This window comes from Hibiscus syriacus, unplaced genomic scaffold (genome assembly GCF_006381635.1).
Source record: "Hibiscus syriacus cultivar Baekdansim isolate YM2019G1 unplaced genomic scaffold, ASM638163v2 tig00116984_pilon, whole genome shotgun sequence".
Classification (NCBI taxonomy): domain Eukaryota; kingdom Viridiplantae; phylum Streptophyta; class Magnoliopsida; order Malvales; family Malvaceae; genus Hibiscus; species Hibiscus syriacus.
The window spans coordinates 2298954-2371042 of record NW_024063507.1 but is presented as its reverse complement, the minus strand read 5'-3'; the positions used below and the strand labels follow the sequence as shown (position 1 = coordinate 2371042).

Genomic DNA, 72089 nt, shown 5'->3' with positions numbered 1-72089 from the left:
TAGTTTCAAAATCACCCTTAGGGCATTGATCAAGACTAAACTTGTTTCCTTTATTAATAAAGGGTATTATTTGGTTTACTCCCGTTGAACTTATAATATATACAATTGTCAACCAAATTCATCTAAAAAACAAACGAGATATTCACTTGGTGAAATTTGTTATACAATTAACTGGAGTCATACTTAAACTCATAAATGATTTTTCTTAGTTTTCATATCATTAATTTTGTTTCATTTGACATAATTTTCTTATTGCACCGTATACAAATATTTCATCAACGTTACCATTGAGAAACAATTTTAAATCCAACTTATGTAATTCAAAATCAAATATGAGCAACAACTATCATGATTATCCTAAAACAGTCTTTCAATGAAACCAAAAAGAAAGTCCCTACAAAATTAATGTCTCCTTTCTAAGTATATTCTTTAGATACAAGAAAATTGTATACCTATCAAATCACCATTTGTATCCATCTTGATTTTGAATATCCATTTTTAAACTAATCAATTTTGTACCTTCAGGTAATGAGACAAGTTCCCAAACTCTGTTTTCTTTATAGAACTTATACTCTTCTTACATGATATTAATCCACTTTTGAGAGTCATAACTTTTATGACACGACAAAAGTTGATTAGATCATCTTTCATTATTCTATTGTCATCCTTGTTTCTTATAGAAACATAATAATCTAAAATATTTTTCTATCTCATGGATCTTCTTAATGACACTTGTTCTTTAAGGTTGTTGAGTTTGTTCTTCGATAATAATTTCTCAGCTTAAATGGAGAGTTGTTCAATATTATCCTATTGAGGTTCTAGATTCACTTCTTGATTAAAGGCATGAATGAACACATAAATATCATTAAAAGTGAAAGGAATTGAGTTATAATTTAATTCCCCCTCAATAGCAATTCCTTAAACCTTATTTCTCCCTCCAAACTCAACATCCTAAAAATAATTTTATAGATCTAGCCTTAAAAATATTTTTAATTATGAGATCATAAAACTTATAACCCTAGACCGCTCAAAATAACCAAAGTAGTTGTTTATTGTTTTAGAATTCAATTTGTCTTCATATGTCTTAACTTATCTCAAAAGAGAATAACCTTTTGTAACATATTGTTTTCTCTTTTTAGTTATACCATTAATAACTACATTCTGATTTTTTTTCTCTTACCTTTATATACACTTTTCAAATGAGTACTTTCAAGTTTCTTATGCTTCAAGCTTTTTTCCTCTTGTACATAATGAGAAATGGTCTTATTTAGAATTCATTTCTCCCTTTGAGTTGATTAAACTCTATAGGAAGCGATACTAAAATCGCAACAAATAATTCTTTAGAAAATGGCAACTAAAATTGTCTTGAAGTAATATGAAACATATCTATAGTATACTCCCTCACATTTTCTTGACCTTTATATTTTATAGACATCAAAAAAGTCAAAAGTGATGTCATTTAAACCTTATTGTTTTTTGAAAATATTTCTCAATTTCGTAAATGACACCATTAGCCTTAGTGAGTTTTTCAGATTACATGCCCCTAAAGGCTTCTAAAATGTTGTTCTTCATAACGACTAGACTCATGCAATTTGAACAAATTTCAAGTCTCAAAAATCAAAATCCCTCATACCAATTAAGGATGTTATCTCCATGAGAGGTGAAATTGTTCTTTCCTTAGTGTAAAGTCTATATTCATACAACCAAAACCTTATGCAAGTGTATTTTCTAATTCCTTGAGATTCGTTTTCTTAAGCATGAGTAGAAAATGTATAATAATATATATTGTGATAGCAATAAATAAATAGTTAATTGAATACAAACAAAACATAAATAAAATTGAAGCTCACATCTTAAGTAAACAAATAAATTCAAAATAATGGTTAATTCCCACCTCAAGATACCAAACACTACATCAATATCAAGTCTTTGGACAACAACATTAACAGTAAATGATACTCTTGTTGTGGTAATCAAACATTGATAATTATAAGCTATGTAGAACAAAAGACTAATCTTTGTCACATATTATTACCACATGTGTCGCTTAAAATCTGGCCAAATATTAATTTTCCTTTGGGTCCATTAATAAATGCATGAATCACAAGAAACATATAATCATCTTGATATTTTAAATAAACCAGTCTACACAAAAGAGGTCACTTTGGCGGCATTATCTTTTAACTAATCTATCAAAATATCAGACATAGATAAAATATGAATCAATTTGTTTCAATATATATATATATATATATATATTGTTAACCAACAATCAAATTTGAAAAACTGAATTGAATATATACATATATTGCATTAACATTATAAATAAAACCATATAAATATTGTGAACCAATCAATTTCTCGTACTTTTATCTTTCAATTAAATTGAAAGATAACCAAAATAATAATAAATTGGAATACACTTAAACTTTATCTCAATATATCAAATGTTCCATTATATTTCATCTTTAGACTAAATATTTACATTAAGTGATATCTGATGCGGTAATCAAATACTGATAATAAGAACTTGTCAAGCAAAAATCTTCCATGGGCAGATTTATTACTCACACATCAAACTGAATAATTATCACAGGCTTATCACCAAAGTTGTAAATGCAATTATGTAAACTATTAATAATCCTTTGGGCCAATCAATACTAACATATCCTAAGTTACATGCACATAACCTATATAAAATATTTTCTAAAACTAAATCCACTTTAACAACTTATTGCTTTAATTAAGTCATCTCAAAATAAATAAATATTCAAATTTAAAATTTCTATAACAATCCAACATTAAAACTGAAACTTCTAATTACACTACAATATATGAAATAACTCAAAATAAGGTTACATAAATGGTGTTATAAAAAACTGAAACTCAAGTCTTTGATTGTTTCTGAAGAATTCTTTAAACATGCATTTAGTTCATAACTTCATAAATTACCAAAAAATAAATCAAGCTCAAATCAATCAACATTTAACCAAAAGTCAAAGTTAAAGTACATACTAGTGAATTAAATCTTAAATCAAATTGAATTGAATATATGATGCAGTGGCACTGAGGTCACTTGATTGTGGATCTAGGAAGGAAACAAATAACCTGCGCAGTAAGTGAATGGTCACAAAGAGCTTGGCTAGGACGGTTGATGTAGGGAAGAATGGAGGGTTGATTTATTCAAAGTGAATACTTGTTATAGTGATTTGGGCATGGTTAATGATTTATGAAAGAAATGGGAAGATAGTGATGGAGTTATGGTGATAGTATCTTGAGGAAAGGCTTAAAGAAGAACATATACTAAAGAGTATAGACCCAGACTTTATATGCTTTCAACAAGGGGTGGTAGAATAAGACTTTGACACACTAGATATAATGATCTAAGAACCAAAAGTATCAATGGAAGTGCAAAGGGGTTAACGCCACAAGTAAGAATACATGACAAGTCAATATAATCACAAAAGGACTAAGATAAAGGAGTTAAAACTCACAAGGATTTGTATTATTCAAAGGATTGTTGTTTACAAAGAAAATAACTTAGACTATTTATAGGAGATCAAGGGGTTTGGCCAATTGGATACATGTTATTTTGGTAATCCTTGTTTCATTCCATAAATCATAACTTTTAATTACAAAAGAAAGAAAACAGAGGTGTTGGTTCGGCTAGAAATGAGGGACATGGTGCTTGGTTAAATAGTGCTTGTGTCTCTCAAATTGGCGCCAACGTTAAGGGAAGAAAGTTTTTTTTCGAATGGTGTGCACCCTTTGGTATTTGGCGCCTACTTGAGTGCATATGATGTGCAAATGCTTGATGAATGCTCAAAATTAGCCCTCTTTCTTTGTACATGATCTTCACGTCTTTAGGATGTATAATAGCCTTTGTTGCACATGATTCCCTACGCCTAAGGTAAGTGTAGGTTGATTCATGGTGCTCTTTGGTACTTTAGGTGACTTAGGTAGAGTCAAGTAGGTAGCTAGGTGAGTTAGAGCTAGGTACACTCAAGTTAGCTAGCTAGTCACACTCCAGCTACTCGGCTACCATCTCAGCTTCACTCCAGTTGCCTTTAGTCCTCAGCTCATACCAAGTCCTCAGTTATCCTTCAGCTCCTTCCCAACTCTTTTAGCTAGCCTTTTAGCTCCATTTGGCTCCCTTGAGTTAAGTAAGCTATGCATGCATTTTTCAAGCTATACTTAAGTTGCCACACTTGTCATTAAGCTTCACCAAGCTGCCATAAGATGCCTCGCTAATGGGTTTACTTATAAGATTCAAGAAAACACTCAAATAAGTTATGTGTAAGCTAGAAATGAGTCAAATACTTGTTGTCACTTATGATAATCATGTGTTTGAGCTAGAATAAGCTATGTATGAATGCAAAAGCTATCATAATCATAACATAGGCTATGCATGTACTATGAAATGTCATAAACATTGTCTTTAAGCTAGAATGAAGGTAAATAATGTAATATGCATACTTAAACCTAAGTATAGAAATGTGGGGATATATCTCATTGTATGATTAATGTATGGTCATGATATAATGCATTATCAATATTCTAAGTATGAAATGCATAACATAACTTACTAATTCAACATGTATTGGAACATAATGCATGTGATCATAATAAATGAAATAATTGTTAAGTAAAAGATGTAAAAGAAATATAAAGGTTAAGAAAACTCCCTCGTTCTTTATCCATGGATGTTGTAGGGAAATAAAACGAGTAATTTCCCTATAACCAGATTAGTGAGAATACAAAATAAAAGCGAAAAAATAATACTCGAAATTGATAACATAGTTCAACCAATTATGTCTACGTCTCCGGATAGCTCACAAGAAAACTCTTTAGTTTGGGAGAAAGAAATGATTTTAGATGATTTTGAAGCTAAATGGGTAAGGGTATTTATAGTTGAAGCTTAAAGAATAAGCTTTAAAAATACCCTAAAGTACAGGGACTAAAGTGTAATATTCCCAAGCTAAAATTTTCAACAATTATCAGCTTGAATTCGGTACAATAAATGTACCACTTTCTGTGGCCTCCCTTGCCACTTTCGGTGGCCTCCATTGCCTCCTTTCTTACTTTTCCAAAATCTCCCACTTGAAGACTGATTTTAATTTGTCTTCACACCTCAATCAATGTAACAGTATTTCTGGTCTTGTTACTCTAACATGCCAACTGAAGCTGAAACAACTTCAGTTTGTCCGTAGTCACAGTCTTTGTTAACATGTCTACCAAATTTTGAGCTCTACTAATATTTGCAAATTTCAAAATTCCATCTTCCAGAAGAGACCGGATAAAATGATATCGCAATTGTATTTGCTTCATCCTGGAATGAAAAGACATATTCTTCGCTAGATGATAACACTTTGACTATCGCAATACAAGACATTGTTTTCTTGTTTCTTGCCTAACTCTTCCAAGAAACTTTGGAGATAAACCATCTCCTTGCTGGCTTCTGTAACAGCACATATTCTGCTTCAGTTTTGGAGAGAATAACTATCTTCTATAGTTGAGAAACCCAACTCATTGTGGTACCTCCTAGAGTAAAGACGTACCCTGTAATACTTCTTCTGATGTCAACATTTCCGGCTAAGTCAGCATCTACATAGCCTATTAGTATCGTATCTCACCTTTGAAACAAAGTGATTTGTTTGTAGTACCCCGCAGATATCTAAGGATCCATTTGACTACTTCCCAGTGTACCTTGCTAGGATTATTCATGTATCTGCTAACAGCTCCCACTGCATGAGCAATATTTGGTCTAGTACAAACCATGCCATACATCAGACTTCCAATTGCTGAGGCATACGGCACCTTCACCATGTGTGCACGTTATTCCTCATCTTTGGTGACTGTTCTTTGGAGAGTCTAAAATAACACATAAAGGTGTACTTACTGGTTTAGCATCTTGCATGTTGAACCTGGAGAGTACTTTGTTGATGTACTCAGCCTGTGATAACATCAAAGTCCCTAACTTTGTGTCTCTCTTAATCCTCATCCCAAGAATCTACTTTGTAGTGCCAGATCTTTCATTCCAAACTGCTTCGACAATTTTTGCTTCAAGTTTATAATCTCTTGCATGTCTGAGCCTGCAACAAGCATGTCATCAACATATAACAATAAAATAATAAAGTTTTTGTCAACTTCTTGATGTAGCAACAATGATCTACTTGGCATCTGGTAAAATCACTGCTACCCATAAACTATCAAACTTCTTGTACCACTGTCTAGGAGCTTGTTTTAAACCATACAAGCTCTTCTTCAACCTGTATACCAGGTTTTTCTTGTCTGCCTTTATGAAGCCTTCTGGATGCCTCATATAGATTTCTTCATCCAAATCACCATGAAGGAAAGCTATCTTCATATCTAACTACTCAAGATGTAGATTCTCTGCAGCTACAATTTGTAACACTAGTCTAATTGTAAACAACTGTACGACTGGAGAGAAAATTTTATTGTAGTCAATACCTTTTTTTACTGAAAACCTTTAACAACCAATCTTGCTTTGTAGCGTTTGCTCCCATCGTGCTCTTTTTTGATCCTGTAAATCCACTTTTATGGAGCGCTTTCTTGCCTGGTGGTAATTCAGCTAATTCTCACGTCTGATTTGACATAAGCGAGTTCATCTCATCTTTCATGGAAGACTCCCACTTGACTGAATCCTCCACCTGCATTACTTCATCATAGCACTTTGATTCACCATTGTCAGTCAGTAACAAGTAGTGCAAAGAAGGTGAATAACGCTGGTTCAGTTTAGAATTCTAGAGGAGCGTCTTAGTTCTGGTGTGCCTGGTTCTTCTTGAACTTCTTCAGGACTGATCTAAACATCATTTCCAGAAATCTCCTCAAACTCAACAAATTTGTTTTTTTAGCTTCGGTATTGGAGCTACTTGATTCTATGGTTGACCTGCCCTTGTACATCACATTCACATTGAAAATGACATCTCTACTTCTGATGATCTTTCGATTTTCATAGTCCAAAACTGGTAACCGAACTCATCACCACCATAACCAACAAAGACACATTTGTTGGACTTGGCATCAAGTTTACTTCTTCCAGCAGAATTTATGTGTACATAAAAAATACAACCAAACACTCTTAAGTGTGAAAGGTTTATTTCTTTCTTGCTCCAAACTTCCTCTGGTATTCCACCATCCAAGGGAACTGAGGGCCCATGGTTGATCAGTAAGCTGCAGTGTTTATAGCTTCATCCCATAGTAATTTGGGCAATCCGACATGTATCCTCATGCTTCTGGCATGTTCATTCAGAGTTCTGTTCATGCGCTCTGCTACGCCATTTTGTTGCGGTGTCATGGGAACTCTTGTCTCTATCTTGATCCCATTGTTTGCGCAAAAATCTTTGAATCTACTATTTTAGTACTCTCCTCCATTATCAGACCTCAACTGCTTGACTTTCAAACCAGTCTCTTTTTCACCATGGCTTTCCATTTTTGAAGGTATCAAAGACTTCTGATTTCTTCTTCAGAAAATAAACCCACACATTTCTTGTAGAATCATCTATGAAGGTGACATAATATAGTGAACCTGCAAGAGATGGAACTGGATATGGTCCCCATACATCAGTATGAACCAACTATAACTTTTCAGCCTTGTGTGTCTTGCTAATGCTTGCAAAACTGACTTTCTTTTATTTGTCAAAGATGCAATCCTCACATAGTCCGACATCTATATTCTTTAGATCCAGCAGCTTCCCTTTTGACAAAAGTGTCTTTATCCCTTTCTCGCTCATATGGCCAAGCCTTTGGTGCCATATGTTTGATTTTCCATCAGCATCTGCTACTGCAATGATATTCTCTAAGTTTGAGATTACATAGAGAGTACCAGTCTTCTTACCACGAGAAATGACGAGTGCTCCTTTGGTAATCTTCCATTCACAGCCTGAAAATGTTGTATATATCCTTCTCCATCAAGTTGTCCTACAGAAATCAAATTTCTTTTGAGGTCAGGAATATGTCTCACTCCTTTCAGCTTCTAGGTGGTCTGGTTTGGCAACTTTAATCGGATGTCTCCTTTTCCGACGATCTTCAAGGTTTCATCATCAGCTAGATAAATCTTCCCAAAATCACCACTGACATAGTTCTCTATGATTTCTTGGCATGGGGTGGAGTGGAAAGATGCCTATGAATCCAAGATTCATGATTCAATTGGACTGTTGATGCTTAGAACATAGCATCACCTGTCTTCAATATCATGTTGGCAAATTCCTATGCGTCAGTATCTTTCTTCAGTGCTCGACAATCTCTTTTAAAGTGACCCTTCTTGCCATAATTATAACAGTTAAAATCTTTCTTTCCGTTCTTAATTTTCCCCTTATAGATTTCGATCTACCACGATTTAAATTTCTTTCTGAAGTTCTCCCTCTAGACTCCGTGTGCAAAGCTGAGGAGTTTGATGCTTCACCCTATTCTCTCCGTCGAATTTCTTCACTCAATACCAGATCCCGAACATCGTCGAATTTCAATTTACTGTTTCCCGACGAGCTGCTGACTGTTGTAACAGTAGCATTCCAACTGTCTGGTAGAGATGATAAGAGAATTAAAGCTCGAACTTCATCATCGAATTTAATTTCCACGGAACTCAACTGGGTTGTGATTGTGTTGAGTTCATTTAGGTGTTGATCCACTGATGCCCCTTCCGCCATCCGCAAATTGAATAATCGCCTCATCAAGTGAACTTTGTTTGAGGCCGATGGCTTCTCATACATACTGGAGAGGGCCGCCATAAGACCTGCCATGGTCTTTTCCTTTGCTATGTTGAAAGCAACATTACGGGATAATGTCAGTCAGATATCTCCGAGGGCTTGTCTATCGAGAAGAGCTCAGTCTTCATTCTTTATGCCCTCTGGTTGCTTTCATAGAGAGGTTGATATAGATTTTTTTGGTACAGAAAATCTTCAATCTGCATCTTCCAAAAGCCAAAGTCCGCACCATCGAACTTCTCAATTTTCACATTCCCTTCGTCTGCAGCCATAGCTCCTACTCGAATCTGGCTTCGTTTTGATTGATTCTAACAATTTCTACGAACCACCGTGTATTGGAACACATCCGTCTACAAACTCGTCTCGCCGACCAAATTTTACTATTCACAAAATTTACTATTCATGTGAATAGTAACCTCGCAAAAAAACAATAAAAAATCACCACCAAAAGCTCTGATGCCAATTGTTTGGAAATAAAATGAGTAATTTTCCTATAATCAGATTAGTTAGAATGCGAAATAAAAGCGGAAAAATAATACCTGAAATTGATAACGGGGTTCAGCCAATTATGCCTACGTCTCCGGACTGTTGCAAATCTTTTACTAAATAGAGAAAATTCACAGGTGTTTATAAAACACTCACAACTCACAAGAAAACTCTCTAGTATTGGGAGAAAGAAATGATTTTGGATGATTTTAAAACTAAATGGGTAAGGGTATTTATAGTTGAAGTTTAAGACTAAGCTTTGAAAATACTCTAAGGTGCAGGGACTAAAGTTTAATATTCCCAAGCCAAAATTTTCAACAATTATCAGCTTGATTAGGTGCGAGCACAATTCTGATTGTATTTAAATATAAAGCATCAACATATTTTTACAGTTTCAAAACATAACTAGTTTAAACGATATATTCTCCCAATATATGGTAAATGAATACCAAATCATTTCTTTCAAAAATATACCAAATCATTTTCGATAGTAAGTCAACTAAGAAGGATATTCAATATGCTCGTATATTTTATTCTCACAAGGTGTCATAGAATATGTTTATACAAATCGATCACAAAAGTAATGAATGTATATCCGAATTTATTTTATAATATACGATCGGGAATAAAAAATCATGTAAACCCTAAATCTCCAAATTTATGAATGAACAATAGAATAAATTTATGAATGAACAATAGAATAAATTTATGAACAAACAATATTATCAAAATTGCTTAACTTCCAATATGCGATAAAAAAAATTGAAATATGTGAAGGATTATCAAAACTGCTTCAAACAGAAATCAATAAATATCCATTGATTTATAAACAATTCAATGCTTATTGTCAAATAATACGGCAGTAATGCAAAATTGAATACGGATAATATTGACACTGGTTTATAAACCCTAAATTTTATACTATTATAATTTTAAGAATTATACCAAAATTTTATACAAAAATTTAATCTCATAAATCATAAACCCTAAGATCAATTGATTCTTAATGATTCAACATCGAGGCGATAATAACATTGTTAGAACCAAACCATAAATAATTATGAAAATAAAAAATGATCAAATCATATCAAATCATCAAGGACAATAAATATTAGATTTGTTGAAGTATACCCGGATTAATTGATATATTTTATTTGGTTGTAATCTTCCAAGAAATATAATTCCCTTAAGTATAAACTCTCTGATGGTTTGACGGAGATAAAAGTAAATATGAGATTATCTATTTATTGGGGACCATAACCTATAGTTGATTTAAGTTATAGTATGTACTTATAACTCTGCCCTCATAAAATTATAAATACAATTTTAATAGTATCTACATTTTATTTTCATGGTATGTCTAATACTTATGACTTTACAACATAACTGGTCAATTAATTTATGTCATATTTTATGATAACATATATATTATAAATATTCGTCAACAATTATGAATTTTAATCCAATATTATTTTTTTGAAAGTAAAACTATAATATATTCATTCGTCAAATAAAACATCATCAACGTCTTGCCACAGGCATACAAGACAATTACATTCATGCCTATAATAAACAAAATATAATGGTTATCGACCATTGACAGCCTGATGAGTAAGAGCGTGAACAATTAAGCCAATGACATAGAAAGATAGATCACTCCTACTTCCCAAAGCATCAGACATAGAGGAGAAAATCCTGAAATATATCTAAAGTGAACGAATAAAAAACAAATACTCTTTTAATCGTAGTCTCGTCTGACACATATGTTCGAGAACCAACAGAATGTCATATACAAACGAACAAAGGAACCTGACATCGGAAAGCAAGCAATCATGAAATCTCGAAGAACGATGAACCAAGAAGAATACCATTGTAAGAAACTTGCATCGAGAGCCTAAAAACACCGATAGCTATAATATCTTTTATGAGAAAAAAACCAAGAAAAAATATTATTTTAAATACGTTAAAATATAACTCAAAATTAATAAAATCGAATAACAAAAAAATAAAAATGACCGGGAAAGAGCCAGAGGAGTCCACCACCGCTGCCATTCATGAAAAGTGAAAGGGAACCAAAGCACAAGCGACCACGTGCACCATCTTCTCCACTTTGTTTTATAATAATCTAGTTACTTCCACTGACATGACTAATTCAGCATCTGCTGAGAGAAAACACTAGTAATTTATTTACATAAATGGTCATCCGATTCTCCAAGATAAATTATCTTTTTGCGGCTTATCAGCCAGCATATTCAGGCCATGAAAAAAAGAGTAAAAGCAAAAGCCAAAGCTCTATGAACGATAGATTACCCGCCCTACATGGCTGTGATAAGAGTGATGAACTTAGGATTATTCATAGGGAAAAATTAAATCGTCATAAATAATAAATATACACATTAAATTTAAAATTTTGAGAGCAACTATGGGTGATAGACTTTGACTTCATCATGAATTTGTATCATATTATGTAGTTGTGGAGATAATTCATCCAAGGGTCATACCACACGGTTCTTTATCGAACATTTCGATATCAGTCTTTGGATTTTCAGCAAAATCATAATTGGTAGCTATAAAATTTAACGACTGATTAAGTCAACTGTGCATCTACGTGAAGATCTTACGGGGAATAAATATTGTGTTGAAGAGTCTAATCAAGGTGTTTTCTCCTAATTTTTCCCTTGTCGAAACTGTCATTGTTGCGTTTAACCTGGAGTTGTGTCGTCCAAAGGGTATAAATAGAGGTCCCAAACGGGTGATTCGGATTTGATTTAATTTGGATAATTTCCGTTTAGATTTAATTTATGTCAGGTTCGGGTCAGATCAAGTCATTTTGGATTTCGATTTTATTCAAGTCTATAGTAAGTCATGTCGGGTTCGGTCGGATCGGGTCATTTTGGGTTTCGTATTTATTCGGGTCAATAATAAGTCGAGCCGTTTGGTCAATATCCTATTGATTAATTTTTGGATCAGATCAATATCTGATCAATTATTTTCAGTTTGGGTCAACTTTGGTTCTTCATATTAATTAAAGTTGAGTTGGGTATAAGTCAAATCAAATATATATATAATTATTGATATATTTTTTGTAAAAAATGTGTATTTCTTTTTAAATCTTATAATTTACGTTCAATTTCATTCAAATTCAATTATCATTTAAGAATTGTAATTTAATTCAAACTTAACCTATAAAAAATGTAGAATTTGTGATATTTTTGTATTGATACAGACAGAAAAATTTATTGCACGATCTATTTGATTAAAAAAATAAAATTTTAATTAATAAAATTTTTATCTATTAAAATTTTAAATTATATACTTAACATTTAATTATAAATATAATATTTTTATTAAACTTAAAAGTAATAATAATATATTATTTATGTTTGAATAAATATTATTCGGAATATATTTATAAATGATATTACATTATTATATCATCAATAATATATTATAAATAGAAATATATATTTTTATATTGTAAAAATAAGTTATTTGTGTAGTATAAAATTAAGTTATTTTTATATTAAATTTAAATAACTATATTTTTCATATAAAAAAGAATTAAAATAATTTATAAATTAATTTAATAGTTTTGGAAAGTTATTTTAGTAGTTTAAAAAGTAAAATATTGAACTAATAACGAATTGAATCATATGTCCTTAAACTATGACTCTCTTTTTAAATTAGTCATAAACTTTTAAATATTTCAATTTCATCCTGAAACTATGACTCTCGTTCTGAATTAGTACTTAAACTTTTGAACGTTTTAATTTCAACCCCAAACTATGAATCTAATTCTAAATTGGTTCCTAAACTTTTAGAGCTTTCAATTTCATCCCCGAATTCGTCCAAATATGTTATCCCTTTCAACCATAGTTTAACCTTATTTTATTTTTTTTCAAACATATAATAAAATAACTTGCCTAATTATTTTATTAACAAGAGATGTGATTAGTATATACACATAATTTACGATAAAATTGAAATATTCAAAAAGTTCAAGGACCAATTTAGGATGAAGATCATAGCTTGGGGGATGAAAATGAAATGTTTAAAAGTTTGAAGACTAATCTAGAAAAATAATTATTGTATAAGGATAAAATTAAAATGTTTAAAAGTTTAGGGACTAATTTGAAATGTGGGTTATAGACTGGGAACATATGATGTAATTAACTCATTAATATTTCATAATTTGATTTAAATAATTTGAAAATCAATTTAATAAGTTATTTTAGTTTTTTATACACTTTAACTCAATTATCGGTTAAAATCAAGTCAATGTTCAATTCAAATCAGGTTTGGATAAATTAAAATTAGTTACTTTCGTTCAGATTATTTTCGGTTTGGTTACTTTTGGTTCGGATTGCTTTCTGTTTCGGTTCAATTTCGATTTTTTCAATTTCGGGGCAAATTTAGATCATTATGTTCGGTTCTATTTCGGGTCTCGGTTCGGGTAAATTGATTCAGATAATTGAATTTGGGTCAAGTTTGCTAGATCTAGGGTATAATCTGCGTTGATCATTCAACCATGCATTTAATGATAACGAGTTTATTGAGGGATCTTTTGATTATTCGATCGGAATCCTCGATAACTAAAAACATATTGTTTTCTTGAATGAATGTGTTACGTAATAATTGTGATTTTGGCAACCCAACATCATCAGGTCGAAAACACCAGCGGATACGACAACAATGGAATCAAGTTTAAATCTAAACCAACTTCTAAATCTCCGGTACGAATAGAGTTATGTTTTGTCACATTATACATCTAAGCTGCATTTACTAATCGAAATCAATCCACGGCGAACCATAAGGTACCGAAATCAAATCTATATCATTATCCAATGTCAAAAGGGACAACCAAAATGCAGCAACTGTTTTAGAGTTGAAATAATATGTGAAGTATCAGAGTAAAGAATGAATTCAATTTGACGCTCTACACATGGCCAGAGACGTGTGTGATCTACACGCTGTGATTAGTCGAGTCTAATAACTTCTCACCCTCCCTTGGGATGTCGGCCATGGGAATCTGACTCCTAGACATGGTAATTTTATTCCACTCGTTTTCTACTCGAAAGAATATCCATTGGAACCTTCTGAGCATCTCTAAGGCCGTAACGTCAAACACTGTTAAGTAGTTGTGGCGGACATGAGAAGACAGTTTGTACGTCCATGTGCAACGCAAGACCAAGTTGCTTCCGAGAACGCAAAAATAAACCTACCAAGTGAACGATGAGGCAATTATGCATGGAAGCTAACTGTTGATGTGGTGTAAGCATATTGCGTAAGGAAATTGCATGAATGATTAAGAGCACCTAAGACCCTTACCCATTGTCGCCCATATAACAGATTGGAACAACAATTTGGTTTGTTGAACTTTAAAATCCTAGTGAAGACACTGAGAAAATAAAGGGAAGAAAACATCAAACGCATGCACGATATAAATCAATCATTACAGTATTTGTAGCATTTTATGGTTCGAATAAGGTAAATTGAACTGAAGTGCATATTACAAAGCAAGAAATGCCAGAGTGCTCTCACAAACAAAAGCTGTACATGTAACTGTCACGAAAAGGATATGTCATCATACCTAAGGTCCCGATCACGAGTTACGTCCCATTAAAATGAGTAGAGTGAGTTGACAAAACTTGAGAAAAGCCAGAGGCGACGATAATCATATGTCCACCTATCAGGTAAGACATGATATTTAAGGGCTGAAACAAAAATCACAGGGACTGCTGTCGAATATTTTAAGGCTGAAAACCATATGCAAATATTGTTAAAATAAATACAGAAGTTAAAGGGAAATAGATAGAAGAATAATCAGGTCAGATAGCCCATATGAGATAAACCAAGTGTGAGCAAGCAAACCAAAGCACTGAAAAGCACAAGGGTGTGCTAATATTATACAGATTACCAGTTTGCAGTTCCATATCCATGGCTGACATACATGTAAATTAACGAGAGAAGGGACTCAAACGCATTACCATTTAAAAGGGTCGTCTTTTCTTTTGTGTCCTTGTACTGCCGCAGACATTGCATTAGCCACCAAATATAAGGAATAACAAGCACTACTGGAATTGCAACCGAGTGACTACCACAAACTGAGTCAGCTTCAAACCATGCAATTGTTGCAACCTACAAGATGAGACAACCCACATTTATTCATCTAAGAAGTTCAACCTTGTATCAATACAAAAAGCTCTCCCAGTTCAAAGTTATGGTATGAATTGGCCAACTCCACATCTAAGCATAAACATATTTAGTACTTCATAAGACAGGTTATACCCCTCGCTGTTTCTTTCTTTACATAATCACTAAATGATAGAATAAAACAGATTCACAAGCAGCATCAGCACCGGTTTAATCACACCTCATCCAAGCAATTCAATAGCATTATTCTGAGGCATTACGGACACAATATTAAGCCATCAGTTGTAGTAGTTTTTGATTGAATTACCTGGGAATGACCCATTCTACAGACTGAACGCTCCAAATCTGAAAATACCTTCACACGATAAAGATTAGAAACAATTAGGTAATAAATCCATGTCCACTTATGGAACCAAATTCTAATAACATAATCTTAAATAGGTCCAGCAGGATAGGTATGGATAAGAAATCAAGAAAACAGTCAATGAAATGCTATATATTTGTATCTAAACATCAGGAAACAGAAACATTTTCCACAATAGTAAAGTACGATATAAAAAAGTTTCACGGGATTTTTCTACTAAAGGGTACAACCTAATAATAAAAAGAAACGAAATAAGTTGGGGTATAGATTCATATCTTGGACATGGATGTTAGGATGTCAGCTATAGAGAACCTCTGATTAAATCCTACTTAAAAGGAAAAAATCAAAGAAAGATGAGAGAAAATACATCCAAAATGAAGAATAGGTGATCAGCAAATGTAGCTTGCTAGCTCAAGTACAAAGGAAATAAAGCACACTAGAGACTTGCCTGCAGTGGGAAAGCTATCCGCCAGTGTCTTTACTCAGAAAGAAGAAACGAGAAGACAAATAAAAAATATCAAAGGGGAATACCAAAACCAAAGCAAAAGCAATACATAGGATTACCTACAATTTGTATAAAAAAAAGGTCAGAGCTATCAATAAATGTCAAATAAACCATGGTTTGATGATAACCTGGCAAGCCAAGAAGATGCATTCTACATGTGTACAAGAGATGACTAGCAGTCACATCTGTATATGTATTCATTCATATATGCACAAAATCAATATTTGCATATGATTGGTAGTGAGAAATTAACAAGCAAATAATTAAGAGTAAGGCCATAATCAATAAATGTAACGGTTGAAAGTTGAAACTAATACAAAAGGCTAGTGTGTTGCATATATGCAGTTCAAATTGAGAGACATAGAAAGAACATAATGCCATGAAAAAGGGTATATATTACACTGGTTGTGACGCACCCAATGATACTTCTCCATAGGAGAAAAGATAAAGGTATGCTGTCATGCTAGTCGGTACTATAATTTTCATCCATACGCTACACTGCACATATCAAAATAGAATCAGAAACGGAAATTACAAAAGGAACACATTTTACTGGTCATAGTCGCACCACGATCTAAGGAACAAATCCTCAATAACGTACACAGAAGGTAAGGATTTCAAACAACGAATTTCTTCAGAATAGTTACCTGCCATATTTCCCTGCGAGTAAGATGGTTTTGATCAAGATCAAATATTCTAGCATAATTAACAGTACTCTGTGAGAAGACCAATAAGCACACTCCCCACAACCAAACCATCATTGTCTACAATTGCAAGATCAAGAAGTAAGATTATAGAAACAATTGAAATAAAAGAACAATTTTTAATCAAACTCAAAAAGTTGTTAACTAACCACAAGAAGGAGAGGGTTATAATATAATAAAGCCTCGTACAAGAACAAGTCTCGCAGGTCTGCATTCATTCTCATGACTGAATCCCATCCGATCTATCTCAATAAAAAGGAACTTTCTTAACATAACAATCAAGAATTTACAAGAGAAATCTCCAGTTACACCAACGGCATGGTATTGGATTGTATAGTTCTAAGTACTAACCTTGCAACAAGTGAAGCTCCATGCCAAAAACAACAAGACCTGAAAAATCAATGCCGTTAGAAGTCCATCAAAACTTGATTTCAAAAAAAAAAAAGTAAATTAACATTCTGATTCAATTTTTTTTTAAAAGGAAACAAACAAACTTAAAGTCTCCATAGAAAAAGCGGAGAAGGCATTATCGCTGCTGTGGTGTGCATAATTGAATTAGTAACTTTCATGTCACCCAGCACCATCGGAAACACTATTTTCTTGAACGCTATTTCCAAGTTCACCAGCCCCTAAAAAGATATAATAATTTCGGTAGATAAGTTTAAAATTTAAATTAAAGGTTCAATAAATTAAAGAAAATAAATGCAAAAAAGGTTAAACTTACCAATGTCAGTAAAAACAGATTTTCCGCCAGGTTTCCTGAGGTGAGGACTTTCAAACATGATGAATTTATGTATATCCTGAAACAACATATTCGAGCTTAATTTTCCCACCATGAACAATACCATTTTAAAAATGAGGAATTACAATTAACACGAAACCAGTAATAGATTTAGAATCAAGCCGGAGTATCAGATCCGGAATGAGAAGAAGGGAACAGACAGAGTTACCGGATATGGGGAGTCAAACGGCGTCGTTCATGAACGGCATTATCAGATCTGTGAAAGAAATTAAAGAGGTGGAAGAGGGATTGCGAGAAGGAGAGATGAGATGTTCATTTCACTTCAGCACGTCGTCAGTTCCAAATTGCTTGCTTGGCTTGGCTTTCAAATCTTTTTTTTTCTTTCCTCCAACTATATTATGAATTTTTTAATAATCCAGAAAAATAATTCAAGGCTGGTTGAATAACATGAAAAATAAAATCTAGTGAGTTAATTGTGGTTTTAGTCCCAATTTTCACCTTAAATCCAATTACTTGTCCATCTGTATGATTATACAAAGTAATTATATCAAAATCTAAGGTGACGTTTGTTCGCTGGAATGTTTACGAGGGAATTAGAATCTGTGAAGGAATTGGAATCTATAGTCCAATTCCATATTCTGTTTGGTTCGCAGACATATAAGATGAATTTGATTTCAGTAATGTAAAATAACAGAATTGTCCTCTTATTTTTTTTGCTTTATTTTAGTTTATTTTACAGCTTACATGTAATAATATATTATAAAAAATTAAAAAATATTAAATTTTCATTTTATTGATTGATTATTCATTTCAATAAATTATAAAAATCATGCTAATAAACATTATAAGTTAAAATCATCGCAATCAAAATATGTTAATAAGATACCAAAAGATAGAGAAATATTTCGATGCATTTCAATCGGAGTATGTTAATTAGTTACCAAAAAATATACCAAAAACTATTTTTATTTAATATATGAATTAGAAACTCGACCCGACACGACTCAAAATAATAAAAAAATTATTTTTATTCAATAAAAACATTGACTTAATTGAAAAAAATATATATAGAGGGGTATTATTGTAATTATTCCTAAATATATAAGGTAAAATTATATATTTTTTTCGAGTCGGTCCGGTTTTTTCACCCTAAACCCGAACCCGACCCGACCTGACCCAAATATCACACTTAAAAAAACCCGACCCGACTCGACCCGAATATCACACTTAAAAAACTCGACCCGACCCGAACAAAATAAAGTTTCATCCGACCCGACCCGAACAAAATAAAGTTTCATCGGACCCGACCCGAATATATGAATTAGAAATCCGACTCGAACCGACCCAAAATAATAAAAAATTATTTTTATCTAATAAAAACAGTGACTTAATCCGACCCAACCCGAATTATATATATTTTCAGGTCGGTCTGGTTTTTTCACCCTAAACCCGACCCGAATATCACACTTAAAAAAATCGACCCGACTCGACCCGAATATCACACTTAAAAAACCCGACCCGACCCGAACAAAATAAAGTTTCATCCGAACCGACCCGAATATATGAATTAGAAATCCAACCTGACCCAACCCGAAATAATAAAAAATTATTTTATTTAATAAAAATAGTGACTTAATCCCAACCTGAATTATATATATTTTCGGGTCGGTCCGATTTTTTCACCCTAAACCCGAACCCGACCCGACCCGAATATATGAATTAGAAACCTGACCCAAAATAATAAAAAAATATTTTTATTCAATATATGAATAAGTTACCAAAGGATTGATGATGGTAGTATGGTCAAATTTCAATTCCCTCCAACAAGGGAATTGAATTCCATCTATTTTTGGAATTCACTTTCCCTCATTTGATAGAATTGAATTCCATTATGGATTCCAATTCCCTTGAAAAACTTGAACCAAACATGGGAAAGTAGTAGAATTGGATTCCAATTCTCACCAATTCTAAGGGATTCCATCCAACCAAACGGCACCTAATTGTTTAATGACATTCCAAATATACCTTAAATCCCAAATTTTAACAAAGTAGAAGGGTTAAAACAAGAATTAGACGTTATCTAAAATAATGTCATGAGCTAAAGCTAATACCGAGTATTTACTATTTAGTTTAAAAGAGAAGCAATGCCTTCATGACCTCCATTGAACATAATGACGAGGGATTTCTCCATGTTACTGATTCATTGTTGGTTAAGCAATGTTCTCCTTGTAATTATTTTAGCTTTTTTTTCCCCATATTTGGTCATGTTTTCCAAATAAACGTGGCTACTATATTTATTGTCTCTTTTCCTCGTGTATGAAAATAAAACAATTTAATCAAACAAAACGTTCATTAAAAGTAGTTTTATTATCAACTATAGACGCGTCTCTCGTTTCATCACTTGTAGCAGAACTCGAGACCCTTTTGTAAAGCGGTGTGCTGCTATAGGCTTGCAACGGCAAGAGCTTCGAAGTGATCCCCATGGCTAAAAGCTAAAGCCCGATCTCGTGCTGTTCGGTCAATGGCTTGGTGATCAAGTACGACAGTAATGAAGTCACTGCCTTTCTCGCGGTTGTCACCAGTGACAACACGTATAAATGAAGCTCTGATGGCGTGCGCCTAAATATTCATTCATCCACCAAAATAATTAAACAATTTTATGTTTTTATCGTCCTAAAATTATAGGATATCAACTAAGAATTCATCCACCAAAATATTCATTAACCCACACGCTCAATTTCCCAGAACTCTTCTGGTTCTTCAACAAACTTGGCCCACCTTTCCTTCCTGTCCAACATAAGCCTCTCTTTTGTCCCCATAGCCCCATTTTGCTGTCTTGCTCGGATTTCCGTTGATCCACTCTTTTGTTGCTACCCTTAATTAACATTTCATTCTCAACAATGTCTCATGTTTCATTTACTTCTTCTCTGAATAGATCAAAAACCAGTTTGTCGGTACTGATATTCTCACTGGTCGTTAATGAACTTGTTTCTTTGACATGATTCAACAGTTGCAGTGCCCTTTCTTCATCTTCTTCCAAGGACATCCATTTTCCTAGGTTGACGGGTTCCAGTTTTGCTACACTTTGCGTAATGGCATGGCTTTGATTGAAAGAAGAGAATGAGTCTTCATCATCTTCTTCCTGCCCGAAATCCATAACTGAAAAGTGGGCTGTGTTGTTCTTTCTCTTCACTTGCATGGTTATACTGTATTCAAAACAGACAAAGCCAAACCATTAAACAAATTCAAGTTGAAAATGGGGTTTTAGCGGCATTTTTTAAATAAACACCGGTAAAAACTTGTACTTTAGTGGAGTTTTTATATAAACACAGCTAAATACTGTATTTAGTGGCGTTTTTGTACACACGCCGCTAAAGACTCATACTTTAGTGGTGTTTTATATAAACGCCGCTAAATACTATACTTTAGTGGCGTTTTAAGTATAAACGCCGCTAAATACTCATACTTTAGTGGCATTTTTATATAAATGCTGCTAAATACTATACTTTCATGGCATTTGACAACAACGCCAATAACCCGTAATTTAGTGGAATTTTTATACAAACGCTGCTAAAGACTCGTACTTTAGTGGCGTTTTAAGCATAAACGTCACTAAATACTCGTACTTAGTGGTTTTATACAAACGCCGCTAAATAATGAAATTTAGTGGTGTTTTAAGCACAAACATCGCTAAATACTCGTACTTTAGTGGCCAAAGTCAACTATAAGGTTCACTAAACGACGACATCATAAGTTGTTGTTAATGTAAACTAAAGCATATAGGACGTTGTCATCAGCAAGCGAAGACACACACACGACTTCCTTAATAGATACGAAGCACCAAGTATTTGCTTACTTTGTATCCCTTTGCTGCATTGGCCGCTGCTTTTGTCTCCATATGATTCTTGGTATCAACTTCATATTCAGAGTAAAAACCACTGTGGCACTAGCTTGTGCCATTGCAGTTACAAAGAGTAGAAGTGGATGGCGACGTTGTGGAGTGATGATCAAGGGAAGAAAAAGAAGTAAAACTCGACGATTGAGATTCTTCATCAACCAAATCACAGAATGATTTCTAGTGCATAGTATCTTTAAGTCTCACCCTTGTCATTTTGATTTCACCCTTGTTCATCAACCAAATCACGAATGATTTCTAGTGCATAGTATCTTTATGTATCTTTAATGAATGGGTTGCATTAAGAGCAAATTAAGACATTTTGTTTTTCATCCTTTTTGTAGGCTATTCAAATTCTACAAGAGAGACATGCAATCAAGACCTTTATAATCATTTGTGTGAGACCTTTCAACTTCTTCAAGGAGACATATATTGAAGGCCTATTTTATTCTATCATCAAGGCATTCAAGAGGGATAAATGGCATGGAGATGAGCATGGAATTCCAAGAGACACTTTCCCTTGGACACGTAGGATGTCTATACATCAAGTTTTCCAAATTCATCCTCCATTCTTCCATAAGTGAGCAAGCCAAGGAAGTGCAAGATCATTTTCCCCTTTGGATGAAATTGTGTTTACATTCAGCCCAAAATATGTCCAAACTCATCCTAATTACTCGAGAATGTTCATTTACTTAAGAAGAAAGAAGAAACAAAGCATTCATGAGCATTCATAGCCATTAAGATGAAGCATTCATCTTCATTTGTAAGACTCTTCATATTTAGCCTATGAACACTATAAATAGGCACCATTTCTTCATTCTAAAAATACAATTTGATAAATATAAATCCATTTTTTATAGTTGTTTTCTTTCTATTTCTTTTGATAGAACTTTATGGGCTTCAAGTTTGTCTAGTAGTCTCCATCCATTCCATTTGATTATAGCGTTGGTTCCTAACTCACCTACAGCTAGTGGGTCATGTTCCACCTACTTCCACTTTGATTCCATCACTTTATATTGCTGGTTCCTAACTCTATATAGTTAGAGGGTCATGATCCATTTTCCTTTCAATCCATCTTACACAATCCATTCCTTTGATATTCATTATTCTCACGCCAAATTCCATTCATCCTTCACCATCATCCATTTCCTTCTTTATACCACAACAATCATCACTCTTCCAACACCCCTAAACCACTTTAACAAAACCTTCATCCTATCATTTTCATTCTCTATATATATGTTTTCTACTTATAACATTGTTTGTGCAATTTTATAATTCAATCTTAAGCACTGCAGAGTTTTTTTACTAGAATCAGGATCGACACACACAAAAATGACTCGGAACACATATAAATGACTCGTAACACATAACCAGGATCATATCAATTTATTCCTTACAAGTTTTGAGGTCATAACCATTGGCATAAGAACAACATGTGCACCTCTCATGCTTGTTCGTTCAAGCAATTAAAAAATGAACTTCTTTTGATGTAAGATAAGAGTCTGAGAGTCGCTCAGAACTTCTAACCCCAAGAAGTAGTTTAATTCCAAATCATCCTCACTATGACCTGTAATGATAATGTCATCAACATACACAAGAATATAGACAAAACGACAATCCATCTTCTAAATTAATAGGGACGCATCCGCTTGTGTTCCTCGAAAGTTAAGTTAAAGAAGAAAAGTTCATAGCTTTATATACCACCTGTGAGGAGCCTCCTTAAGACCATATAGTGCTTTCTCAAGTTTACACACTAATTTCGAGCCATCGAACAAAAATTTCTCAAATGTCGGAGGTTACACCATGAACACTTCCTTATGAAGATCTCCATTAAAAAATGAATTATTGACATCAACTTGTCGTATCTTTCACCCATGCATAACCTCTAGAGATAAAATGACCTTGACCATTGATGGTTTGGTAACCAGCCTAAACATATCTTGAAAGTTTTGACCAGGGACTTGAACAAAACCCTTCACCACCAAACGTACTTTATACTTGGCCATACTTGGCGACCAATCCATCTACATTTTTCTTAATGCAAAATAACTACTTACAACCGATGGTGCTTATATCCAAAGGAAACGATACCAACCACCATGTATGATTACGAATCAACGCATTATACACATCTAGAATAACTACCTTCCATATATGGAAAGCTAAAGTCTGATAAACAGTAATATGTTCGTCACCATGAATCCAAGCTTGCACAGAAAAACGTTAGGCTTGAACATGTCGACCTTGCTTTGAGTGACCATTGAGTGAAATTAGACATTAGAGAATGAAGGCTTACAAGTATAGGAACACTTGAACCATGCTCAGCAACAGACATATCTATATACAAAACATCAACAAGTGGTGTTGTAGGCATATTAGGAACTGTAGACTGCTGCCCAGGATTATGACCAAGAGAAGTGTGACACTGCACAAAACCAACCTGGATAATGTGATGGGATGAACTACCAGGAGATATTGTGTCATTGTTGCTCGAGGAGTTAGTGGCATCAACCTTATCACATGGAGGTTGCTCTATTAACCGTTGTACACAGTTGCGAAGAAATGAAGCAGCTCCATGCACTACTTCAATGTCTACATTCAAACATTGTCTAGAAAGAACCACCTGGGGTAGAAGTATGATCAACAAATGAAAATATATTTTCATTATACTTCACGTGTTGTGAAATATAGATCCAACCATTAGTTGCAATACATAAGTATCCCTCATGTTGCACACTATAGCCATGAAAAGTACAAGATTATGAATAAAATGTAAGCTTGTGTGATTTAAACAGATAAAGAAAGAAAAAGTGTAACACCCATAACTCGTATACATCTCAAGATACGAGATAAATTTGTTACATCAACATTACAAACATTTGTTGATCATAAATGCTTAAAATTTTATTCCATTTCAAAAAACTTCATTTTCAACTTTAAAACTATTTCATTAATCGTGTAAAATCATAAAATCATATTGGCAAAAGGGTACCTGAGGCCTTCTACTTTTTAAAAAATAAACCATTTTGGCCCTCCACTTTTTTCCACTCAATGTGGCCTTCTAATTTAGAAAAAACACTCAATGTGGTCCATTGACCAACGTTTTCCTTCTTTAACTAACGAGGTCATTACTTTGTGCTGACGTGGCACATTAAACATGCCAAAATCCTTTTTTCCCCTCAATATAACCCTCCAACTCAAGAAAATAATTCAAGTTGACCCTCATATTTTTTCTCTTCTATTTTGGTAACTAAACTTTAAAAATTTCAATCTAATCAATCAACTTTTGAATTACTTCTGTTTTAATCATCATGATTTATTTTATTAATATTTATCTATAATGTAGCATTTATTATTCTTATTTTATTAATATATGATTAAAATAATATTAGTTAAATTAAAAATTTTAAAATTACATTAAAACCAAAAAAATATTCCCAAAATTATAATTAAATTAAAAACATATTCCCTCTGCTTTATATATTTCCAAACCTTCAATCTCATTCTTTATCCTCTCATTTCATTTTTCTTCCTTTTCAACCAAATATTTCTTTTTTTTCTTTCATTAACCGATCAAGTAACTTTTCCCTAATTTTTTTTCATTTTTTACAAGTTCAATATGGGTTCACTGAATCTGGTAGTGAAAAAAAGAAATATTTGGTTAAAAATAAAAAATTCCAAATAATACATAAATGCCACATCATATATAAATATTAATAAAATAATTCAAGACGAAAAATAAGAGCAATTCAAAATTTTAGTGCTTAAAATGAAAAAATTTAAAGTTTAGTGACCAAAATAAAAAAAATGGGAGGACCAGATTGAGTTATTTTCTTTAGTTGGAGGGTCATATTGAGAGAAAAATAGGATTTTGCCCTGTTTAACATGCCATGTCAGCACAAAGTAAATACCTCGTCGGTCAAAGACAGAAAACATTGGTCAAATGACCACATTGAGTGTTTTTTTTCTAAATTAGAGGGTCACATTGGTTTTTTTTATTTATGAAAAAGTGTAGGGCCTCATCTAACCTTTTGGCAATCATATTTAATCATTGAAATTAGATCCGATTTTAGGCAACAATTAGGCATTTTGGTGCTGTTTCATAAGCTATTTAAAATTGCCTAAACACTGCTTAATTAAGAAACCCTTTGAAATAGTATATATATATATATATATATAAACTAATCATTCATAAATATGGATATAACTAAGCTAACCAAAATAAATAGTCCTAATTTACTATTATAGACAATTTAAAAATAGTCATATAAAGCAACATACATATATAATATACATGCAACTAATAAGTCAAAGATAAGATGTCCTACTGATACTGATATTAGGTGTGATTTTTTGAAATGATGCTCCTCACTTCACGTTCTTTTCTCTATTCAAACCTACGCATGAAAACCATTACGGGCTAAGCAAAACTTAGTGAGGCAATAACATAGTTAAGGTGAGATAAAACATAAATATCATAAAGTATTATAAAACATAAATATTTAATGTAATTAAAACATTAAAACCTTCAAACTGAGTTATTCAAGTTGTTTTCCTCTTTGAAAACTGCAAATCATTATCTCAAGATTTTATAAAAAAAATCATGTAGATCGACATCAAACGTAACAAATATTTCATATTATTTTTATTTGTACATAGTTCAAAACATTCATTTCATTTCTACATTATTCTCTTTCAGATACTTATCATAATTTTTCACATTTACTTTCATAACCCAATGTATATGTATGATAATGCAAGGTATGTGTAATGTGTGCACTAGGCACTTCACGGTGCCAATCATCATCATCATAAGATGCACTTTGTAACACCCATAAAATGTATACAAGAACCAATATGAGTTATAAATGTCATAGAAGAAATTCAAAACATTTCTTTAATTGAACTGAGTAAAATTTTGTTTCATTTGAACATCACCAATTTCATAACTGGAACAATTATTATAAAATAATTGTTAAGAGAAAAATCGTAATATAATATTTTTGGTTACCAATTTAAAACCAGTTCAAGCACTGATAGAATTATGTTATGTTTATAAAATAAATAAGACTGTCTGACACATTTGATTTGGAACCCAAGTTAATTTTTTTAAACATAGTTTACTATCATAATATTTATTCATACTATTAATTATATTTAATACTAACTATATTAAGAAATTGCAGACATTTCATTATCATATACATGCCAGCTAGAACTTTTAGAACACAGTAGGATGTCATCATTGCTACCTGTAAATATTTCCTTGGTGATTGATGCAAAGCTCAGCTCCTTACTTCTTTTCTTTCTTTTTCCTACACGTGAAAATTATCACACGCTAAGTGTACACTTAGTGAGACAATTATAGAAATATTCAAAACAATGCAACACATAAATAAAATAAATAACAATATTTAGTGTATTATGATCACTTTACATGCATTCCAACCATGTTACCTTATATCAACATGATATAAACAAGATATAAAATTTCTTACCAATATACTTGCCATTTATTCCATAAGCGCATAAACTTTATTCACATGTTTATCATTTATTAACCAATAAAGCATAACCTAAAATATAAACCTATAGGACCCCGATATTCTAATCAAATATATGCACTGTAATGCTAAACATGCACTAAACTTATGCTCTAGTGCTGATTCAAATTTGGCACATAAGGTCGTGCTCATCACCTACACTAGGTTTACACTCTAGTGCTGATCCGGATATGACATATAAGGTTGTGACCACCACCTGCAATAAGTGCCCTTGCACACTACAGTGTTGAAACCTGCAGCTGCTAGACTCTATGACATGCCATCAATACCACTGACCCTCAAGGACATACTTGGGCACATACTCTATATTTATTTAATCCATCCATGGAAAAGTATATTAATATAATTTCACATTTAGCAATTCATACCTGAAATAACATCATATATATATAATAAACATCATATATAATAACCAGTGATCAATGCATTTTATACTCAAATTTTGACATATTTAGAATACGTCAAATATATGATAAATGACATAAATATCATGCCAACGTAGATAACGTAGACTTATCGCAAGTCCTACCCGATGATGTATAAAACATCTATGTATATGTTACGCATGTCTTTCACTCACTTTGAAATTATAAACAAGTCAATAAAATCCTTACTAAGTTTTAACTTGATCTTTTTCTTCTAATTCGTTAAATCCAAAAATTGGTAAAAAAATTCATATTCTAGTAGTTTGGACCACCTTTAAAGAAATATTATTTTGTATTAATCTACACCTTTAAAAATTATTCCGTTTATACCTCTAGAAACTAAGATTTTGGTTGTACATCATTGGTGTTTCCATTAAAATATTCTTTAGAGGTTCAAAACTCTCTTGACACTTCTCAGTCCATGTAAATGAAACATCTTTTCTTAAGAGCTTGGTCAACAGAGAAGCAATCATCGAAAAGTTCTTTATGAACCTTCGATAATAACCAGCAAGTCCTAAGAAACTTCAAACTTCGGTAACATTCTTTGAGGTTTCCACTCCACTATTTCCTGAACCTTCTTAGGATCAACTCTTATGCCTTCTGTCGAAACCACATGACCAAGAAAAGAAACTTCTGACAGCCAAAACTCACACTTCGATAGCTTGGCATACAACTTTTTATCCTTAAGTATCTCGAGCACAGTACAAAGATGAGCATCATGCTCTATCTTTGTCTTTTAGTATACCAGAATGTCATCAATAAATACTAAAAAAACTGATCCAAGTAAGGTTGAAATACTCGGTTCATCAAATCCATGAATATTACCAGGGCATTTTTCAAACCAAACGACATTACCACGAACTCATAGTGCTCATACTATGTTCTAAAAGTTGTTTTTGGAATATCTTCCTCTTTAATCTTTAATTGATGATATCCCGATCGAAGATCAATCTTAGAGAAAATTAATTCTCCTTTAAGTTGATCAAACAAGTCATCAATCCTCGGAAGAGGATATTTGTTCTTGATAGTCACCTTGTTCAACTGTCGATAATCTATGCATAATCGCATTGACCATCTTTATTTTTCACGAAAAACACTGGTGCACCCCAAGGAGAAATATTCGGTATAATGAATCATTGATCTAGCAGCTCTTGCAATTGTGCCTTTAATTCCCTTAACTCTATCGGGGCCATTCGATAAGAGTCATCGAAATAGGCGTCGTACCTGGAAATACGTCAATACCAAACTCCATTTCTTTGTCTGGAGGTAATCCAGGTAACTAATCAGGAAACACCTCTGGATACTCTCGTACTGTTGAAATGTCTTCCAACTTAATTTCCATAGTTCTTGTATCCAACACATTCGCTAAAATTACTTGACATCCTTGTGACATCAATTTCTTAGCAATAAAAGCTGAAATCACATTGGATAAGGGATTTACCCTTTATCCAACAAATATTATCTCTAAACCCTTTACATCCTTTAAAAACATTCTATTCAAATGAAAATCTACCCAACCATAGTAGGAAGATAACCAATCCATACCTAAGATTATCCCGAATTCCTCAAAAGGCAATTCCAACATGTTTGTATGAAATTCTACTCCCTGTATTTTTATCAGACACTCATTACAAATCCAACTAATCTTCGCTTTATTGTCCAGCGGATTGATTGCCACAATATCACTAGAAATAGTTCTAAAGAGATTCCCCTATCTCTAACCAGATTTGCACTAATATAAGAGTAAATAGAATCAGGATCAATCAATACAAAAACATGTTCATCATAGAGATAAAAGGTACCTGCTATAATCTCATGAGCATCTCTGTCATCATCAGTCTTGATATGATAAATTCAAGTAGTAGTCTTGCCCTCACATTGGATGTAGCCTCAGATATACATGGTTTGCCTACTTTGCCACATCTACCCTTCTGGGGTCTCGCTACCGACTGATCTGGATATAGCTCTGGATAATGCCTTTGAAAATGACTCGCTTACCATAGTTGTAACATTTTCCCTCAGTAAACCAACATTGACCAAACGTCTCTTTCTACATAACTTACACTCTGTAGTAGGACGAAATACTGAACTTTGGGTACCTGCTGAAGCTGTGTGGGTCTGCTTTGATTTCCTTCCAGAAAATCCCTTTCTTCTTGTGGATACTGAGGAGGTAAAACTTTTCTGCTGTTGATCTTTATTGCGTTTAGAAAATGGTGCAGAGTAGGAGCTTCCAAATCTTTTTCTCGTCTATGCCTTTTTCACCTCTTGATCTTCAAGGTCAACTTTCTCCATAGCTTTAACCTTGTTTACCGCTTCTTGAAAAGAAGTAAAATGATAAGAAACCAAAATTCTTTGTATTCAGGATCAATCCAAAAACAAACCTATCAATTCTGGATTTCTCAGTCGAAAAAACTCCAAAGTGAATTGACTCAACTTGTGAAACTCACATTCATACTAGTAAATTGTTCTGTCGGACTGCTTCAAGTTCAGGAACTGTTGCATCATATCATTGACGAACATCCCCAATATATTTTTCCTTGAATTCTCTCAGAAAGAATTCCCATGTGATCTGCTCAGGGGAAACTCATACAAAGATTATATTCCACCATACATTGGCTTGCTCCATCAGTAGAGATACAACCCCTTCTAACTTCCCCTGATCATCACAAGGAATCCTACACAGCATGTTCTTAACTTCATTCAACTAGAAATCGACAGCCATTGGATTAGCTTTTGTATTGCCTTGAAATTCAGGAGCTCTCATTTTCCTCGGTTCTTTTAAAACTGACATTGGGGTTCAGTGATTAATTATATTGTCAAATTCCTGAAGGAAAATTCTTCAATATTGCACTAGAATATCATGTTTATTTAAACTAGACGACTCTACATTCAACTGAGCATTAGGAGGATTCTGGTTCACCTCATTACTCACACTTTGTGCAGGTGTAATATGTTTTGCCTGCCCTACTAGATTCTTGATGATTTGACATATGAACATGGTCAAAATCATCTTATATTAGTAAAGAGTAACTTTATTCACTAATAAACATCATCATAATATATATAGAACTATCAGTAAACGTTTGACATTCAAGTGGCATATATACATTCTTGACTTAGTATAAACTTTTTCTATGTCTAGAAACAACTAAATCAAAAGCTCTTATACCAATAAATGTAACACCTAAAACCGGTATAATTATATCAATACAAATTATAGATGTCACATGAATTTTTTAAAACATTTTCCAATTCCAAAAGTGATTTTCAAATTTATTTTCTTAAAAATGATAATTGATAATATAAAAATATTATCTCAAGTAAAACTATCACATGATATTTAAAACATATATATATGTATATTAAATACGTCTACTCAAAATAATAATATTGATTCATATTATCTATATTTAAAATAGCATAAAATAATTCAGTTTATCCATTACAAACCAATTTTCAAAATAGTTAAACAGAGCTAATAGGATATTCTTAAGTACATGCCACTAAACTAAGTCAAAATTACATAATAAGATGTCTTACTGATATTTTAGTATATTCCTTGATGCTTGGAGTTGCTTTATACTCTTTACTTCTAATCATGTCTTTTACCTACGCATGAAAATCATCACACGCTAAGTATATACTTAGTGAGGCAATTAAAACAATAACCAGTGCAATACAACTCATGCATGAAATTTAATGTCATTTCAAATGCCATATGATCACGTTACCTGCATGTCCAATATTTTACCATGATCAAAATAATATAATATAAATATTATCATTTTTACCGATAACTATAGCCTATAAGTAAATCTATGAAGACCTGGGTATTCAAGTAAGATATGCACCGTAGTGCTTGCACATAAGGTCGTGCCCACCATATAAACTTAGTGCCCTTACACACTATAGCGCTAATATAAACCTGCAGTTGTATACTCTATGGCATGCTAACTATACCATGTCCTTCAACGACTTACTAGGGCATATAGTATAATTTATTCATCCATGACATCGTATGACCATATAATTAATATTAGGGCAATTCATACCCAAAATAAAATCCATGGCAATATATCACATTTATCCGCGATCAATGCATTATAATTGCTCACTGTGACATATTGATGTCATGTCGAAATTATAAAAATGACATAATATCATGATGATATAAATAAGGTAGACTTGTAGCAAGTCTTCCTGATGATGTATAAAACAATTATGTACAAAGTCATGCATGCATTGCACTCATCTTGACACTATATATATATATCAAAAGATGTGCCTCACTATTTTCCACACTAGATCCTTTTATATTCGAATTTGCTTCGATCACAAAATCAATCACAATCTCTACAAAATCACCGATATTGATACATATGTTAGTATTGTACTAACATAACCACATCTCTAAAAAAATATCCATAATATACTTATTTTCTACCAAAATGCTTAACACTTAATAATTCATTTTAATATTGGTACCAACATTTCCAATTTACACAAAATGGTCCTTCACCATTTTATCACTTAAATTTTTAATACAAAAAATCCAGCATTGAAATTATTACCAACCAATTGCTTTTCCAAAGGCATAATTACATTTAAACACCCCAACGATATGAATATTGCACTTAAATCACCAAACTTTTCAAACTTCCAAAATGGTCATATTTCACATCTTAACACTCATTTCAATTCCAAAACAGTAATTTCCATCATAGTACATCAACTATTAAAAAATTACACAACCATTCATAACTTTTCCAAAATTGTTGAATTTGTCCCCCAACTTTTAAAAAATTACATAATGGTCTCCAAATTTTTTCTAAGGCTTGTAACATACTTCCTACATCATTTCCAACCCTTATATAATTTTTCCTCATTAAAAAATACCATGGTCAAATGTTTTAACCTTTAAAACTAGGTTGTCATGATTTTGCTCGATTTTGATTCAATTCAAGATTAAAATCAACTTCCGATCAACCTTACAAAATCTCTACAATCAAAGACCTAATCAACTCTCATCAAAAAACAAAGTTCTAAAATTTCATCATTTGGCCGAAAATCATAGAATCATTTCTAGGAAGTTTGAACATGTTTTAATCATAAATCAAGCTTGAAAATGAATCTACAACCTTAAAAAATTAAGAGTCGTCATCAATTTCATGAGCTCTAGTGTGAACACAAACCCTCATATTTGGGTATTTTTTAAATCAAGCTAGTTTAGCAAGCATAATTGGTACCAAAAGATAGTGTTTTTCAAATTGATCATTTTTTTACCTTAGGAGAGCTCACGACAAGTTTGGAGAAGATGATAACAAATTGGCAAGAATTTATATTAATTTCATGCTAATTTATCTTTAACTTAAACTTTAATGAATATTAAATTTATTTAATTAGGAAAAGACCAATTTACCCTTAATGAAACTTCATATTTACCATCCAACCAAGACACCTCAACCTTATCATCTTCTTATAGTCAAATATGAACAAAAAGATATTACTTTATTGATTTGCCCTTGCCTTTTTCCAAAAATTACAATCTTGCCACTTTAATCCAACGTTCCAAATTAAACATGGAAATTAAATCATAAAATCCAAAGATTTATATTATTTTCCAACATTTTAAATTTTGGAAATAATATTTTTAGGCCTAATTTATCATCCTTGAGTTTTTTCTGAAATTTATATTCGATTCGTTTTATCAAATTTTCCTCAAACTTTATCACTTTATAACTTTTTAATATAAATTCCGTACTAAATTTTTGATTCACGCAAAAATTTTATTCTTGAGGTAAATTATTTATTTACGGGGCCAAATTATAACTTTTTAAAATTACCATTTTAGTCCCTAAACTTTTCCATAGTTTATACTTTGGTCACTTAACTTTCAAATTTTGCATTTTGGTCACTATATAAATTTTGGGGTATTACAGCTTGGGTGGGGAACATTTTCACCTAAATACGGTGTTCATGTGATCCCGAAATCAAGGGCAGATGATTTTTTTCCTTTTTGGTCTGATGTGATTCTTTTGCGTTTTTGACCATGCATGTTCTCATTTCTCTGATTTTGGTTACCTTCTTGGATTCGACTTGGGTTTATTAAAAGGAAAACATTTCCTTTTTCTCTTGATTGCCTCATTTATTTTTGTTGATTGATCTGGTTGCATATCATGATAAATTTCCAAAATTATTGTTGTGAATTTCGGCGTGTGGTCTTCAAGCGCCGATCTTAGGCCGATCGGTGTCCTTTGATGTCTTCTTGCTAAATCTGGAATGTTCTGAGACCTTCTTGGCCGTTGGATCAAGGTGCCAGATCCAAGGGTCCTGATTTGGTTGCGCATGTGATATAAAGTCTAGGGTTTTGAAACCCTTAATCTGCTTCGATCTTGGCCATTCATTGAACCTTGATCCAAGGGTCTTGTTCGTGCGGCACCTAGGATTATGTAAAAAACCCTAACTTGATTAATCTTGGACAAACGGGCTCCTCTGATGGGTTAGGCAGGTGGGCTCCCGTTTGGGCTTATCCATTGTTGGTCTTGGATATTCCCTAATTTGGATCTTTTTGAACTTCACATGGACTAGATATTGGATTAAAAATAATTAGATCTGCAATCAAAATTAAAAAAATAAGAAAATAATATATATATATATAGATATATTTTTTGGAATAAAGCCATATATATTTTAAAATATATAATATATATTTTCAAAATTATATGTTTTCAAAAATTATATATATATTTAAAAATACTATATATTTTTTCCAAAACTATATATATTTTAAAAAATATATAATATATATTTTTAGAAACTATATATATATATATTTTAAAAATATATATTTTCAAAACTATATATTTTCAAAACAATATATGCATACATATATATATATTAAAAACCATAATTCTATATATTTGTATAACTAAAATAATAGAAAAATGCAATATAAATCCCGGATGAAAAATGGGTGTTTACAGTATCATGACGGGGGACTAATCTGTGTAAGACTGTGTACGCGACTTTGTTGAAGTTGAGGAACATAGGTCCAAACAAGAATGTCTTTTATGTTAGGGTGCCAAGAGTTGTGAAGGAACATGTGTTCAAAACTAATGTCTTGGTGGGAAGCATTGTCGAGCCTATTGTTGCTTTGGGGTTCTTGGGAGTGATTTTGTTGGTTATGGAAACTATAGTAGGGAAAAAAAGGAAAGATGGTGATGATGTTTTTCCCAGGGTTGAATCTCAAAGTGCTTACTTACAAAGAGCTCAATGGTGTGACTCCAGGGCTCTCGGTGGCAAGGTGGATTCGAAGTGGCCTTTGGAAGTGGGTTATCGAATTCGGATAGTGATTACATTTTGCCATATATACATCACCGTGGATTAGTCTACACGTTTAAGCCTTTGAACCAAAAGCTCAAAAGATATACCATATTATCACTTGAACCGTGGACCATTCTACACGTTGCACAATTTCAGGGATTGCGCAACACGAGATACGAGACCCTTCCTCCAGGAACAGAAAATAACTATATTAACGATAAGCAGACCAATTGAAGAATGAAGATAATGAATAATGCTTGTTCTAAAGGCTTGAGAGGCCAAGAATCGGTCAACTCACTCATTCCCTCTTGTTTGATGTTGATTTGTTTCCATGGTCATCCTAGTTTATAGCCAAAATGGGTCAACCGGTGAAACATTATTTGCAAAACTTCAATAAAAAAATAAATATTTAATTTTTTTTTTCGAGAGAATATTTTTCTTCATATTAACTCGCTTGAATCCACAAAACCGAAGAACATACAACTAGAAGAATCAAAGGGGTTCATTCAAAGTGTGCCAAAATTGCAAATACTAAGGAGTTTCTCACCTACGCAAAAACTTATGGAGTATCAACTTGGCAGTGCACTATCACCGATCTCCCCCTTTGAAATTATGGAGCTTCATCCGGCACCAACGAGTTTAATCATCGAGGGAAGGGTTTATCCTATGATACAAAGCTTTGTCGACGTGAAAAACTTATGGTGTATCGAGTCTTACAATCTATGGGCAGTAGCTACCCCTATTGCATTCAACACTTAGTGCAATTATGGAATCAACTCCTTCACCAATATCTTTGCTGGACATATTGGTGATATCGAGCTTTTGGTTGTCGCCATTGCTTTATCTGTCGTTGCAAACTTCTCTTTTGGCTTCATGGTTAACTTCTCTAATGTTGTTTGTCCTCTGTTTAAAGCAAAAAATTTACACTTGTTCATTAAATCTGCAGCTTGGAATGGCGAGTACTTTAGAGACGCTATGTGGGCAGGCATTTGGTGCAGGACAAATAGAAATTGATGTTAGGCATATACATGCTGCAGTCATGGATAATCTCATTTGGGGCATGTTTCGTGTTGTTGTCACTCTTCTTATATGCCACACCACTCTTGAAACTCCTCAGACAAGAGCCCGAAATCGCAGATCTGGCCGAAGATTTTACCATGCAAGTTCTACCTCAAATGTTCTCATTAGTCATCAATTTCCCAACCCAAAAGTTCCTGCAGGCACAAAGCAAGGTTGAAGTCTTGGCCTAGATAGGTTCGCCGCCTTCATTGGACATATTGTGATAATTTATGTCTTAATTATCGTGTTCATGTGAGGTACTATAGGTGCGGCAGTGGCTTACGACATCTCGGCTTGGTTGGTTGCCCTCGCACAACTTGTATATGTGGTATTGACAATGCGTCGTTTTCACTATCAAATAATATTTAGCCTTAATCTCAATTAAAGAATATGAATGATGGTATAAAGAGAGTCAGGGTCGATCCGTAGGGACTAGGAAGTTGATGAATTCCTCGCTTTTGATCTTGATTCAGGCGTGATTTGTAGAGAAGAGTAATAAAGGGGGTTTTGGGAGTTGAAATAAAAATAAGATTTAAAAGGAAAATAAAGAAAGTAAACTAAGTAAATTAAAGTGAAAATTCAATTGGTAAAAATCAGCTTTGGGCTAAAGCTTCTGCCTCGATTTAAATTGATCATTAAATATGATTTTACATTAGGGCTCACGCCGATTACATTCTATAGGGCCCAACCCTGTAACTTGTTTTTCTCTCAAATGAATCGAGTATCTAAAATCAATTTTTAGATCTCAACACTTTGTGAATTAATCGCGACAATCACTTACCAACTCAACCCTTTAAATTCTTGAAAAACACGATTCGGATTGTACCGTCTCAATCGAGAATCTAATCCGATTTCAGTTTCCCTTAACATACCGTCGCTAAGTGTGTTCACAGGAAGTCAAATATGCCACAGGTCGATCCTTCCTCCCAACTATTAATCGAAACCATAATTCAATTCCAACATGCACTTTGAAATGAAATCGCTTTGATTGTAAAAGGATGGTCGATTAACAATCCTTGATTTCCGAAAACTAAAAATGCAACCCTGAAGGGTATGATGTGTTTTTCGATTTTCATGATTTAGAATGGAGTAATCGCTTTAGCTTTTGGCTATGGAAACTTAGCTAAGCATGATTGAGTTCATGCTTAGCATTTAAAAGAAAATAAAGTAAAACTTGAAAAGAAAATAAGCAAAAGAAAAAGGAATTTTTTTATAAAACTAAAGAAAGAAAGTAACAAGAGAAAAAATGATCTCAATGATCAAATGATTAACGAATTGAGGCTTATCCCAAATGGGGTATTTATAGTTCTCACAAACCCTATAAAATAATATTCAAAACAAAGATAATTCCTAAAGATAATTCCTAAAAAATAAAAATAAATCTTAATTTCAATTTGAAAATGCGGCTAAGTCTCCCATCTCCATCACGTTGCTAACTAGACCTTCTAGAAGCTGCTGACTGTGATGCTACGTCAGTAAAGTCATGCCCACTAATCCAGTCATGACTCTAGAAAATCAAAAATTGCATAATTTAATCAGTTTTAGCAACATTTCTAGAATCTATTGTCCTGCATTGAAAGTGAATGAAAAGGGTCAAGTTAGCAACTTAAACAAGCTAATCAAGGAGTAATTATCAACAAAATAATGCACAATTTAAGCACTAATCAAATTCCTCTCACTTGTTCAATACTTGTCCTCAAGAATTTCTCAATTATCATGCCAAAATCTTAAGTTGCCAACTCCAATTTCATAGAATTTCCAAGATTTCTAAGCAAACTAAACAAAGCAAATGTCGAAATTCAAGATCAAGCAAGCTAGGTATAATCAATTAAGTGTAAATTAACCATGAATTTCAATCATCCATCATTATCAAAGAATACAAGACTTAGTTTCTCACATTGTTTCACTCATTTCGTTCAAGTGTTTTGGGTGAAACAACCACTTAAACCTAAACCAATCAACACATTACCATAGGCTTGTAACTAAATCAAATATCTACAAATGTTACAATAATCAAGAGGATTTCAAAATGGGTTGTAATGGGGCTAAGGCAAAAATTCAAGACAAAGTAGAGACTATTCCAAAAAATTATTCAAAGGCAAAAATGAAAGAAAGAGGAAACAAGAAATTCAACAAAGCTTTATTCTCTCATTTTTTTTCTTTTTTCTTCTTTTTTTTATACTTTCTATTTTTCCATTTTTTTTGTTGCTACTCAAACCAAACTGTTTTCTTTACTGAATTTTTCTGCATCAAAATTGCACTGTTTGTATTTTTTGTACTAATTTTTTGCACTGTTCAAACCAAACTGCACTTTTTTTACTGTTCGAACAATGTAATTTCCTGGACTGTTGTGTTCGATTATGCATTGTTTCGAACAAGTTTTTCTATTTTTTGGGGAATAACCTCACCTTTGTCCTGAAAAAAGGAAAAAATGAGGGGAAAATAAAATAGGCTCGGGTTTAAAGTGTGGTGAACAAAGAAAATGGTAAGGCTCAAGATAGTCCACTAAGGGGAAAATAGAAAGGGTAGGCTATTTTGTTTGGGAAGGGAAATGAGTTTAATCCTAATGTCTCTATCACATTAAAGCATCACAATCAAAATGTGTAATCTCAACAAGCATCGAGTTACAAGTTCTAGAATGCAATCAATTAGCTCGGCACACTCAATTGAAGCAAATAGCAAGAATAAAATATATGCTCATTAAGCTCAAAACTCATATGAAATTTTATTGAACTAAGTCATGCATCCAATTCAATCAATGAATTCATGAAATTGCCAAGAAAATTTTACATCAATTAGTCATACCATGCTATCTTGCGTCTTAAACTCAACAATAACAAGATTGAATTCACAAAGAAATACCAAGAAATTAAATCAAACTAATGATCAGCAACCAAGATTATCAACAATCAATCACAAAGCATAAGCAAGAGTTAACTTGATTTCTAATACCACCACCTCACTTAAAATCATATTGTCCCAATATGAACAAAAATAAAGTGCAAAAGAGAGAGGGTGAAAATACTCCCTGATTAATGTCGGTCATGGCCACAACCACGTCGTAAAGGCACGGGGAGAAGGTATGAGAGTATCTCGACAATGTTGGTCTCGATGGATTCAAGCCGCCCATGCACCTCGTGGTTTTCGCTATGCACATCAGAAGGTGGGTGCTTCTCCGGTGCCACAGGTTGTGTAGTCCTCCGAAGAAATATGCGATTATTGCACGTGGTAATCATACTAGGAGGGACAATGTGTGGTGCATCGGGAGTTCTAGCAAGGAGTCACATTTAATCCAAACACTTAGAATCCAACAGATCCATTGCAAAAGCAAAAGTAAATTGATTATAATCAAACATCAATGGAAATAAACAAGACGCAAGACGAGTAATGTAAGAACTGAGAATTAATGGGCGACCAAAATGCACAACACGTTCGAAGGCACTTGCGAACCAAAAACCCAAGTTTACCTTCACACCGATTTGCATACACCATAAGAAAAATAATTCAACCTTACTCAGCTAAGATATAGTATCATTACATCCAGAATAGTTATTGCTAGGAACCGATGTACGTAGCGGAGAGCCGGATCATGAATGTGCCATCCCTTGGTAGTGCGCTCATTGTACGTGGCACCGGGTGAACCAGTAAGTCCTTCATAAACCACTTCTACATTGAAGTCCTGCTGAATCTCACGTAGAGTAGTTAAAAAATCATGGTCCGTGACATCCGTCATGAACCGTATAGAAAAATTGAAATACGCTAGGGACTGAACAAAATGTTGTCCAAGTAATCTAAAAAAATCACACCTGGCGTTGCATTAGACACAATACGATATGGAAAAAATGTAAAAGATGTATAAAATTCAAATACCAATTCGTAATAAATAGAATATCTAATTTCAGAGTAAGCCAGTCAATCGCATCAAAACAATTCATGACAGAATCACGCAAATGTAAGGAATCAAGAGTGTGACCGGAATATACTTACAAACTTGGAACTTATGGTGCCGAATATTGTCGAATCTACAAACCTTTTCATCGTCAAAGTTAGAATAACCTTGAAGTACTTCCTCGTCGGTACAGAGAAGGTGTACCCTCTTCGATGTCGCTCGGAGTAATGGCCATGATCGGGAGCATGTTCGCCGTGGGTAGGCGCTTCCTCATAACTCTCGACAAATGATGGTGATCAGTGGTGCTGGTCGCGAGTTTGGAGAGAGGAATATGTGGGCTCAAGACTTGGTTGTGGTGATAGATTTGGAAATACGAAAGCAAAATCATCTAAAAAACCATAAACAAGATGCCACATTAGTAACGGTTCAATATCGACAAGATTATAGTTTACCTCGAGCTGTTCAGGAACTGCCAAATGAGCTGCAGATTAATGAGCGACATCTGACATTGATTGCAAAGCTGATGGCATGAATAGAATATTGGAGTAACCACAAAGAAGGGTGGTTCTGCCCCAGTTCAGATGGACCGGTAGAACCATGCAGTGGCATCATGAAGTCGGTGAAAAAGTAACTAGTAGAGGCAGATAGCATCAGCTCAGGTGTGGACAACCGAGCGCGCGGCTATTGCACACGCCTTTCTCCACATTGAGCGGCTAGTTGATGAATAGGAGCGGGTTGTGGCAGCAAGTCAGAGCTGCTCGAATGTCGATAATCGAAAACGCGACAAATTAGGGATGACCACCACCAAGGGTGATTTGCGGGCGAGATGGGTTTACGGATTGGTTTCTTGTACTTACCATGATTCTTGTTGAACAATAAAAGAAATAGAACCAGTTAAATGAAGCATTCGGTGATGGTTTAAATGGTGCGTTAATGGTGGTGCAAGGTTAATGGTGGCAAGGCGAGGCGGCGACAATTGTGTTTGGTGGTGGATTGGTTCTTGCTTTGTATTGTGAAAGAAGAGATGGTGAAGGGATATGTATAGGTTCGGCCGAAAGAAACAAAGGGAAAAGAAAAGGGAGAGGCTAATTTTTTTAAGTGATTTACGCGTGGTAGGGTTTAAGAAGGAGTTTAAGATGGTATGGGGTTTTGGTGATAAGATGATTTAATTTGAAAATGGGAAAAGGATAAAGGAATGATAAGGGGAAAAGTTATCAAATCCAAAAGAATTTGGTGGTGATTGGGAACTTGGGTCGGTCGAAACTTAACAAGAAAGTTAGGAGAAAAAATTTGGGGGAATTTTGGGTGTCGGCCCCATACTGTGGCTTCTAATGTGTGTCATACCCCCTTGGCATTAATAATATGGTGCGTTCAAAATAGGGGTATTATTTCTGCTACAATTCACAATTTTTGCTCCAAATTAGCCTTGAATTCGACTGTTTCTTGCTTAAATTGTCCATCTCGGCTTCGTCCAAACTCAATTAAAATGTACAGGTACCTAAAAATTTAAATTAAAGATTTAAAAATGAAAATAAACAAGGAATAAAAATAACAAACATAAATTGAAAACTAAAAATCGAATACAAATCAAAAGAAAACTAATTAAACGAAATGGGTTGCTTCCCATTAAGCGCTATTAATTAATTTCATTAGCTCGATGACCCAATTTTTAAAGCGTGGGTTCTTCCAATTTGATCTCCTCAACTAATCCGACCGGAGCATTTTTATAATACGACTTCAATCTTTGGCTATTCACTTTAAATCAAGCTCTCGAATTGTCTTCTATCTCCATTGTGCCATGAGGACAAATCTGAGTCACCATAAATAGTCTGAGCCACTTCGATCGAATCTTACATGCAAAGAGTTTAAGCTTAGAATTAAATAGCAAAAACTTTTGAATAACATTAAATGATTTAAAGGATATCTTTTGGTCGTGGAACTCTTTCGTCTTCTCCTTAAATATTTGAGTGCTATCATAAGTGTTTCATCATATTTCTTCTAACACTTGAATGTGTAGCTTTCGTGCTCTTTCGTCAATTACATTTCCGGGTTACACTGCTTAACCGCCCAATAAGCTCGATGTTGAAGTTCAACTGGTAAATGGCATGATTTGCCAAAAACAAAGAGGTATGGAGACATTCCAATTGGCCCTTTATAAGTAGTCTGATATGCCCAAAGTGCATCGAGTAATTTAAGCTATAATCATTCCAATCTAACTTAGGAATTTTCTCTAGAATCGATTTAACTTCATGATTTGACACTTTCGCTTGCCCATTTTTTGCAGATGGTAGGCCGTTACAATCATTTGTGTCACTCCAAACTTCTACATGAGCGCCTCGATATTTCGATTGATGAAATGGGTTCTTCTGTCACTGATAATCACTCATGGTGTGCCAAACCTGGAAAAATAAATTTTTTAAGAAAATTAACAGTAGTTCTTGCATCAGTATTACGGGCTGCTTTAGCTTCAACCCATTTTGAAATATAGTCAACAACCATAATAATATTAGTATTACCAAAGGACGAAACAAAATTACCCATATAATCAAGACCCCATACATCAAAATTTTCACAAATATGGATCAGATTTAAAGGCATTTCATTTCTACAACTCAGATTACCTTCTCGTTGAAACTTTTCACAAGATTTGCAATAAAAATAAACATCTCAAAATATATTTGATCAAAAAAAACAACATTCTAAGATCTTTTGAGCAGTCCATTTCGATCCAAAATGACTGGCACACAAATATGAATGATCGAAATTAAGGATCGAGTTTACCTCTTATTCGACGACTCATCATCGGATTACCTAATCGAAGCAGTGCTTCTATAGATAGGGATCGTCTCAAATATAAAATTGGAATTCCCTCTTATTTCGATTAATCACTGCTCGTGGTAAATGTACCGAAATTTTACCTGTTGCCAAATTGTTCACCATATCAGCAAACAATGTGAAGTTCTTTTCTACGCCAACATCAAGTGTTATTCGGGAAACTCTTCTTTAATTGATGGGTTGTATGAGGTGATAGAAATCTGGCTCAAGTGATTGTCCACCAAATTCTCTCGCCCTTTTTTTATTTAATTTCCAAGTTGAATTCTTGTAGAAGCAAAATCCAACGAATCGGTAGCGCCTTTGCTTTTTTCTTTCTAATCAGGTGTTGTAGAGCTACATGATCAGGGAAAACAATGATATTAGTACCTAGTAAATATGATCCAAATTTTCTAAAGCAAATATTATGGAAAGAAGCTCTTTTGGTTATAGAGTAATTTCTTTGTGCCGAGTCTAAGGTGCAAGACGCATAAGCAATAACATGCTGCTCTTTGTCAATGTTTTAACCGAGAACCGTGCTAATATTAGTGTCGAAGGCATCACACATCAACTCAAACAAATAATTACAATTTGGTGGTTACAAAATTGGAGTCGTGATTAGCTTCTCCTTCAATGTATTGAACGATTTTTGGCACTCTGGATTGAAGTCAAAGACTTGATCTTTTTGGAGAATACTGCATAACAGTTTTGATATCTTTAAAAAGTCCTTGATAAATCATCGATAAAATCCTACATGTCCAAGAAAATAACGTACTTACCTTACCTTGATAGGTCAAGGGAGTGAGCGAATAATATCGTTCTTGGCTTTATCGATCGCAATATCGTTAGAAGAAGCTATGTGTCCTAGAATCAACCCTTTATCGACCATAAAATGGCATTTTTTATAGTTTAAAACAAGTTTAATTCTAGGCATCACTTTAAAACATTAGATAAATTATGAAGGCATTCGCTAAAGGTGTTACCTTAAACTGTGAAGTCATCCATGCATACCTCTATACCTTACTTGATATAATCAGAAAAATATTGAGCATGCATCGCTGAAATATGGCGGGCCCATTGCATAGTCCAAAGGGCATTCTTCGATAGGCAAACATACCAAAAGGCTTGTGAAATTCATCTTTTCTTGATCTTCAGGCATCACCGGGATTTGGAAAAACATGAAAATCCGTCAAGATAACAATATTGAGTTTTATATGCAAATCTTTCTATCATTTGATCTATAAAACCTAAAGAAAACTAATCTTTTCCAGTTAAAGAGTTCAACTTCTTGTAATCAATGCAGACTCGCCATTGGTTTTGTACTCTTGTCGGAACTAACTCACTTTTCGAGTTTTTTATTATCATAACAAATGTCTTCTTAGGTACAACATGTACCGAACTTACCTAACTACTATCCGAGATCAGATAGATAATATATGCATCAAGAAGCTTATGGATTTCCTTCTTTACCACTTCCATCACCAGCGAATTTAGTCGACGTTGTCCTTTCATTATGGTTTAGCTCCTTCTTCAATCTTAATCTTGTGCATACAATTTGAGGGACTTAGATCCTTAATATTGACAATAGTCCATCCAATGGCTTCTTTGTGTACACGCAACAACGTCACAAGGTCCTCCTCCTCTTCCTTGGTTAATTTTTTTGACACAATCATCTACAGAGTATCATTGTCGCCTAGAAATGCATACTTCAAGTGATCTAGTAATTCTTTTAATGCAATCTGAGGAGCCTACAAAACAGAAGGAATGATTTTTTATTTTGAGGGTGTAAATTTTTATAAAAACAAATAGAATTAATGGAGAAAGTTTGTTCAAACTCTCTAAATTCACCATCAAAATCATCTAACCACTTACAAAATTTATCGACAAAATTAGTCTCAATTCATCAACTATAGGCTCAATTACATCAACAAAATTTATGCTTTGAACATTATCAGGATATCGCATCGCTTTATAAACATTAAATTTAACGATCTCACCATCAAACTCCATTGTAAGAATGCCACTTCTTACGTTGCTCTTTGAATTGGTAGTGTTAAGGAAAGGTCACCCAAGGAGGATCTCAGATGAAGTATTAGATCAGTCATTTTCCATTTCAATGACATTAAAATCAACATAAAAGATTAATTTTTTACTTTTACTAAGATGTTCTCCAAGATTCCTTCTGGGTAGATGACTGAGTGATCTGCCAACTAAATTGTCACTCTCATGTCCTTCAAGGGTTTGGCTAAAAGAGTATTATACATGGAAAAAGGCATCATGTTTATTGAGGCTCCCAAATCAAACATCGCACAACTTTGTTGATTTTGTAAGGTATGGGGAACATGCCTTGGGCCTTCAACTTTAGTGGAAGCCATTGTTGAAAAATGGTGAAAACATGCTCGCCTAGATTATATTTCCCGTACCCAGTAAGTATTCTCTTAGTAGTGCAAAGATCTTTAAGGAATCGAGCATACCTTGGTACCTTCCGGATTACTTTAAGGAGTGGGATGTTGATCTTAACTTTCCAGAATATGTCTAGGATATCTTTTTCCTCGGCTTTCTTTTATTTCTTTATAAATCTCAAGGAGAAGGATGTGGCACGGGTTCAATGTTGAATTCTTTTTTTTATCATGGAGTCATCTTCTTCATCTACTAGGATTTTGCGTCAATCTCTTCTACATCATTTTGGGACTTTGGCTCTTTTTTTTGGATCTTGCATCAATCTCCTCTCATGCTGGTTGTTCGATAATTGTTCCACTTCTGAGGGTAATGACACTTACATTCTCCCATGGGTTCACTTCAGTTTGTGAGGGAAGTTTGCCTTGCAATTCTAAGCAGCCCACAGTTTGTGCTAATTAACTAATTTGCTTGTCAATCTCTTACAAGTGTGACTTCGTGCGATTCTAAAATTTCTCTTGGGATTGTGCCAATCATTCCATGAGGAATCAAGTGAGGTCTGTGGCGGCTGATACGGTTGTAGTGGAGGCAACCTCGACTGATAGGTTGGATTTGGTCTTGGATTTTGCACGTAGCTAAAATTCAGATGATCTCACCATCCCGAATTGTATGGGTTGTTGTGGGGACTATAGGGCCTTTGGAGACTTCCCAGAAAATTCTCCACAGTATTGACTTGTGGGCCTACTTCTTCTTGTAGCGTTGGGTAGCAAACGGTTGGGTGGTCTGGCATCGTACATATCCCACATACTCTGGTTGATCCATATTTTCCTGCAACAATGGAATTAACGATATTAGTTAATTTATCATTTTTTTTCAAGTGAAATAGTTCTTACCTAGTGAAGTGTTGGCTAGGTTCACTCATAGTACCAAACTATTGACAGTCGGCTTCTATCGAAATTAATTATTTCACTGCGTTTAGGGTCATATTGACGAGAGCTCTTCCTGCAGCGATGTCAATCATTTTCATCTCTATGGGAAGCAAACCTTCATAGAAATATTAAAGAAGCATTCGCCCAGTTAATCCGTGTTGTGGATAGCTCACACATAGCTTCTTGAATTGCTCTTAGTAGTCGTAAAGTGATTCCTCGTGTTTTTGTTTTATTCCTAGGATGATTCACCTTAGTTCGCTTGCCTTTGCTGCTGAAAAAAACCTATCAAGAAAAATACAATTTAAATCATCCCAAGTATTTATTGACTTGGGAAGCAAATAAAATAACCATTCTTTTGTAATGCCATATAAAGAAAATAGAAATGCTCTTAATTTAATTTGGTCTTCAGATACTCCCTGAGGTTTCATGCTTGAACAGACATGAAACGACATTTCGCCTTGAGGAAAGATGATGCATAGTGGTTGTTATACCGTAGAAGCTGCGACTAGTTCGCGGATAGTCTGGTCGCCCATTGGTGCATTGTGCGTTGAATAAGCGATGGGTGTGTAAGTTGATTCGGCTATCTGTAATACCCCAAATTTTTTGTTAGTGACCAAAATGTAATTTTTGAAAGTTTAGTGGCCAAAGAATAAAACATGGAAACATTTAGGGACCTAAGTGGTAATTTTCCCAAAAATAATTTTTATTCCATAAATGGATAATTTACTATTGAAACTGGGCTTTTATTGAAATTATATTCTTGATCCGGAATTTATGTTGAAAACTAAAAAGGTTTAAAGTCTAGTAAGAAATCAGTAAATCGGATCGAATAGAAATTTCAGGAAAAATTGAAGGATCATAAATTAGGCTTAAAAATATTATTTCCACATTTTAACATGATGGAAAATAATATAAACCATTAGATTTGAGGATTTAATTCTATGTTAAATTTGGACTGTTGGAATAAAGTGGCAAGATTCTAATTTTTGGGAAATTGCAAGGGCAAACGGTAAAGAGGGAAATAATTTGTCCATATTTGACTTGTGGAAGATGATAAGGTTGAGGTGTCTTGGTTTTATGGTAAATATGAAGTTTCATTAAGGGTAATTTGGTATTCTCTCAATTAAATTAATAAAATATTCATTTAAGGTTAAATTAAGATGAATTTACCTAGCATTTAATTCAACCTTGTTCATCTTTTTCCTCCAAGGTCGTGAGCTTCTCCAAAGGTGAGAGAAAGTTTCATTTTAATTTTTAAGCAATATCCTTTGGGTTTTGAGTTATGCCCTGAAATAGAAAAGCGATCTACGCGAAAAACACTATCTTTTGGTACTATTTATGCTTGTTAATCTTGCTTGATTTTTAAAGATCCCAAATCCTAGGGTTTATGTTCATATTAGGTTTTATGAAATTGATTATGGTTATTCATGTTTTTGAGGTTGTATATGCATATTCAAGCTTGTATGATGATTAGAACATGTTCAATATTACTAGAAATTCTTCTATGATTTTTGGTTAAATTATGGAGTTATAGAACTTTGTGTTTTGATGAAATTTGATTAGTGTTTTGATTGTAGAGATGTTAGAAGGATGGATGGAAGTTGATTTCATGCTTGAATCGAATCAAAATTGAACAAAATCATGAAAACCCTAGTTTTAGAGTTTTAGAGTATTCGACCATGGCTTGTACGGAAGAGAAAAACTATGGAAAAATTATGTAAGGGCTGGAAACGATGTAGAAAGTATTCTACAAGCCATATAAAATTTTTGTAATTTTTGAAAAGTTGGGGAACCAATTCGATAATTTTGAAAATTGATGGGTTGTTGTGTAATTGTTATTTAATTGATGTACTATGCTAGAAATTTCTGTTTGGGAACTGAAATGAGTGTTAGAATGTGAAATTTGATCATTTTGGAAGTTTAGAAAGTTTGGTGATTTTAATGCAAATTTTGAATTGTTTGGGAGTGTTTATTGTAATTATACCTTTGTATGTGTTTTTAGTTGATAATACTTTCAATGCTGGAATTTTAGTATTGAAAGTTTGTTGAATTATGTTTCGATATAACAAATTTAAGGCAAAATGTTTTTGGACTTGAATTGAATTTATTCAAAGTTTTAAAAAGGTTTCAAAAATAATTCAAAGTCCATTAAATTTGGATTTGAGCAAAAATGCTAAAGGGTGTCAAAGTGCATCCATGCACTCCTGTAATGCATCCATGCACCCCTGCAATGCATCCATGCACGTGTCACTAGTGCATCGATGCACCATGCAGTGCATCCATGCACTCCATTTCGAATGCAATCAGTGCATCGATGCACCCTGTTTTGCATCCATGCACCATGGCTGCAACGGCTAGTAACGACTATTTTATTTGAATTTAATGAAGGGGTATCGATGCACCATGTTATGGGCAGCCTTTTTTTAGTAGAAAACCATCCCCAAACGGCTCCAAAACATCCCCAACGCTATATACAACATCAAACACATTCCAAGCTATAAATACAAGCTAAGGACACTTGAAGAAGTGAGAGAACAACTATCCAAGCAATCAAACACAAGAGAAGAGTTTTTCATTCTTATTTCATCTTTCTCTTGTAAATATTTTGTTCTTGTGAGCTTAATTCTTGTAAACACCTACCTTAGAGAGGTTTTCTTGTTTACAATTTTTATCCTTTTGTAAAGGGGAAAGGTTCTAGCTAATCCCGTGTAAAAGCTAGGGAAATGTTATAGTTTAGCCCGGAAAAACGAGGGAGTTGTAAGGTTATTTCTTTGTCCTGAAAAAAGAACAAATTAGTAAATTTGTTGAAAATCCTTGGTGAGGAGCTAAAGTAGTGGACGTAGACTTTGGTTGAGAAAGTCGAACCACTATAAATCGCTGTGCAATTCTCTATCTTTCAATCTCCTTACTCCCTAAACACAAAATCGTTCCGACCCCTCTTTGAAAACCGCTCCGGTTGTCGATTCGAGTTTTCAAAATCCCAACAATTGCATTAGAGCCTAACTCGTTAAGAAGGTTTAACCACCTTGAGACGATCCTCGAAGAAGCTCTACTAATTCCCGACACAATCGAGAAGATGGCTTCTACCTCCGGCTCGTTCCACATGGAAAACTCCATACCAACGGACAAGCCTCTATACTTCAATGGAGTCAACTATTGTCATTTGAAGAAATTAATAAAGGTATTTATCCAATCCAATGATCTTGATACATGTGAGATAATCAAGAACGACTACTCTTCTCTAAAGAAGAAGGAGAAGAAGAGGAGTGACAAAGAACAGAAGAAAACTCAACTTAGCCATGCACATGGTGTTGTGTGCATTTAGTCCTGAAATCTATAAAGGAGTTTCTTCATGTTCAAGTTCCAAGGAGCTTTGGAATAAGCTCGAGGAAATCCATGGAAATAAGAAAGAAGAACTAAAAAAGGTGGTGTCTTTAATGGCTCCTGAAGAGCCCGAGGTATCTTCTAACTCAAATGAATTTAATTCATATTCTTTTGATGAGTTACAAGATGCTTATAATAAGTTGTATTTGGGATTTGAGACCATGAATTCCAAATATAAGAAAATGATTTCAAAATATAAACAAGAAAACAATTTTCTTTTGAAAGCAAAAATGGATTTTGAAAACCAAAATGAAATTTTGAAAAATGATTTAGAGCTTTCAAAAATGAAAATTGAAAGTTTTGAAAAAGAAAATTTTGATTTAAAAGTTAAGCTTGAATGCTTAACAAAAGAAATCATTTTAAATCATTTATCTAGTTCAATAATGACAATATGCTCACATTGTCATTATCATGGTCATAAGGAACATACTTGTCCTTTGAAGAAAGGAAAACGTTTTAAAATTAGGCAAGTATGGGTTCTGAAAGGAACAAGGGGCATTGAAACTAACGTTCAAGGATCCAAAGCAATTTGGATACCAAAAGCTACTTAAATGTCTCTTGTAGGTGTGTGGGAGCAATGGTGATGAAAGTGATGATATTCAAGATACTCTAGCCACACATGAAAAAGAAATTGGTAACCTCTAAGCTTAATGCTTTTGATTTTGATTATTTGGTTGCTCATTTGACTTTAAACATGCATGAGTTTTGTTTTTAAATGATTATGCATCATTGTTTTAATCTCATGTATGTTGAAAAGATGATTATGATGAACATTTTAAAGTTATATTAATTTTTAAGAATTTTTAGTTCATCATAATAAAATTTTGGTCAAAATTGTTTTTAATGCAATTGATATCAACTTTTGATTTTAAAATTTTAAATTTTTGACCTAAAATTAAATGTTTATGCATGTGATTTAAAATGCAAAAGATATCTCTCTATCAATTGATATAAAAAAATTTCAATGCATAAAGTTTTTGGAAAACTTTATGCATATGCACTTAATTTCAATAATTAATATTGTTTAAAGTATTTTAGACTTGGATATATTGAATTTCATGTACTACTAACATGTTTGTTATTCTTTGTTGAAATTCAATTTTGATTGAGTGTCAAGTTCTTAAGCTAAATTTTTTTTGGAATGCTATTATTGAGGGGGAGCTTTGATTTTTCAAATGAGTTTTAAAATGTCAAATTTACTACTTACTCTCCAAAGTTATTTTGAACTTAAAAGATTGAATTATTTTTGATATAACAAAAAGGGGGAGAAGTTTGGTGGTTTGAAAAATTCAATTTCTTAATGAAAAATGGGGAGCTTAACATTTTCATATATTTTCAAACAATTGGTAGCAATTGATATCATTTTGTTAACAATTGGTATCTTTTTCATTAAACATTTTATTAAGGGGGAGTTTTGTCAAAAATTTTAAATGTTTTGTTATATCAAAAAGGGTGAGATTGTTGAATTATGTTTCAATATAACAAATTTAAGGAAAAATGTTTTTGGACTTGAATTGAATTTATTCAAAGTTTTAAAAAGGTTTCAAAAATAATTCAAAGTCCATTAAATTCGGATTTGAGCAAAAATGCTAAAGGGTGTCAAAGTGCATCCATGCACTCCTCCAGTCCATCCATGCACCCCTACAGTGCATCCATGCACCTGCCACTAGTGCATCGATGCACCATGCAGTGCATCCATGCACTCCATTTCGAATGCAATTAGTGCATCGATGCACCCTGCTGTGCATCCATGCACCAAGGCTGCAATGCTAGTAACGGCTAGTTTATTTGAATTTAATGAAGGGGTATCGATGCACCTTGATAGTGCACCGATGCACCATGTTATGGGCAGCCTTTTTTAGTAGAAAATCATCCCCAAACGGCTCCAAAATCCCCAACGGCTATATACAACATCAAACACATTCCAAGCTATAAATACAAGCTAAGGACACTTGAAGAAGTGAGAGAACAACTATCCAAGCAATCAAACACAAGAGAAGAGTTTTTCATTCTTATTTCATCTTTCTCTTGTAAATATTTTGTTCTTGTGAGCTTAATTCCTGTAAACACCTACCTTAGAGAGGTTTTCTTGTTTACATTTTTTATCCTTTTGTAAAGGGAAATGTTCTAGCTAATCTCGTGTAAAAGCTAAGGAAAGGTTCTAGTTTAGCCCGGAAAAACTAGGGAGTTGTAAGGTTATCTCTTTGTCCTCAAAAGAAAGAACAAATTAGTGAATTTGTTAGAAAATCCTTGGTGAGGAGCTAAGGTAGTGGACGTAGACTTTGGTTGAGAAAGTTGAATCGTTATAAATCGTTGTGCAATTCTCTATCTTTCAATCTCCTTACTCCCTAAACACAAAACCGTTCCGACCCCTCTTTGTAAACCACTCCGGTTGTCGATTTGAGCTTCTGAAAATCCCAACAAAGTTTAAGTTTTAAAATGAATTAAGGTCATTTTATATAAGTTGGAAAAGTTGATGCCAAAATTAAAAAAAAAATTAAAAAGTGCTAAAGTATTTGGTGGTAAATAGGTTTCAAGTATGAAATGTATTTATGTTAGTACAATACTAACATACGTATCGATGTGAATTTATGATTTTGTATAGATCGTGATTGACTCTGTTTTCAAAGCAAATTGAGTATAAAAGTGACTAAGTTGGAGAATAGTGAGGCAAAATCTTTTGAAAATTATAAAGTGTCAAGGTGAGTACAATGCATGCATTGCATGATACATGGATGTTTTATACATCATCAGGAGGACTTACGATGAGTCTACCTTGTTTATATCAGCATGACATTATGTCATTTTTCATAATACCGACATGACCTTAATATGTCAAAGTGTGGAATCACGATGCATTGATCACTTATGGATACATATTTGTGAAAGTTATTTTGGGTATGAACTACCCAAATTGTGAATAAGATTGATACATTGTTATGGATGAATCAAGAATAGGCTATGAGCCCAAGTGAATTAATGAGAGACAGAGTATAGTTGGCAAGCCACAGAGTCCAGCAGCAATCTGCATATTCAAGATTACACTAAAGTATAATTAGTGCATATATTGGGCGCATTCTTATATGTCATATTCGAGATTGTATATTAATGATTTTGACTTAGTTAGTGGCATGTACTTATGAATGTCCCAGTTGCTCTGTTGAAATATTTGGAATATAGTTTGTAATGGCTAAACTAAATTGTTTTACTTTCTTTCATCATGGATGGTTTTAACATGTATTACTTTTATAAATTAACGTATTTGATAAATATATATATATTATGATTACTATACGATAATTTTATGTGATTTAATATTTTAAAATAATAACTACATTTTGGAAAATAAATTTCATCCACTTTTGAATTGGAAAATATTTTAAACGATTCATATGACATCTATAACCTGTATTGGTTTAAGTATACAGGTTGTAGCCTTGTAGGTATTACATTTATTGGTATCAGAGCTATAGGTTTAGCTGTTTCTAGATAGGAAATAAGTCTAAATTTAATTAAGAATATTTACATGCCACTAGGATGTTAAAATTTTACTGATGGTTGTATATATGCTTTGATGCTTATTATTTAGTAAAGTTACTCCTTACTAATGTTAGATGATTTTGATTATGTTCAGATGTCAGATCATTAAGAATCAATTAGGGCCACTGAGCGCGTTACTCCTATACAGATTGGGAGTAATGAGGTGAACCAAAATCCACCTCTTGCTCAACCTAATGTAGAGCCGCCTAATGTGAATCAGCAGACATGTCTGTTCAAGATCGTGGGTTATTTTTACAAGCTTTAAACAATATTATCAATCGTCGGGCATTGGTATTGGTTCCTAAAGAATTGAGAAAGATGAGAACACCTAAGTTCCGAGGCGATGCAGATGATGATCTGATGACTGTTGATTATTGGTTAAATTATGTTAAGAACATTCTGAGCAATATTACTTGTGATGATCGAGGAAAACTAGAAAGAAATGTGTCTCTGTTGACGGAACAAGCTAGTGTGTGGTGGAATATTATCGCCGCAAGAGTCTCCCCTGAGAAGATCACGTGGGACTTCTTACTAAGTGAATTCAAGGAGAAATACATTGGAGATGTGTTTGTCAATGAAATGATACAACAATTCCTGAATCTAAAGCAGGCTGGAAGGACAATTTATGAATATGAATGTGAGTTCCCCATGCTGAATCGATTTGCATCGGAGTTCCTTCCGACTAAGAAAGTCAAATTGACAGATTTATTTTTGGGTTGGATCCTCAGTACAAAAGGATCCTAGTTTCTCATCATTTTACTGTCTTTCATGAAGTAGTAAACAAGGCTAAAGCTATGGAGAAAGTTGACGTTGAGGATCAAGAGGCGAAAAAGGCACAGACAAGTAAAAGATTTAGAAGCTCTTACTCTGTACCCATCTCCAAATGCAGTAAAGGTCACTAATAGAAACGTTCTCCCTCTTCAGCATCTACAGGAAGAAAGAGATTCTTTGGAGGGAAGTCCAAGCATACTCAAACAGCTTCAATGGGTACCAGAGGTTCAGAAGTACATCCTGTTCTAGAATGCGATCATTGTAGAAAGAGGCATTCAAGTCAGTGTTGGTTTTCTGAGGGAAAATGTTTTCATTGCAAACAACCTGATCATTTTAAAATGGAGTGTCCAGAGTTATACCCAGATCAGTCAGTAGTATGACCCTAGAAGGGTATAGGTGGCAAAAGAGACAGGCCTGGTACGTCTGAGGTTGTATCTAATCGGGAATGCAAGACTACTACCCGAATTTATCACATCAAGACTGATGATGACAAAGATGCTCCTGAGATTATAGTAGGTACCTTTTATCTTTTTGTTGAACCTATTTTTGTGTTAATAGATCTCGGTTCTACTTATTCTTATATTAGTACAAAGTTGGTTAGAGATAGGGGAATCTCTTTAGAACCAATTTCTAGTGATATTGTGGCAATCAATCTGTTGGGCCATAGTGCAAAGATTAGTCGGATATGTAAAGATTGTCTGATCAAGATACAGGAGTGGAATTTCCTACAAATCTGTTGGAATTACCTTTCGAGGAGTTTGAAATAATCATGGGCATAGATTGGTTATCTTCCTATTATGGTTGGGTAGATTGTCGTTTGAAGAGATTGTTCTTAAAGGATTCAAAAGGTTCAGAGATAATATTTTTTGGAGAAAGAGTGATTCCCTTATCTAGTGTGATTTCAGCCTTTACTGCTAAGAAACTGTTGTCACAAGGGTGTCAAGCAATTTTAGAAAATGTGGCGGATACAAGAGATTCTGAAGTTAAGTTGGAAGACATTCCAACAGTTCAAGAGTATCCAGTTATATTTCCAGATGAGTTACATGGATTACCTCCAGATAAAGAGGTGGAGTTTAGTATTGACGTATTTTCATGTACAACTCCTATTTTGATGGCTCCTTATCGAATGTCCCTTACAAAATTAAGGGAATTAAAGACTCGATTGAAAAAACTACTAGATCGAGGATTCATTAGACCAAGTGTTTCACCTTGGGGTGCTCCGGTGTTATTTGTGAAAAAGAAAGATGGATACATACGATTATGCATAGATTATCGACAATTAAACAAGCTAACTATCAAGAACAATTATCCTCTTTTGAGGATTGATTATTTATTTGATAAACTTAGAGGAGCAGCAGTTTTCTCCAAGATTGATCTTCAATCGGGATATCACTAGTTAAAGATTAAAGAGGAATATATTCCAAATACAACTTTCAGGACACGGTATGGGCACTACGAGTTCGTGGTGATGCCATTTGGGTTGACTAATGCTCCGGCAACATTCATGGATTTGATGAACCGAGTATTTCATCCTTACTTGGATTAGTTTGTGGTGGTATTTATTGATGTCATTCTAGCGTACTCAAAAACGGAGAAAGAGCATGACGTTCAACTTCGTACTGTGCTCGAGATCCTTAAAGAGAAAAAGTTATATGCCAAACTATCAAAGAGTGAATTTTGGTTGTCTGAAGTTTCTTTTCTCCGTCATGTGGTCACGGCAGAAGGCATAAGATTTGACCCTCAGAAAGTTCAGGCGATCGTGGAGTGGAAACCTCCAAAGAATGTTGCAGAGGTTCGAAGCTTCTTAGGACTTGTTGGTTATTATCGAAGGTTCACCAAGAACTTTTCGATGATTGCTTCTCCACTGACCAAGCTCTTGAGAAAAGATTTTCCATTTATTTAGATCGATAAGTGTCAAGAAAGTTTTGAAACTCTAAAGAAGATTTTAACGGAAGCCCAGTATTGGTACAACTAGAGTCCGATAAAGAGTATGCGGTATATAGTGATGCATCTCATAATGGTTTGGGTTGTGTACTTATCCAAGAAGGTAAGGTTGTAGCTTATGCTTTCAGAAAACTAAAGACTCGCGAGATAAATTATCCCACACATGATCTTGAGTTGGCAACAGTGTATTTGCTCTAAAGATTTGACACCATTATTTGTATGGTGAGTGGTGCTACATCTACACGGATCATAAAAGTTTAAAGTATTTTTGACTCAAAAAGAGCTAAACTTGAGATAGAGAAGACGGATATAACTTTTAAAGGACTATGACATGGTTGTTAACTACCATCCTAGGAAGACTAATGTTGTAGCTGATGCACTTAACCGAAAGACTTTTACAGCTTTGCGAACTTTAGATGCTCACTTATCTTTAAAGGAAAATGGTGCATTGTTGGTTGAATTAAGGATATATTTGATGCTTATAGATCGGATAAAAGAGCTATAGAAGAAAGATGATAGGTGTCTGGAAAAGATGACACAAGTGGAAAAAAAGTGAGAATAAAGACTTTGAAGTTAAAGACGATGGATGTTTGTATTATCGAGGAATAATTTACATTCCACATGACGATGAGTTAAATAAGAATATTCTTTCTGAAGTACATTATAGTCCGCTGACTATGCACCCAGGTGGAAATAAGATGTATCAAGATTTAAAGAGTCGGTATTAGTGGTCGGGTATGAAAAGAGCCATTATTGAGTTTGTTACTACATGTCTAATATGTCAACAAGAAAAGGTTGAGCATCAAGTGCCTTTAGGGCTACTGCAACTGATTGCAATCCCATAATGGAAGTGTGAACGAGTCACTATGGATATTTTTGTAGGGCTACCTTTGACACCAAATAAAAAGGATTCCATTTGGGTGATAGTTGACCGATTAACTAAGTCAGCACACTTCATTCCGGTGTGAATGGAATATCATTGGATAAGTATGCAAAGCTATATATAAAAGAGATAGTTTGACTGCATGGTGTGCCAGTATTCATCATATCCTACAGGGATCCAAGGTTAACATCTAGATTTTGGAATTTTTTGCATAGAGCTTTGGGTACTCGATTGAGTTTCAGTACATCCTTTCATCCATAGACGGATGGCCAGTCTGAGAGGACAATCCAGATATTGGAGGATATGTTGAGGGCATGTTTGATTGAGTTTGAGGGATCTTGGGAAAAGTATTTGCCTTTAGCATAATTTTCTTACAACAACAGCTATCAATCGAGCATCAAGATGGCTCCGTACGAAGCTTTATACGAGAGAAAGTGTTAGAAACCATTAAATTGGTTCGAGTTAAAATATTGGGATCTGGTTGGCACTGGTTTATTGAAGGAGGTTAAGGATAAAGTGAGGATAATCCAATATAATCTCAATATAGCGGCTGATCGGCAGAAATCTTATGCAGATTTAAAGCGAAAAGAGATTGAATTCCATGAAGGTAATAAAGTTTTTCTTAAAGTATCACCTTGGAAAAAGATATTGAGCTTTGGGCACAAAGGAAAATTATGTCCAAGATTCATTGGACCTTATGAGATTTTAAAGAGAGTTGGACCGGTGGCCTATCAGCTAGCATCACCTCCGGAGTTGAACAAAGTTCACAATGTTTTTCAGTGTCGATGTTTAGAAAGTATCGATCAGATCCTTCACATGTCATTACACAAGAGGACATTGAGATCCGACCAAAGTTGACTTATGAAGAAGAACCAATGCAGATTCTGGCTTGAGAAATCTTATAACTGCGTAGCAAGACGATTCCCGTTGTTAAAGTGCTTTGGCGAAATCATAAAGTCGAAGAAGCTACGTGGGAAATAGAGGAGGACATGAGGAAGCAATATCCACACCTCTTTACATCAGGTACGTATTAAAATTCATAGACGAATTTTATTTAAGGGGGAAGTGTTATAATACCCCAAATTTTTGGTTAGTGGCCAAAATAAATTTTTGAAAGTTTAGTAGCCAAAGTATAAAATTCAAAAATGTTTAGGGACTTAAGTGGTAATTTCCCAAAAAGAAATTTTATTCCATAAATGGATAGTTTGCTATTGAAAGTGGGTTTTATTGAAATTATATTCTTGATCTGGAATTTATGTTGAAAACTAAAAAGTCCGGTAAGAAATTGATAAATCGGATCGAATAGAAATTTCGAAAAAATTGAAGGATGATAAATTAGGCTTAATAATATTATTTCCACGTTTTAAAATGATGGAAAATAATATAAACCATTGGATTTGAGGATTTAATTTCATGTTAAATTTGGACCGTTGGATTAAAGGGCAATATTGTAATTTTTGGGAAATTACAAGGGAAAAATAGTAAAGAGGGAAATAATTTGTCCATATTTGACCTGTGGAAGATGATAAGATTGAGGTGTCTTGGTTTTATGGTAAATATGAAGTTTCATTAAGGGTAATTTGGTCTTCTCTCAATTAAATGAATAAAATATTCATTTAAGGTTAAATTAAAGGTAAATTAAGATGAAATTTACCTAACATTTCATTGAGCATTGTTCATCTTTTTCCTATAAGGCCATGAGCTTCTCCAAAGGTGAGAGAAAGTTTCATTTCAATTGTTAAGCAATTTTCTTTAGATTTTGAGTTATGATGTGAAATAGAAAATCGATCTACGCGAAAAACGCTATCTTTTGGTACCATTTATGCTTGCTAATCTTGCTTGATTTTAAAGATCCCAAATCCTAGGGTTTATGTTCATATTAGGTTTTATGAAATTCATGATGATTATTGATGTTTTTGAGGTTGTAGATGCATATTCAAGCTTGTATGATAATTAGAACATGTTCAATCTTACTAGAAATTATTCTATGATTTTTGGTCAAATTATGGAGTTATAGACTTTGTGTTTTGATGAAATTTGATTAGGGTTTTGATTTTAGAGATGTTATAAGGATGGATGAAAGTTGATTTCATGCTTGAATCGAATCAAAATTGAACAAAATCATGAAAACCCTAGTTTTAGAGTTTTAAAGTATTCGACCATGGCTTGTATGGATGAGAAAAACTATAGAAAAATTATGTAAGGGCTGGAAACGATGTAGGAAGTATTCTACAAGCCTTAGAAAAATTTGGGGACCATTTTATAATTTTTTAAAAGTTGGGGGATCAATTCGATAATTTTGGAAAATTGATGGGTTATTGTGTAATTGTTATTTAATTGATATAATATGGTGGAAATTTCTGTTTGGGAATTGAAATGAGTGTTAGAATGTGAAATTTGATCATTTTGGAAGTTTAGAAAGTTTGGTGATTTTAATGCAAATTTTGAATTGTTTGGGAGTGTTTATTGTAATTATACCTTTGTATGTGTTCTTAGTTGATAATAATTTCAATGCTGGAATTTTAGTATTGAAAGTTTAAGTGGTAAAATGGTGAAGGTCCATTTTATATAAGTTGGAAAAGTTGGTGCAAAAATTGAAAAGAATTAAAAAGTGCTAAAGTTTTTGGTGGTGAATAGGTTTCAAGTATGATTACGGGATTTGTTTTGGAAATGTATTTATGTTAGTTCAATACTAACATATATATCGATATGAATTTATGATTTTGTACAGATCATGATTGACTCTGTGTTCAAAGCAAATTGAGTATAAAAAGGACTAAGTTGGAGCATATTGAGGCAAAATCTTTTAAAAATTATAAAGTGTCAATGTGAGTGCAATACATGCATTACATGATACATGGATGTTTTATACATCATCAAGAAGACTTGTGATGAGTCTACCTTGTTTATATCAACATGATATTATGTCATTTTTCATAATACCAACATGATCTTAATATGTCAAAGTGTGGAATCATGATGCATTGATCACTTATGGATACATATTTGTGAATGTTATTTTGGGTATGAACTGCCCAAATTATGAATAAGATTGATCACATGTATTACTTTTATAAATGGATGTATTTGATATATATATATATATATATATATATTATGATTACCATACGATAATTTTATGTGATTTAATATTTTATAATAATAACTATATTTTGAAAATAATTTTCATCCACTTTTGAATTGGGAAATGTTTTAAATGAATTATTCATGTGACATCTATAACTTGTATTGGTTTAAGTATACGGGTTGTGGGCGTTACACTATCAGTGGATTTTTCATCGAATTTGTTGATTATTTGTATGTAGCGTCAATTGTGTTTTCTGAATTTGCTTGCTTCTATCGTTTCTTTCTTTTCTCTCAAAGCGTTTGACCATGAATTCATCTGACTCGCGCTTCCATTCTGGATCAAATTCTTCTAATGTGCCTAGATGTTGCTTGGCCATAAATCAAAAACAAGAAAATTAAACCAGTGTTTTGTCGTAGTCCCCGGCAATGACGCCAATTTGATAACGCGTCATTTTCACTGTCAAATAATATTTAGCCTTAATCTCAATTAAAGAATATGAAAGATAGTATAGAGAGAGTAAGGTTCGATCCACATGGACTAGGAAGTTGATGAAATCCTCATTTTTTTTATTTTGATTTAGGCGTGATTTGTAGAGAATAATAATAAAAGAGGTTTTGGGAGTTGAAATAAAAATAAGATTTAAAAGGAAAATAAAGAAAGTAAACTAAGTAAATTAAAGTGAAAATTCAATTGGTAAAAATAAACCTTGGGCTAATGCTTATACCTCGATTTAAATCTATCTTTGAATAAGATTTTACCTAAGGGCTCACACCAGTTACAGTCTGTAAGGCCCAACCCTTGTAATTTGTTTTTCTCTTAAATGCATCGAGTATCTAAAATCAATTTTTAGATCTTAACTCTTTGTGAATTAATAGTGACAATTGCTTACCAACTCAACACCTTTAAATTCTGGAAAAACCTAACTAGGATTGTACCGTCTCAATTGAGAATCTAACCCGATTTTAGTTTCCTTTAGCGAGCCGCCGCTAAGTATGTTTATAGGAAGTCGAATGTGTCATAGATCGATCCTTCCTCCCAACTATTAATCAAAACCAAAATTCAATTCTAACGTGCACTTTTTGAAATGAAATCACTTTGATTGTAAAAGGATGGTCGATTACCAATCCTTGATTTTCGAAAACTAAAAAAGTAACCCCAAAGGGTATGATGTGATTTTTTATTCTCATGATTTAGAATCGAGTCATGGCTTTAGCCTTTGGCTATGGAAAACTTAGCTAAGAATGACTGAGTTCATGCTTAGCATTTAAAAGAAAATAAAGCGAAAGAAAAAGGAAAAACTTTTATAAAACTAAAGAAAGAAACAAGAGTAAAAACTGATCGCAATGATCGAATGATGAATGAATTGAGGCTTACCTCAATGGGTTATTTATAGTCTCACAAACCCTAGAAAATAATATTAAAAAAAAAGATAATTCTTAATGATAAATTCTAAAAAATAAAAATAAAAAATAAATCCTAATTTGAATTTGAAAAATGCGGCTGAGTCTCCCACCTCCACCAGGATGTTGACTGAACCTTCTAGAAGTTGTTGACTGGACGCCACGTCAGCGAAGTCATGCTCACTAATCCAGTCAGGACTCCAGAAAATAAAAAATTACATAATTTCATAATTTTAGCAACATTTCTGGAATCTACTGTCCTGCATCAAAAGTAAATGAAAAGTGCCGAGTTAGCAACTTAAAATCGCTAATCAATGAGTAATTATCAACAAAATAATGCACAATTTAAACATTAATCAGGTATGTTGGTGCAAGGATGGCTGGACCGGGTTATCGTGGTTAGCCTTTAAGGATCTTTGGGGTTTCACCAAACTTTATGTAGCTTCAGCCGTGATGCTTTGCTTAGAGGTTTGGTATTTCATGATAATAATTGTTCTCACCGGTCACCTTGAAGATCCCATCATCACAGTTGGCTCTCTTTTTATCTGGTATATATATCACAATGATTACTCTAAATCTCCGCTTTGTGTTTAATTGATTGAGCTTCTTTCAACTCAATGTTTCAGCATGAATATCAATGGTTGGGAAGACATGTTGTTTATAGGAATAAATGCAGCCATAAGGCAACCAAAGGAAAAAAACCAACAATTTTCTTATGTGTAATCACCATTTTTGACATGCCCTGCCACCACAACCATACCTCTTGCAACCACCATGCCCTGCCATCCATGCCACCACTAACTGCACCAACCAAATCAACAAGAAAATATTTTTTATTTGACAGATGTAATGGGTATATAACTCGAAAAAGCAAACAATTGTAGGGGGATTATGAAAAAAATCAAGGCTGAAGGTTCTTGGAAAACAATGCCCACAACAATGTTTTTCATTGGATTAGATAGAATTTCGAAGATTCTCTACGTAGATTGAGTAGCGTTAAGAGATAATTTACCTATTAAGGAGACAAGCCAGACGTCTGCCTGCTGAGGTAACAAGTTGCACTCAAGAAGATTTGACGCTGAAGCCAACATTATGTTAAGCTCTTCCCCTTTGGAGAACTGATGTTGAACTTGGTTGATGTTGTTGTTGTTGCTTTCAGTGTAAGAGTGTCGAATGAGCTCAGATCAGCGCATCCGAGAGCGGCAAAATATTCAGTGGTAATCACGGTTATACAATCTCTTGTCATAGGAATACTTTCTGCACTCTTAAACTGGGCTACTCGAAACAAATTTGCTGTCATCTTTACTGAAAACATAGATATGCAAAAGGGCGTGGCTCGTTTGGCTTATCTGCTCTGCATAACCATGGTGCTAAACAGCGTGCAGCAGGTTATATCTGGTCAGCAATTGAACTGAAATTCCATGCCCCAAACAAAGTAAAAATCTAGCATTTGTGACATCAAATAACGCGTGACATCATTTTGCCACTGCAGGTGTTGCCGTAGGAGGAGGTTGGCAAGCCTTGGTAGATTATATAAACTTGTTATGCTATTAAATTGTTGGCCTCCCACTCGGTTTTTTCCTCGGTTATCGTACCCATTTTGGGGTGGAGGTCCTTCCATTTCCCCCCCTTAAATACCTCATTTGGGATTTCAACATTATTCACGGTCACTCTTCTTGCAGGGAATCTGGACTGGCATGATTTGTGGAACATTGTTGCAGACAATAATCCTCTTGTATATTATCTACAAAACTAACTGGAACACAGAGGTGGGACATCCTTTTCCCGTGAACATTAATGAATATTGAGAGAAGCTCGAAAAGTCTAAAGATGGGAGGTCCTTTTTACAGGTTGAACAAGCATCAGAACGAATACAGCAATGGGGAGCTGAAATGCACTCCCCCGCCCATCCACCCAACTTCTCCGACTAAATCTAACACCTTACTTTGTACCATTTTTTTTAGAAAAAATTGCTTTTAGATCAGACTATAGTTTTAAAACTTAAAAAGAAAAATAGCCAAACGCAAAGAGTACGTGGTAACTTGTATGTAAATATCTAGGGTTGGTTACCGGCTTAAAACATGTTAGATAACGAATTTGTAACTACATTTTAGTTGAAAATTTAAACACCAATTTGGGTTATTGAGATAATGTAACCAAATTATGAATTAATATTATTTGTGAATCATATTTTTTTAATTTGTGTACTTTAACAATGGAACTGAGATCAAATATTAAATTGAGTTAATTGTTTAAATTCAAAATAATATATATATTTTAAATATTTAACTTTAAAAATAGAAAGATCAAAATTTAATCTAACTCAACTTCAAATTGACATCACCTAAAAATGTCTAAAAGACCAAAACTTTTAAGAAGATCTAAGCATTTCTTACTCTATGTGGCTCTATCTCTAGTATCAACCTCTAAATTAATTTTCTTTAAATGATTATATTATACTCAAAATTTTGAATAAACCAACCTTATATGTATTTTAATGTAACTCAATAAAATCACAATTTAATTTTTTTAGAAAATATTTTTAACGTAATGTTTTGATACATTTACGTTAGAGTTTTCTTAATTCTACAAATGAATATAAAAATCTCACGTTTTATATTAACTTTTTATGTTTAAATATTAAATAAAAATATATAATTATTATTTTTATATCATTTGCGATTAAGGATGGCCGTATTATATTCGAATTAATAAATCTTAAATTGAGATAGTTTGAAACGAAATGAAATTTAAGTAAAAACTTTGAACTATCAAAATTTATTTTTTAACTTCAATATGAACTTTTTATTAAATAAAACTTTTATTTTTGATATTTTAAAAATCTTGAAAAAAATAAATATAAAAGTTGAGTTATGACTCATTTGTGTGATCCACAAACTAGGAATAAATCTTATTTTAAAGAGTACTAATAGTGATAGTCTCATATCTCTTATTAAACAATAATATTGGTAAGATATAAATACCAATAAGTTTGAATTTTTTTCTATTTTTGGAATAGTTTGAGGTGATTATAAATAAATATATATTCAAAATTTTCTTAATCATTGATAACATATATGCATCCTACAAACGTAATTGTTCAAACTCAAGATCTCTAAAAAGAATAATACTCCCTTTAACCTTAAGGCCGCTTGATGAGTACAATTTGACTCTTAAATCTATAAAATCTATAAAGATAATTGGATGAATATCGAAGAGATTGTTTTCTATAGTAATTTAAAAGATACGAGTTGTTATCCACTAGATCTAAAACTCTATAAAAATATAGAGTAAACTACATAAATGACCACATAATTATGGGTTGGGTCACGAAATGATCACTATTTTCAAATTTACGTCAATATGACCATTGAACTATTTAAATGGTTTTAATAGAGCCACCTACCGTTAACACTTAACGAAAGTGTCTACGTGGCAATTAACAAAGTTGGTATAATTATACACAGGTCCTTGTAAAGTTATGTATTCGCGGCGCTAGAACCCTGCTTGTTTTCTTTTATTTCGGTCACTACTTGTGTATTATTTGTTTCCTTAAATTTTCATTTAATGCAATTTGATCTTGATTCTATTTTTAATTTGTCTAATGAATTAATTTGAGCATTAACTTTAAAATCTTTTATTCTAGTCATGTATTAAATTTATATATTAAATCCCTAAGATTTTAGAATTAATCAATTTGATCGCCAATATTAACTTTAATTCTTAAATTTAATTAGGTCCTAATTTCAATTTAATCTAATAAATTTATTTCTCCAATCAAATTGTGACACATGTCACAATCTAATTAGAGGGTTTTCATAATTTTAATTTAATAAATTTTCAATCCAATCAAAAAGTGACACGTGTCACAATTTGAATTGAAGTGAAAATAAATAAAGATGAGTTTTAACACCCAAGGGAATCCAACTTAGGTCTCAAGGGTAACATGTGCATGCCTTAACCACTGAGCTAATTCTCACGCTTGTTATTGAGATAATACATATAGGGATGGCAAACGGGTGGGGCGGGTGCAAATATCCCATCCCTATACTCACCTAATATTTTTGTATCCACCACTTACTCATTACCCATGACGGCTAAATTTTTTAAATCAACACCTGCCCATATATAACCCTGTGACCACTGACAAAATGACATGTGGCACTTTAAAAATTAATTTTTAATTTTTTTAAAAATCTAAAACTCATTTCCCTTTATTTTGACAAAAACATTTAATGCATACTTACACTAGTGTAAGTATGTGTTATATGTTTTAGTGAAAATATGGAGGAAATGAGTTTTTTAATAAAAAATAAAAAAAAATGTTTTTATAAAGTGTCACGTGTCATTTTATTAGTGGTCAACAAGCTTGTACGTCATTTTTCGTGACGGAAGTGGTTGAACTTGTTAACAATAAAAACATCATGTATGAAATCGAGAATTTTAAAACATTATGTACGAAAGTGAGAACTTGATATACTTCTTGTATGAATGGGATAATTAACCCAATTCATAATGGTCTAAAATTTTTACAGTGGGTTATGTTGAGTTAATCGATTGACGGAATTGGCCAAGAGGGGGGTGAATTGGCAATTAAAATTTTTGGTGGAAGCTTTTGTAGAAAATTGAAAATAATTGCACAGCGATTTAAAGTGGTTCGACTTTCTCAACCAAAGTCTATGTCCACTACCTTAGATCCACACTAAGGATTTTCCAACAAATTAACTAATTTTTTCTTTCTTTTGAGGACAAAGAGTAACCTTACAACTCCCTCAAGAATTATACCCCAATTCTTGAGCACACTCTTTTTCAAAGAGAAATACACAAATTTACAAACTTAAAAGGAAAACCTCACAAGACAATATGTTTGCACAATTCTAGAACAAGATAAGAACACTCAAAGATAATTACAATTAAGCACAAATTGTGTTCTTGAAAGCAAAATGAATATTGAAAGGAAATTTGGCTTGAATTGCACAAACTTGATGTTTGATGCTTTCTCTCTTGTTTCTCAATGATTTCTTCTTTCTTGTTGTTGATCAATGGCTTCTAAGCTTGTTTAAATACACCTTAAAATTATTCTGAACGTTAGGGATGATTAGTGGAGTCAATAGAGACGTTTAAGTGTGAAAACAATTAATAAATTCAGTTGGGAGCGTCAGTGCATCGATGCATACCCTAGGTGCATCGGTGCATCAGTGTAAAATTCAAATATTTTGACCATTGGACTCTCAGTGCATCGGTGCACTAAGAGTGCATCGATGCATGAAATGCATTCGATGTTTTGAAATAGCCTGAGTGCATCGATGCATCAAATGCACTAAGTGCATCGATGCATGGTATGTGCATCGATGCATAAAATGCATTAAATGTTCAAGAAATTAATTGATGCATCGATGCATGGATTGGTGCATCGGTGCATGCCCTTGAAAAATTGATTTTAGGCTTGATTTTGGTTCAAAATACTTTGTGAAAATTTGTTTAAAAAATAATTTAAGTATAAAACACAAATTTACACATTTAGTAAGGTTTAAAATTGATCTTGAAAGACTTGGAGTAATAGCTTGATATTCGAGTAATTAAATCGAATATACTTTTCGAAAAATCATTTGTAAAATCTTAAAATTCATTTAACTTAATTTGTTATATCGAAACATCAAAAATGTTTTCAACAATCTCCCCCTTTTTGATATAACAAAACATTTGTGTTATTTTAAGATTTTCTAAAAATTTGAAATCAATTTCAATTTTGAAAAATTACTCCCCCTTACTATAACACTTCTCCCTTTTAAAACATTTTAACACTTAACATTTCTCCCCCTTTTTGTTAAATCAAAAAGACTTAAAAATCGATTTAAATAAGGTTTTGAAAAACATAGCCAATTGATTATATATATATATATAGCTTAATGCTGCTAAGATCACAATCAAAAGAGAGATTAGCCATTAGTTCCATAAACAATATTCATAAGTAAATATGAAATGACATAATTGGTCATATATATCTAATGATGCAAAAAATAAGAAAATTCAACCAAACCAAATATATATAAATTAAGTTCAAAATCCAATCATCCAAACCATAACAAATTCAAACATTAAACAATCCAAAACAAACAACTCCATGAAAAAGGTCTAATCCATAGGAGGGTCGGGAGGAGGAGGAGGAAATCGGCTTGCATCTCAAGAGAGAGAGCATCCATGCGTGCAAACATCTCCCTTTGAAACTCTATCTGATGAGCTTCAAAAGTGTCTAAGTGTTGATTTACTGCTTCGTGAGTAGCAATCAAGTGGGATTCAATGGAAGCATATCGTAAATCAAATGTCTCCAAAAATGAACAAAAATATGGAGGCATTTGATCTTCTTGTGGAGCTGGTTCCAGTGCAGACTCGTCATCGGGTATGTGATCATCGATGTCTTGCATAAGCTGTTGAAATTTAGGATCATCGTCACTAGCTGGAGCCGGAGGAGGAGGAGGAGGAGCACGAGAGGAGATTGGAGCAGCTCGTGAGGAACTAGCTCCCATAGTTTGCTTACCAGGTCTAAAAACCCATTGATCGGTTACCTCGTCTTGTTTCCAATCTGCTTTCTTCAAGGAAGTAAGATTGATTTGGTTTTGGAGTGGGATAGGATTGTCGAGATAGACATCTAGACCAAGTTTGATAAAGAGGTTACTAAGAAGACATCCATAAACTAATGTTTCGACATGTTTTGAAGGAGCAATGTTTATGACATCAACTAGTTGACTGAAGATAATGTGGGGTAGATTGATTTTTATTTTATTCTTGAGACAGTGCATCCACCACAAATTCCTAATACGAAGAGTGGAGTACCTACCTCCGGATGGTCTAAACCACCAAGAGATCATCAGATGAAGAAAACGATCGTGATGAGATCGTAGAGTACTAACACTAGCGTTTGGAACATAGGGATAATCTACAGTTTCATTCTCATTATATATCCCATCATCATCTAACCCAAAATGGAAAGCTATAGTCTCGGGGTCAATATTAATATATTGGCCTAAAAGATAAGATCTAATGGCTATAGTTCCATATTGAGTTTCATTTTGAATACATACCACATTGGAATAGAAAATGCGGACTAATTGTTGATAAACGATAGGTTTAAGCTGAAACAATTTATCAAACTTCCAAGCTTTAAGAATCGGAAGGTATTCAAAGTTAATATATATCATGGCTTGAAGAGAAGGAATACGCTCTTCACGGATTCTATAAGTTTGGAAAGAATTTCTGTACCTAGAGTACAATTCGTCTCTACGACGTTCAGGCATGTTAAAACAAGATCCTAATAGAGATGTAGGTGGAGGAGGAACGGGATTAGGAGGTTGGTTTGAACGAGAACGACTCGACGAAGTCCTAGGGCGTTTGGGATTAGACATGGTTTAGGAATCGGAAAAAGAAATATAACCTGCAAATTGAAACACATGTATGCAATTTAATCAATCCCAAAACTCAATTGAGTCTGCAATAATTCAAGGTTCTCTAAACCAAATTCTAATGGGCATAGTTTTTGAAAAACTATTTAGAAAACAATGTTTGAAAATTATAATATGTATAGTTTTTCATGAAGACAACATAATTAAATCAAAAACATCAAATTTAAAAACTAAAATCAGATTTTCGATTTTTTTTAATTCGAAAATTTAAAAATTTATTAAAAATTTGTGAGTTTTTGATGAAATTTGTTGTAAAATCTAGTTTATAATCATCAAACAATCAATGCCCGATGTAATGTTCATCCTAGAACTAACCTAAAATAGTCCTAAGATCAAAAATCAATGAAATAGAAGTTTTTGAAATATTACCTTGAAAATTTCGGATTGATGAGAATGAGGTGTTGTTTTGCACGAATTGATGATAGAAGCAGGATAAGGAATTGAAAATCTTGAAGATTCCGATTAAAAACCAAGGATTTGGAGCAAATTTGATAGTGAAGAGAGGAAGAGGAGCGGCGGCCAAGAGAGAGTTTTAAGAGTGTTTTGAGAAAATTAGGAAGAAATAGGGGTTTTTATCCAAAAACCCGATGGATGCATCGATGCATGGCCTTGTGCATCGATGCACATTCAAGGCGTGCATCGGTGCACCTTCATGGTGTATCGATGCACATTCAAGGATGTATCGATGCAGAAGCACAAAAATGTCAAAAATTTGTTTCAAACACTTAAAATGCTAAATTAATTAGCTCTAGTGGTATTGGCAACTCATATATTGAAAATTAATCATGTTCAATTAATCAAATTATTCTTTAAACTACATTTGAACATAAAATTAATTTTCACCAAATAACATAAACTCCCCCTAACTAATAGCATAGAACGCAATCAAAAATTATTATTATAAGTATTTTTCATTTATTCGTAAAAGTGCTAAAATTATTTTAAACACTAAGTGAAAATAGGTTGGTTAAACCTAATTCTCTCCTAAGTGTCCAAAATCTTTCCTTGTCTAAAGGCTTTGTAAAAATATCCGCTAATTGGTGCAAAGTATCAACAAATTCTAGAACTACATTTTCCTTAGCGACATGGTCTCTAATGAAGTGATGTCTAATTTCAATATGCTTAGTTCTAGAGTGTTGGATGGGATTTTTAGTGAGACAAATAGCACTAGTATTGTCACACTTGATAGGAATGGTACCTACTTCAATTCCATAATCAAAAAGTTGTTGTTTCATCCATAAAACTTGTGCACAACAACTACCAGCTGAAATGTATTCGGCTTCAGTGGTAGATAATGCAACACAATTTTGTTTCTTTGAAAACCAAGAAATCAGCATATTTCCAAGGAATTGGCAAGTACCAGAGGTGTTTTTCCCATCTAATTTGCATCCTCCATAATCCGCATCAGAAAAGACATGCAAGCTAAAGCTAGAGTCTCTAGGATATAAAAGTCCTAAACTAGGAGTGTCCTTAAGGTATCTAAAGATTCTCTTATCAGCTAGTAAATGTGATTCCTTATGGCATGATTGAAATCTAGCATATAAGCAAACACTAAACATAATGTCCGGTCTGCTTGCAGTTAGATAAAGTAAAGATCCAATTATTGACCTATATAATTTAACATCTACACATTTATCTCTTCATCTAAGTCAAGCTTTGTTGAAGAGCTCATTGGAGTGTCATGAGGCTTGCCATTTTCCAGTCCAAACTTCTTGAGCATATCTTTGACGTACTTAGCTTGATTGATGAAGTGTCATCTTTTCTTTGCTTGATTTGGAGTCCCAAGAAAAATGAGAGCTCTCCCATCATGCTCATCTCAAATTCACTTTGCATTAGCTTAGAAAAATCTTGGCAAAGAACATCATTAGTAGAACCAAAATTATATCATCAACATAAATTTGAACTACTAACAAATCTTTACCTTTATGCTTTAAAAACAATATAGTGTCAACCTTCCCTTTTGAAAAACCTTTTTCAATTAAAAAATTTGACAATCTTTCATACCAAGCTCTAGGAGCTTGTTTTAAACCATAAAGTGCTTTTGTCAATTTAAGAACATGATTTGGAAATTTTAAATCTTCAAAACCTGGAGGTTGTTCCACATACACTTCTTCTTTTATAAAACCATTTAAAAATGCACTTTTAACATCCATTTGATATAATTTAAATTCATAAAAACATGCAAATGCTAATAACATTCTAATTGCTTCCATCCTAGCTACGGGAGTATATGTTTCATCATAGTCTATGCCCTCTTCTTGAGTATACCCTTGAGCAACAAGTCTAGCATTGTTTCTCAAATATTACCACTTTCATCAAGCTTATTCCTAAATACCCATCTAGTACCTATAGTAGATTTATTACTAGGCCTTTCAACTAATGTCCATACTTTACTTCTCTCAAATTGATTTAATTCTTCTTGCATAGCCATAATCCAATGTTCATCTTTTAATGCTTCTTTGATGTTCTTAGGCTCTATGCATGAAATAAATGCAACATAATTACAAATATTTCTAAGAGAGAATCTAGTTGTTATCCCTTTTGATGGATCACCTATAATCTCACCATCCTTGACATAGTTGTACTCTCCTGGATAAGATACTTCCCTTTCTTCAATGGTTGGATTCTCGAGAGGATCATGAGTTTCCTCATCTTTCGTCTCTTCCTTTGATGATGATTCTCCAACATCATGTCTAACGTCATTTGCTTGTATAATACCTACATCATCATTAACACAAGAATCCTTCCTCGAAAGGAGATTATCATTGAAAACAACATGTATAGACTCTTCTACAATTAAAGTTCTTTTATTAAATACTCTATAAGCTTTAGAATTTAAGGAATAACCTAGAAAAATTCCTTCATCACTTTTAGCATCAAATTTGCCAAGGTTTTCTTTATCGTTGTTTAAAACAAAACATTTGCATCCAAAAGGATGAAAATAGCTAATGTTAGGCTTTTTATTTTTGAAAATTTCATATGGAGTTTTCTTTAAAATTGGCCTAATCATTACTCGATTTACAATATAACAAGTGGTATTTGTGGCTTCCGCCCAAAAATATTTTGGCAAATTATTTTCACAAAGCATGGTTCTAGCAATTTCTTCTAAAGTTTGATTTTTCCTCTCAACAACTCCATTTTGTTGAGGGGTTCTAGGTGCTGAAAAATTATGGCTAATACCATTAGAATTACAAAATTCATTAAATCCAAGATTTTCAAATTCAGTGCCATGATCACTTCTAACACTAGTGATAGACTAACCTTTTTCGTTTTGGATTACTTTTAAAAATGTGATGAAATTTTCTAATGCTTCATCTTTAGTACTTAAGAATAGAACCCAAGTATATCTAGAATAGTCATCTTCCAAGACAAATGCATATTGTTTTCCACCCAAGCTAGTAGTCCTAGTTGGATCTATATGGATCAATTGTAATACTCTACTAGTTGATACGTCATTAATGGATTTAAAAGAAATTCTCTTTTGTTTTCCTTTAGCACAAGCATCACATATTTTATCATTATCAAATTTAAGCTTAGGCAACTCTCTTACTAAGTCTCCTTGAATTAGCCGTTGCAAAACACTCATACTAGCATGTCCTAGTCTCCTATGCAGTAACCAACTATCATGTTCATCCTTAGCAACTAGG

At 33.4% G+C, this 72089-nt stretch overlaps 2 pseudogenes; one reads left to right on the top strand and one right to left on the bottom strand.

The window, feature by feature from the left end:
* Positions 1-14049: 14049 nt before the first annotated feature.
* LOC120193000 lies at positions 14050-17717 on the bottom strand (annotated as a pseudogene).
* Positions 17718-35448: 17731 nt separating this feature from the next.
* LOC120192998 lies at positions 35449-62913 on the top strand (annotated as a pseudogene).
* The last annotated feature ends 9176 nt before the right edge of the window (positions 62914-72089 follow it).